At 38.1% G+C, this 72,089-nt stretch overlaps 1 protein-coding gene across 1 annotated transcript; it reads left to right on the top strand.

Annotated features, from left to right (window-relative positions):
- The first annotated feature begins 35,900 nt into the window (after positions 1-35,900).
- On the top strand, positions 35,901-45,626 carry LOC126755196 (uncharacterized). Its single transcript, XM_050467590.1, has 4 exons — positions 35,901-36,649; positions 44,692-44,895; positions 44,955-45,225; positions 45,285-45,626. Exons 1-4 carry the CDS (start codon positions 36,562-36,564, stop codon positions 45,475-45,477), a joined length of 756 nt encoding a protein of 251 aa, XP_050323547.1. The 5' UTR covers positions 35,901-36,561; the 3' UTR covers positions 45,478-45,626.
- Positions 45,627-72,089: the final 26,463 nt, after the last annotated feature.

Raw genomic sequence — 72,089 nt, 5'->3', positions numbered from 1 at the left:
GAGGCTGCGGAAACTTGAATAGTAGCAAATTCATTTCCATCAATGCGCTGCACTGGAAATGAGAAATACTTAATTTAAATTCGATTTTCGCATATAATCGTCATGCTATACAACAACAACAATATTTACAGCAACAGCAACGACAAAAGCACCAGCTCGCAAACCGACACATTGCAATTGCGGCAGTTGCTCTCGCATGATGAGAGGCAGGATAAAACTTTTAATACTTCAGCGTCATCAATGAATCCCTACAAGCCGAGCGCGAACTTCATCAAGCTTACCTCGGCCCACGGCAGCGAGTTGCTGGTCGCCGCTTGGAGTATAGATGTAGCCATGTAGCCCTTGTACTCGTATGTACTTAGGCAACCTGCTTGTTAGCGCACAACCAACTGCTCGCGTGGAACACGCTGTGCTAAGCGTGTGTAATATGTAGGAAATTATCTCCTAGGAGATTTTAAATTATTTTACCATTGAGTGGAACTACGCTGACTCACCATCTGATTGACTGACTGTCTCAATTGGTTTGGCAACTTTGGTTGCGTCGAACGTCGCTGCAACTAAGCTTTTGAGGTGGAGCACATAATGGTTCCAATGCTCCGGTGAGTATTTGCAATCGCTAACTCATTTAATATTGTAAAATAACTAAATTATATTGCGATTCGCAGGAAATTGATTATAAAAATAAAATGAAGATGGTTAGAGGTAACTGGTTTTCATAATACTTAATATTGATAAGAGCCAACCTTAGACGACTATCTGCTAGTAGAACACCAGAGAATATGGAGCACCGACCCTCTCACATTCTCCCATTCCCCTGCTAGCTCATCAACTTTACAATTTCCTGCGATTCCTCTGTTGCCTGACATTCATACCAGTCTTATCACAAAGACACTCGATACAATTGTTAGCGAAGTTAGGTACTCCTTGACCAACACTGAACGCACTGTTAATGAGTTCAAGGCTAGTATCGCCACTCTGCTATCTTAGTTGATGGACACTTCTCTGAAGGAGGCTGCATTGTGCAGCAATAAATCTACTTCTACCTTAATGGCTGCAGCCTCGGCTCGGAAAACACTGCAATAGTCAGGAAGACTGAAGCTAAAATTGATAGAGAGCTCCTGACAGTAAGCCCCTTCATCAACCTTCCCGCCAAGCTTTGATCCATCCGTAAAGCAGGTCAATGCCCCTCTCCCCCAACGTTTTCTTCCCAACCACAACTCTCTCGCCGGTATATAGGCAGAGAAGCAGCCGCCAGAGTTCGGTTTGGCGACTCCATAATCCAAATGATCCGGTATGAAGTCAAAGTGTGTGAGGATTTCCGAGTATTCAGACACGTGTTCTTTTAGGAACCCAGATTCTTTGAGTCTGATAACAACTTTCGCGGCCATACACCTTCCGACGATGTCTACTGGTAATATCTACAAGATGGCGTTAAGTGCCGCACACATGCTGATGAGCGCCGCTTGTTGAACGCACTCGAGTTTCTTTGCAAGTGTGTTCTGTTCTAAAGCCCTCCACCACATAAAGATTAAATAGAACATAATGGGCTTAACTATGGAATGTTCAGGCGGCAGATCTCTCTCTCATCGAACCTGGAACTTGGTGAAATCTAACTATCTGATACAATACAACTTTTAGTATTGTAAAATTGGACGAACTTTCGGTAATTGAATTGATCTACCGATAAACTGAAGGCTTGGTCAGATACCGTTTTACGGAAGGTGCGTCAGACGATGCTGATAAACTAGATTCAACTAAACAATACTGAATGCGCTTTATGCTGGCTGTTATGGGAAATCTATTAAATGGTCTTTCTTCCATTAAGATTTTCATTGTTAGCCTTAGGGAATATAGAAACAAGACTTTAAGAAACTCGTCCTATAACAGGAAACAGAAGTCGGACCGACGTTAGGCAGCCAAAATTATGGAGCGCTACGGTGAAAGATGGGCTGATAGGCAGGTATCTGTTTAATATGCCAGAACGCTAGTGTTAGCCCGCAGGGCGCGAGCCTAGAAAGTGGCGGTGAGACAACTGAACAGAACATGTTTCGATCGTTAGTCCAGCGCCAAAGATCACTTGAGGGAAAAGCCTCTTCCTATAATAGGTTGCATGCGGGTATAGCGCTAATTTTTAGCGAAATCGCCAAGCCCGCGTATTCCATTAAACTTGTCGTATGAGCACCGTGGGTGTCATCTCCCATTAAGACTGCATAAAGGTAGCTGCGACCATTTCAGCGGTTCTTATGAAGGATTTCAGAGAGAGCCCTGCGCCAACTCCAAGGTGTGAAACTGTCCATTGGCATCATGGGCTTCACAACCTCATACGGTGTGCTGATGAACGATCGACAACTCTCCACAAAAAAGCAGTGTATATTGTGGTAAAGGTGTGAAAGGTGACAGATTGGAGGTCGTGGACAAAATCGATCTTCCACTGCGCCCGCGAGCTCGGGTCTGACTGCCAGGCGAAACTAACTCTGGAGGAGCAGAAGAAATTGAGGAGATATTGTAATCCATCGCTGCCCACGCACGATTGGCGTGATATACGGCTCGAGAGATCCAAGGCAACTTATCAGCGCTTGCCGATCTCTCTTCAATGCGGAATCGCTCGGTATTCTGCAGGAGTCTAAGGGCGCCACAAGCTATAGCTTTGCGAAAATCCGGCCTGTGGATGCCGTGGTTAAGAAAGAATGAGCAAAACCAGAAAAAATATACAAACAAGAGTATGTAACGGTTAGCATCTTGTACTAAGTGCCGCCATAGAAAAAATATAGAGCGCCAGAAAAACAATACAATTACGCAGACGACACGCGACTTGCCAAAAAATCTCAAGTGCGAGTGTCTTTATATAGACAACATTTTGTTTTACTATGAAGTATCACGGAAAAGGCAAGAGCTCTTTCGAAAACACATGTAACTGCCAGCCCATTTATCACAACGCCAAAAATGTGCATAATTCACAAGGATTGCTGCGAATAATTTGCACGGAGAGAGTGAGAGAGGGAGGGAGTATAGCACTAAGAGCGTGTGTGAGGGCGTCCAACTCCCCAACCTATAGAATATACCTATATATTCACACATGTTGCCACACATGCCACATACACCAGCCATCCGCCGTGTTGCTTGCAGATGCCACACACCCGCAACAAGGATATCCTTTTTACGCGGCGCATTGCGTGCTTGCAACATAATTTGCGTGTTAATTTTTTTATGATTTCTGCAGTGCGGCTTGGCTGCTTTTTTGCGCAACTCATTAAGCGCACACGCCACGCCGCACAATACCGCACACATGCACCGTTCTGGTGGCGCGGCAGTGTGGCAGCAGCGCGTAATAAGGATGCTTTAGCCGTGAGTGGGTATCCTGGCATAATTTAGTATGTTTGCTGAAGTGTTAATTTTAAACGACGTCATCGGCGGCGGTGCCGGCGTGTTTTTCGCGGTTTTCGCGATTTGGCAGGTGATTGCCGCAGCACCAGGAGCCTGCCGTTTTTTTGTTCTACAACATGCATATTTAATATGCTTTCCTTTTGGCAGCAGTCGCTTAATTTGCGAAAAAGGATATGCGTGTTTTTTTGCGGCAACTCGTTACGCGTGCTGTGATGTGTGAAATGTACATTTCGATTTTTGTTGTTTTCGCACAGCACATGTGTTTTATACAGTTAATTTTTATTGTGGCAGAAATGTTGGTGGGAGACGGAGCGGTTTATGAAATATGGCTTTTTAAATCCTGTGAAAAGATAGCAACCGAAAATGTTTAGTAGAAAAGTATTGAAAGCACCAAGAACAAAAAGCCTTAAAGTCAGTTTATATAATTTGAATATATAGACAGATCTAGTGAGGTAGCGACTGATGGTCATACTAAAATTATGAAGTGAACACTTTTCCAGCCTGCTGAATGACAGTGAAGACATACCATCAGGAGAAGGCAAACCAGACTCTCCAATCGATGACGATCGAGCGGACGTTCCATTGTCTGACCATTAGAAAGTTGGAACAGCAATTACCACTCTCAAGAACAACAAGGCGGCGGGGCCGATGGCTATTCAAATACGGATATCGAGCAATACCAAAAGCTCCGTCAGGATGGAGAAGGACCTATTCGAGCCGTTCGATATCAAATGAGGTTTCAGTTCGCTAGCGACTTTTTCAATCTACTGCCGAAAATAATTCGAGCTCAGAACTGAATCGAGAAGGTGAGAGAGAGAGAGTGTACAGCTGTTGGCTTGATATAATTGGCTTTAACAACCGCGCCGTTAGTACTGCTTTGTTCAGACTGAATAGGAAATCGAAACAAATGGCTCTGGTAGTGAACGAGGGCAATTGGAAATATCTCCTGTCATCAAAGAGACAACGCTAACTTGTGACTTGGTTCCAGAATCATAACTATCAAGCCGTAAATAATTTTTCTGTCTTGGAATCAGTAGCAACACCAACCACAATGACTTCAGCCTTAAATGAAACGCAGAATCATTCTTGCCAGCAAGTGCTACTTTGGACTCAGTAAGGCAAATGAAAAATAAAGTTCTCTCCTGAGAAACAAAGATCCAAACTCTACCAAATCCTCATCATTCCCATCCTGCTATATGACATGGCAAGGACGATGACAACATCCTTGATGATTCGGTCTTAGAGTTTCGTGAGAAAGTTTTGCGGAAGATTTATGGTTTTTTGCCCATTGGCAACGGCAAATACCGCAGTTGATGGAACATGATAAGAGTTATACGGACATTGACATAGTTCAGAAAAAGTAACTCCCGTGATCAAATCTTTTAGGTTTTCGATTCAAACCCTTTCGGAAGCAGTGGAAGACAAAAACAGTACTTAACTGTTTCATTTTTATTCTTTCATGCTCAGCTTTTTGTATGTGAGGTGTGGCTCATCCTCGAGATGGGTACAATATAAAAATAACTCCTCTTATCAAATCCTTTAAGTCTTCTTTTGGAAGCTAGAACTCCTGTAATTAAATATTTAAGTCAACAAGCGCCTTGAAGCCAATACAAATCTGATTGGCAAGTTTTATTTCTATTCTCAACAACTCAGCGGGATGTCTGATAGTGTGAGCTCTTAGTGTTGAGTTATTTCTAATTCGTCTTCCTCCAAAGGACTTTTACTAAAGTTAGAATTAACAAGGCCGAAGTGTTCACTAGACCTTTTAACAATCTATCTTGCGACAGTGCAAGAACTAAAGATCCCGTATACAGTAAACGCATGAAAAGAGCGGAGCTCGGACCGGTTCCCACTATACTTCTAAGGTGTTTTTCTTGCCATTTTATTTATTTCATTGTGGCACCCATACTTCTTATCACTAATCTCTGCATTTCTTAACTAGTCTTGAACGCATGGTCAGTGAGACCTCTCACTGAATAAACGGACTGCAAAGATTGTCTTCAGTCGTATATATCTGGTATCTATAGCTTTTATAACCAGGTCAACTAGGTGTTCTCTAAGCCCTTATGACCAGAGAAAAGTTTCGCTGTTAATTATTGCTATGTTTTAATCTTTTCCACGCTCTCTGATACCACTGACGATTAGAAATCATGCGACTATAATGTCTACAGTGCTGCTGACTAACACTGAATATGATAATAGCTTCTTCGGGATAGTTCCGATGCAACATAATATCAATATACTTACTTGCTGCAAAGATCTCCGCTTAGGATGTATTCGGCCTGTTTTTTTTTTCAGTCACACGGGCCCCGCACCAATTCTTCCGCTTATTTCAGATTGCCAGTATGCTTCCTCTCGGGTTTTCCTTAGATGCGAAGTTCTCTCAGTTCCTCTGTGCCGAGGATTTCTTTTACGATGACTACGATTTCTCCACACTAAAAGACCTGATCCCATGAGGGTATGAGTTATCCGCATGGTTTTTGTTACTTTCTTTAATTTTAAAGCAAGAAAGTAATCTTGATTAAAAACCAATTTTGGTCATGGAAGATTCTTGAGCTGGGTAGCTTTTTCTTTAAACTTTGGGATCGAGTCCAAAATACAGTTTCAAGACAAACTTATTACGAAATTCATATAGGCGTAACCAGAAGGCAAAGTTTACACCGGACTGACATTCTCTGCTAGAGTTTTTCACATTGCAATCTTAAAGCAATGAATAAAAGGTAATAGTGGTCCAATAAATATTTAGCCTCTCCGCCCCATTGTGCCACTATGACTATAAAACCCTCCTACTAAGCGCCTACTGTCAAAACTTTAAACGGTTCGTGGCTCTTAGTTTTGCTTTGACCACTGTAGAAGCGGCGTGTTAGTGGATTTTAGAAAAGTGAGCTCGGTCGGTGATTCGATATTTGTTTTTTTGGAAAAGGAATCACAAAGTGATATCGAAGAGCGCTTGCATTTGTGTATATATGCTTACAACTCTGCAATCGCCGCTGACAATTTGGTCGATGTGTGATGCCCCAGCCATGGTCTTCCCCAGATTTGGTTCCGTGTTATTTATTTTTGTTTCCAAGCTTGAGATAGTCACTCGTTAAATTGAGAAAGCTGAGTCGATCAGCCGGGTTATCGCCGAGGACCTTTGAAGAACTCTTGAAACGTATTTTTAGGACGGTTTAATGATGCTGGTTCAAGTATAAGCTAAGGAATACATACACAATTTTTTCAAACTTATCGTTTCTGTTTTGCAGGAAAAGTAATTACTATATGGACCCTTTGCACAAAAGACATCTAGAACTCAGAATTTCACAATTTCTAAGTCATTTGCTTCTATACTGTCTTATGTCGAAATAAATTTTCTTATAGAACATAACCTTAACCTTTTCTTACATAACATAACCTCAAATAATAGACCGTTACAAATACTCACCATGTCACTCATCCATCAGTGGCGTACAAATAACAACCCGACGAATAAAATGCAACAGTTTGCCTTCCTGCTGGACAATAATTGATGCCACCTCATTATCGAAGGAGCCACACCAAATCTAGGCAATTACGTTGCATGTACGTAGGTTATAAGAACACGTTGCACTAAGCTTGCAACAAACACACAACAAACGCGCACAATATGAGCCGCCTGGCGCCTTATGGAAGTGAATATGAATCGAACATGACCTGACATTTGCAACGATTACCGAAAGCTGCAGGTGGTACAAGCCGACATGCATGCCTACACGCTTGCAACAAAAAAGAAAAAAGTGGCACAACTCAACTGGAGCAACGCCTAAATAGCGCGAACGGACCAAGTTGCTGGCTGGCGACAAGTTCATGAGTGGGATTAAGGCTACAAGCACATGCATTACATTAGTGGCAAGCGCAACAAGGCCGAGCACATGTTGCAACATTAATATGCAACATGCATGTAGGCTGCATCGGCTCTAAGCAAATGCAGAAAAAGGAAAAAATATAAGGCTGAGATGAGAAATAAGAGCATTTAGCGTACAAGAGAACTCAAAAATAATACCTGAAAATAATTACAGCGCCATTTGGAACAGCTTCAAATGCCTTATGCTACCAAAAATCGGCACAGATCAAACAGCGGTGTTTAGTGGCAAACAAAAGCACATAGAATTCTATTAAAATTTCGTTAATAGAAGTCACTCGTCACTGTCAAAGCGGGCGCAGATACCGAAAAGCCGCTTCCAAAGGATCTATTGACCAAAGCGACAAAAAAACACACGAGCCGATTGGCAGAAGTTGCAAAGCATAAGAAAACCGACGAAAAACGAAGCTTTAATACCCTTAACAGGGGAATTTTTTATAGCAGAAACGAATGCAAAATACCCTTAACAGGTGAATTTTTTATAGCATAAGAGGGTATAAAAAGATCTTCATCAGTCGGTTTGTATGGCAGCTATATGCTATAGTGGCTCGATCCGAAAAATTTCTTCGGATATTGTTGTAATAGCTTGGCTTATAAGATTCGCCAAATTTCATGAAAATATCTCGGCAAATGAAAAATTTTTCCATACAAGAACTTGATTCCTGTTGTGCAGTTTGTATGGCAGCTATATGCTATAGTTGTCCGATCTAAACAATTTTTTCGCATATTGTAGAGATAGCTTAGATATAAGATCCGCCAAATTTCATGAAAATATCTCGAGAAATGAAAAAGTTTTCCATACAAGTTCTTTATTCTGTTCGTCAGTTTATATGGCAGCTATATGCTATAGTTGTCCGACCTGAGAAATTTCTACGTAGATTGTAGAGATGGCTTAGGTAGTAAGCTCCGCCAAATTTCATGAATATATCTCGACAAATGAAAAATTTTTCCATACAGGAACTTGATTCCTGTTGTGCAGTTTGTATGGCAGCTATATGCTATAGTTGTCCGATCTGAACAATTTCTTCGCAAATTGTAGAGATGGCTTAGATAATAAGCTCTGCCAAAATTTGTGAAGATATCTTGAGAAATGAAAAATTTTTCCATACAAGTACTTCATTCTGATCGTTCAGTTTATATGACAGCTATATGCTATAGTAGTCCGATATCAACGGTTCCGGCAAATAAGCTGCTTCTTGGTGAGAAAAGAATGTGTGCAAAATTTCAAATCGAGATCTCATAAACTTAGAGACAGACGGACCGACAAATATGGTTAGAGAGAGTCCACTTGGCCCGCTGTATATCTTATATACACTTTATAGATATTTAAAGCTTAAAGTTAAAATACCCTGTTCAGGGTATAAAAACTGTAGCTGACTCGTATGTTTGTTCGTATGTATATATTTTATTGGCGCACTGTCCGCTACGTCAATAATCCTCCCGCATGCAGCAGCAGTACACCCACTAAACACCGTCACTGCGTCCCGATCTCACCGTTCGGCAACGGAGATGAGCAATTGTCAGTTAATAAAGTCGTGATCGGTCGGCACGCTCCGCTCACTTGCGCCGACTAACGCTCTCGTTGCGAACGCACTCGTGGCTGCATGCGGGACCCTGCAATCAGGAAGCCCTTCTCATTCGTAGTCCTGCTATTTGACCACCTACAAGTTGCTTGCTTATTTGCCAGCTATACGCAAGCTTAGCGCTCTGTTGTTATTGTTGTTGTTGTCTATGCAAGACTAGTCAATTAAATTTCATGCCAATAAATTGTTTACAGTAAAACGCTTAATCTGAATTAAGCACCGGCCGAATTTGCGCTTCTCTCTCTCCTCTAACTTCCTGCAATGCTCGCATTGTCCAATATATCTACATACACACCCACACATACATACGGTGTAGAATCAGCATCATTATAGCGCGCTGTCTTGCTTTGGTTTTATTTCATGGGCCTCATTGTATCATCGCCCTGGTCATGTGTCATAAACAAGTTGCGCGGCGCCGGTGAACACTGATTTCGTTGAGTGCAATCTAATATTGATTCTTAGCCCTTAATGCATTTTTCCTCTATTGCTGTTATGTTTGTTTTGCTGCGTATTCTGAGCTGTGTCTTTTGTAGACGGAAGTGATTTCTAGAACTGGCACAGTGGTGGCGCTTTGAAAAGGGGCTTCGGACGAAAAAAAATTAGTACGAATAGCGGAAGAAGAATTCATGTTCATATGAAATTATTTTTCGTCTTCTTATATGTGAATCTGCTCTCTTCTCCAGCCAGGCAGTAACGGTAAAATCTTCATATTGAAAATATTTGTCCGAATTGATAAGAAAGACTTCTAGATATGGATGACGACGTCACCAAACAGCATTGATGAGCTAGAGTACAGCACTCATTCCCTCTTTAACTTGAAATACAGCATTTTTTATCTTTCTCTCTCTCTCTCTCTCTTTCTTTCTCTCTATAGCTCTCTTTCTCTCCCTTTCTCTCTCTCTTTGTCGTGCATACTGTCAAATTATATAGTACAATAATCCTTTTCTCAGGCATTTTTTCATTCAGAAAAATCTTTAATCAGAGAATAACCTTCTACCGAACTCATCTCTAACGAAGCTTTGGTACTAAACTAGTTCATATATGTCATCGAAAATTGAGAAAGGGATCTTATAAATATACTATGGGGAGCACAAATGAGTACAAGTTTGTGCTCCGTGAATTTATGTAAGATTGCGAGGCCATAAGTAACATCAAAACCAACAAATAGCTCCTAAAAACGCTTAGAACAGAGACTCACCAGACGCATGGCAACATTGTTACTCAAAGCGACATGTAACTATAAACTTTGACAGAGTCTTATTCTTCTTTATTGACGTAGAACCCGCTTAAGCGGCTATAGCCGAAATGATGCGAGAACTTACTTAATTTCACATTACACTGAAGTCCAGAGAAGTGTTGTTCCACAGCTGTAGCTTTTTCGTCTTCGTTGGCACTACAACCGTGGGTCGGTTTAGGCCAAGAACACAAAACTTCGATAGTTTCCTTTATCCTTTGCGAGGTCAGGCCTTTCATTTGGTCCTTCCATTACTTGTTGGGCGCTCTTGCTTCCGTTGTCCACACATTGGTACCGAATCGAAGGATCTTTTATGAGCTTAATCTTCCATCCGAACGACAAGCCTTAACCAGCACATACGTTCGATTTTTAAGTTCCTAACTATATGCATGTCCATCTTCATCAATATTCATCGCTCACGCAAACGGGTTGTAAAACCTTGTGGACAACAAATCTCTCGAATGCCTCAAGTAATTTTTAATCCCTGTTCGATGGCTAATGAAATACTTATATATAGCGTAATTTTTGTTCATCGAGAGAGGTGCTTGCTTCTCAATTGCCTATCCATCGCAAAGTAGAACCTGTTGGAAAGTGTTATTCTCCACTTGATCTGCAAGCTTAGATTAAATGTGGAATTTATGCTCATTTAGAGATTCTTAACTTTTCCAAATGTATAGGCGCCAATGCCCCAATGCTAGTTCCCAAGACTCGAGGAAATTCCCACGAAGTAATAATTAGCCGGTGGTTCCGTGGTAGAGTCTTATGTTGGAAGTAGGTTAGCGGATTAAAGACCGCACTTCAGCTTTCAATGTTTCCCCCTACTATACAACAAAGGCAGAAGGGATCTGTGTGAGCCTCCAGGGACTTTGCTTTGCCTTTGTTCACTAAAAGACCAATTTGATCGCTTCTTTTTTATGGGTAAATTGCGCTGACGACTTACGACGATATCAATATCATCTGCGTGCCCTAGTATCATGGCGCATTAAGAGTAGATAGTGTAACTGTTCTTAAAAGTAGCAGCATTTCTCATTTTTTCAAGCATTGTATTGAAGAAGACGCGCGAGAGAGAATCGCCCTTTCTAAAACATACTCTGGTATCGAACGGTCCGGAGAGATCTTTACCGATTTTGACCGAGTTGATGGTTGTGCTCAAAGCCATTCCGCATAACCCGTATAAGTTGCAGCTGCAACTACCCAGAATATAACCAGTTTTTTGCCAGAATAAGTTCATACAATTGAAGCCAAACCAAAAATCTTTTCACTTGCTCCAGCGCCACTGTTTTTTCCCACTAAAACTCATTGCATATTGACCACAAGCCATACACCCGCCTTTGAAGATCTGTTGCTAGTTACAAACCTATGTACTTATGTACGCGTACTTTATGGGCATGTTGTCGGTAATCACAAATAGCCACAGGTGGTAAGTAAATAAAAGAAAAATCGCTTGCCATCTTAAACTTAAGCAAATAACGAAAAAGTGGGCGCCAGTCGCAAGCACTCATTGCTTCTTGGACGGCAAAGAAAGGACTGCAAAAGACACTTTGTTTTAAGATTTGAAAAGAATCGAGAAAAATATATGCTTTGCTTTCAAAGAAATTTCTAATAAGAAACTGGCTATATGAAATCAAAAACGGTCTCTTACCAAGTGAACAAATGTATGAAGCCCTCCCTCCAACACAAGCCTTATTGACGTTTAAGCGCCTAGCGGCATTATTATCCCCGAAAGTATCCGCTATTATTTCGGTTAATTAATTGCTGTGCAAATGTCTCCGCTTCGCTGTTGTTGACTGACGACTGTTGCGAGTTGACATTTGTGGCATTACCAATATGTGTGGGGTATAGACTAGACATACATACATATATGTATATGTATATATAGACAGGCATGTGTGGATTCACGTGTATAATTCCCGTGTGTCTGCATGTAACCGAATTTGCTGCCGAAAACGAGAAAACAATTGAAGTGTCCTTAGAGAGTTTCGGAGCCTTGCCGATATGCACGCGAGTCTCATTGCGTTCCACTCCTTCGTTTGATATATGTATGTCTTTGTTTTCTGCCAACGTCGGCATTTTTAGCGAATTTACAGTTGCAGAAAGCAGAAAAAACGAAATGCAAGGAAGCTACGTCGAGTGCAGCCTTTGTAGGGTTGGCGCCCTTTGAGTGGGTGTGGTAATTTAATAATTGGCAACGAATTTGATTTTGCATGCAAAGGTGGGAGGAAAGGTAGAATATATATGAATGTATGGATACAATTTCCAACAAAATATAAGAAAACACTTATTTTACGGAATTTCGAAGATATTTCGGTGAGTTGAAGGTGATATTAACCTATTTTACGGCTTAGAATTAGTTCTAATGAGCCCAAAATTGCATATTGCGTTTCTTCTCCCTCCTATTTGTCTAATATAAACTAGATACAGAGACCTCTTTACTTGAAAATTGCTTTATCATGATCTAATCTGTAGAGCTGGTACGACAAAAGTTGTATCAAAATGGTCTCGAAGTGAGACGTACCAATCTGCCCAATTTTAGGTTATCTCAGCCCGAAAAGTCTTTAGTATAGGTATAGAGTATCAAACACTGTACTCATAAGTCACATGCCATTCCTTAAATGTTCTCTGGCTACCTTTAATTGAATATGAAGACCGCTTATCTACAGCTATATTACTTGTTTTAAGTCTTCATATATGTATATGGCTTTTACTACAAAAAGTAAATAAAATAGTATATAATATAGAAATCGGTTAAGTTAGTACGGGAATTTTCAAACTTGCTAATCATTGTTTAACATTTTCGAAGGGAGATTTCACGGTCATAATTAAGGGAACACATCAACTTAATGATGACGGGAGGGAATGTGCTCTCAAGCCTGACAGGTTATTTAACGGGACGGAAGCAGCTTTGGCATTAACTCAACAGACAATAATACCTAAAATTCCACCAAATTCTATTATGTCCTCACAAGTCTGGTCAATATAGGTCCGTACAAAGTCAAAGGACCATAAGAGTTCTGCAAGACCTGTGAAATCTCAAAGTCAACGGTCCGTAGTAGTTCTGCAAGACCTGTGAAATCTCAAACCCAAAAACAGAAGGACTACTTCGCGTAATACAGATGGATAGACACTCGGATAGACAGACGGATAGACAGGGCATGGCTAAATCGCCTCAGCATGTCTGTCTTTACATCCCACCAACCGACTAGGCAAGCAATTACTTGAGAAAGAACTAGAAACCCCACTTTTTTAGACATCAGTCTTATAAAAAGAAATGAAATGCATATAATTTAGTTAGCTTGAGCAAATTCCAGTCTAATTTTCGGCCACTTTTGCAACAATGGTCAGCAATAATGCGCTGAATATTATCTTTCAAGTCGTCAATCGTGTCAGCCTTATATGCATAGATAAGCGACCTCACATAACCCACAAAAATAAAATAGTCCAGTAGTGTTTAATCGCTGGATTTTGGCGGAGGCACAAGTCAAAGCTTTCTTTGATAAATTGATTGTTTCGTTGACTAGATGGCATCTAGACGTCTTTTCATCATCAACATACTTCAATTCAGGCTCGAAAAGTCAATAATAATGGTTCTATAACGTTCCCCATTGACTGTAACATTATGATCGGCTTCATTAATAACATTAATGCCAATGATTCCCTCTTCTCAAAGAGCACACCAAGCAGTGACTTTTTGAGGATGTAACGACGTCTCAACAATGGCTTGTGTCTTATCGGCACTTCAAATGCCACAAGTTCGTATATTAACGTACCCGATCAACCAGAAGTGAGCACCATCGCTGAAAATTTTTCTTATGAAAATTAGGACCTTCTTATTTTGGATCCCTTCACCGAACGTGCGATGGTTTTAGTTCGTTCGGCACATTAAGCATTGTCCCTTAAATGTGGCACTCCCTCTTTCTATTGAGCTTAAAAACACTAGAAGCCGATTACTTCACAGAAATTTACTTAGATCTATTTTAGTAGTATAACTCTAAACTTCAACTTCAGCTTTCTTAACTCTTCCGAAACCAATAATTTCATAAACTAACGAAAATCTTCACGAACCTTATTAAAGCACCTCGAGTTGAGCTTTAAATTTCGCCACGAAACTGCTCAGATCACCTTTCTTTCTATTTCACTTCAACTCTTTCGCATTTGAAGTACAATATCAACATTTTTGCTTAATTAACACAACAAAGCTGTGGCAAAAAGAAACCATGCGAAAGACGACGAGGGAGAAAAATGAAAAAGTAGAATACGCGCTCACACACGCCAAGTGTGGCAAATAGAAATTATTGAAGTGTGCACACAAAAGTAACAAAGAAAATACAATAAGTAATACAAATGGAATGAAATCTAGCTCCAAATTTAAATAGAGCAAGGCAGCAGAGCTTCTTATGTTACCAACAGACTACGGCAACCAAAAATTATGCTTTGCAAATGAACGCATACACGCCGTATGCCGACGAGGAGACCCCAGTGCCTGTGCTAGCACCTTACCAGCTGCCGCCTAGGCTTTGCCTACCTTTTGGCGCAAACAGCAAAGGCACTGCGTAGTAATCTTGCATTTCCAGCTGCTTTTGCCTATTTTTCGGCGCTGCAACCCACTTCAGTGGCGGCTGCGCCCCCAACCACATGCCAAGTAATATTTTCTTTGGCACTCCACACCCTTTCACACACACACCCACACACTACAAAAATGATTTCGCATATTTTTTGGCAGTCTCCTGCCAAAAACAAATGAACAACAAAATTATATAAAAAATTTTAATAGTACTAGAGTACAATAAGAATATGTGCGGCCACCGCTCTTATACTCATTACACACGCCACACACTCATGCGCTTCATGCGGCTCACACTCTTTGTGCGGGGGAGGAGTGCGGTGTGAAGCGCCCGACTTAGGCGTGTTGATTGCAACTGATTTGAAAGTGAAATGCTGCACCTTGAAAGACTCCAACGAAAATAAGTGTAAAAGAAGCAAGACGTCCGCAGCAGCCTAGCAGGGGATGCTCATAAGAGGCTGCATAGAAATAGAATAAGAAAGTAGCAACAAACATAAGAGGCGCATAAAAGAAGAAATACCCGAAAATGGGCAAAAGGAAGGCAAAAAAAAAAAAACAATGACTGTAATGAAAGCTTTTCATTAATTTTGAGTGCGGAAATACAAAGCTGAAATTCAGGTGGAACACGGCGCAACACCCGCACACCGCACAGCATTAGTGTCGAGTGCAGCACTGAGGGAGGAGCGCCTAAAAATAGGCACTTCACATTTGCCATGCACCGTTGCTGCCAGCTGCCAAGTGGAGTACGGCATGCGAGCGCATAGTGATTGTAATGATATTGAAGTAATTCGAAACGAAATTTCAGGTTGGCATGAGTTGCAAAGACGCGGAGTTTTAATGTTGAGTAAATGGAAAGGCTTTAAGTAGCTCACTGAGCAGGTTGATAGCGAAAAATCAATTAAGAAAATCATATTAAAAATGCTTTTGGGCAACTTTTCTAGCATAGAGAGCAAAGTGGACGCGAAGATGTCTTCCCGAAAGCAGATTTGTGACCTAAGAAAATGTTTTTAGTGACTCTAAAAATGAAAGCAAAGTAGATGCGAAGATGCCTTCCCGAAAGCAGATTTGAGACTTACAAAAATGCTTTTTGTGTCTTCAGAAATCAACGCTGTCAATGAAGACTGCCGATTCGCGAGATATTTTAGTCTACCCTAAAGCGCACGTTTCTTAAGCAGCTATACTAATTAAGGAAAAGATTTATAAGGAATACTAAAAACCAAATTCAGAACGCAAGTGTTTGATGATACATAACTCAACGGTCTTTCTTTACTATGTAGATCTTGAAGTCCATGAAGTAACGGTTGCTCTTTTAGGTGTGTGGTTTTTGATGCGGCAGTACTTTTTACGGAATTGGTCTTTTTCCTATATTCGTTCGACTAATCGCCCAGGAGGATGGAGCCATGTGTAGAAGTTCATGCAAGTCAGGAAAGTTCTCTGAGCGCCATTCACTTGGAAGTGACCAGAAATGATACTTTTACATATAGCTCATGCAATTTACGACTTCCGGTCTTAGGCCGAGTATCCTCTGGGTAGCCAAACAACATCCGTTTGAAGGCGAGCTAAAGTCAGAAGTATAAGTGACCGCTCTTTTGATGACGATCCCTGTAAACGTGTTAAAGGCTAACATCACCGCCGTCCAAGAAATGCGATGGACGTGACAAGTACTGAGTCGCGTAAGTCCTTGTGGCAATTATTACAGTGGCCACTTAAAGGAGCGTAAATTCGGTGTGACATTCGTGAAGGGAGAGTGACTTCATCGTCGAGAACTGTTATTCACCCCGGTGGAACGGAACGTCTAGCCACAATCCGCATCAAAGCGAAGTCCTTCAATGAGCGCTTGGAGAGCACCTATGAGAGCTGCCCTTGTCACGATTTCAAAATCGTGCTTGGCGACTTTCACGGCAGGGTGGCCAAGGAAGGTATCTTTGGCACAACGAACGGTAAGTTCAGTCTTCACGATGAAACATCCCCAAATGGGTTGAGGCTGATCGACCTCGCCGGGACCCGAAATATGGTTATCTGTAGCTACCTGGCTGTCTACGGATCCAAAAGCCACCAACCAGATCAATAATGTTGTGATAGACGAAAGACATGTCTCCGGTGTTTTAGACGTGTGTACGCTCCGAGATCCTAACATTGACTCGGACCACTGTCTTGTTGCAGCCAAGTTAAGCACTCACCTCTGTGCAGCGTCAACAAATACCTGGAAGGTTCGACGTCGAAAAGCTGCAATCACAACAGACAGCCGAACGATTTTCGACACGTTTTGCACTCCTGCTCTCTGAAAGCACTCATCAGCAACTCGATATAAGGGAATTGTGAGAAGGCATTTTACATTTCTTGCGTACAGCTGCAGACGAGACCATGGGTTCTCGGAAAATGCCGAAGAACAGTTCGTACGATGAGGAGTGGCGTGTCGCGGTATGAAGAGCTTGACAAGCTGACTGGCGTACTCTTGCTCTGGGCATTTCCTGCAGTCTCCCAGCCCCATGATGAATGAGTGGTCATAGATTTCACATAGCATGATACGGCTAAGGTCAGGTAGGCACTGACCAATGACTTGTCAGCATTTTCCCTAATCTAAGTCTGATGAAGAGACGAATTTTTCTCCGGCAAAATCGCTCGCCATAAAGAGGAACAGATAGTAATCACCTGGTGTCAGGTACGAACTACAAGATGGATGCATAAGAAACTAGCACATAGCGTATAGCAAAACGCTTCCGTATTTTCTCTTTGTTGGTGTCCACCCGTGACTCGTACTCAAACAATACCGCGTCAAGCTTCACAAAACTGTCCAAGATGATTGAGATCTTGTCTTTCGAATGATATACAGCGAACCAAACTTTTTTGTAGTACTCACATCACACTGTTGACTTTAATCTCTTACACAGTGACCCTCCAATACTTTCCGAAAAACCAAAAAAAAAATCAAAATTCTGAATACAGTTTTAGAAATGAGACAAAACCGCATTTTCTTTAAAACTTTCGATTTGAATTGAGTTTCAGAATCGAGCAAAAGATGCCTCTCCAGCGGTTCTCTTGACAGAAACATTTTCACTCTTTCCAGTTCTTAGTAAGGTTGTTCCCAGAACCAGTGTGATATTTCCAACAAACAGATTGAGATACCGATGGCTGAAGCCTAAATTTTCCATATTTCTTTAACTATATGATATGAAGTACAGATATTAATTTCAAATCGAAATAACTCGGCACCTAGAAGAACCCCAACCAAAAGAATAACCATATGATATAATTTCCGCTTAAATTCTACTCAAGTCATTTCTCAATACTGCAGCCACAGCCAACTTAAGGCAGCACGCCTAATACAAATTCTAAGCAGTCACGTAACACACGTAACATATGAAAATTGCCAAGCCATACATACATATATCGTATTTATATTGAGAGCGGAGAGTCAGCACAGCGCCCACTCTCGACTGCGAATGCCTGCAATTGGAAGCCACACAAATCAATAGCAATCAAAAGCATACACCAATCCGGCACGTATGTAATTCCCATGGAAACGATAGACTACCGAAAGTGTTGCATGCGGCAAGTGTGGCACCTGAACTATGCCGACAGCCGAACTATTCAACACTAACCGTACTAACTGCAGCACTGTCGTGCGGCAAAGGCCATGGCAGTGGCACAAACGGTGGCAGAAAGACTTTACATGCGGCTGCCGGTCGCCGACTGTGGCTGTGGCGGTAGCGGTAGCGGTGGCAGTGTCAGGCGTAGTCGAATTAAATGAAATCAGATTAATAGCACATATCGGTGGCCGTGTTGTGCCACAAAACGTAAATGAAGCGCAGCTAATCAATTCGTCGCGAATGTGATGGGCAAACGAAACGCGTACGCATCCTGCCACAGCCGCAATCCGCAGCTGAGCCGACACAACCACCTTCGCACCGCAAGCGCGATTAGACGATGACGAAAGTGGCGCGGTAGCCCAGCCGTCAATCGGCAAGTAGTGCAGCATAGTTTATGCAAAAACAAATAGCGAAATCCACACTGGCATTTAGGTGCGTGTGGTTGTTGTAGCGGTTGCCACAGTAGCGCGCTGCGTTGACTGGAAGCCCGAAATTAAGAGCAAATCAAATTGGTAACGATTGTTGCAACGGATGAGCTCGTAGGCCACGCGATTGGCAATCAGTTCGACAGATCGTCTGATCAACTGATCATCGGCTATCATCTTCGCTCGGTCGCGTAGACACGCTGATCTTTGCGAAGAGGTCTCGCCAAAGGTTCAAAACAATTTCGCAATGTAGCGTGAGATAAAATCATAAATCTGTGCTGATTTTTTTTTTTTTTTTTGGCAAAAGCTGAGTAAAGCCGCATTGCATTAATACAGTTGCCCTCAAATGTCGTTATGAAAAGCAAACAGAGTCATCAAATATGCTCGTAGTGGAGCAGTAAAAGTCAAACAAATACAAGTAAATCACTAGTGACTTGCTTACTGGACCGCTCATCTCACAGGTCATTGAAGATTTGTCAATTTCTAAGTAGCACATTCACGTTTCTGAGAGTATACTTCTTTTGACTGAATGCCACTTGTATACCCTTCAATCGGATATACCAATAATAGATATCTCAATAAAAAGCACTACTAAGGACCATGGTGTCCATAAAGATCTACTCTGTTTTATTAAAATGGCCCTTACTAAATGCAATAGTCCTAAAATATGTTTCTGTATTCAAGAGGTCTTAAGTAGCCCTCCGTAGTGAATTCGCCGATTTAAATCTTTGATCACAAAATCCTGAAGAAACGGCAAAATTCCTTTTAGTCAACATAGTTCCCTTCAAGGGTGATCTACCATTTTGTAGTACGAGTTGTAGACTTCAGTTACGGAAATCACGTCTTCATTTGAAGAAAATTTCATCCAAGCGAGCGTTCTTTTGAGATCTGAGAAACTAGTCTCTTGGGACCACACCTCAGTTTCAGTGATCATGTCTTTATTCGACGAAAATTTCTTCCCATCAAGCATTGTTTTGAGATCTGAGAACAGAAACTAGTCCCTGGGGACTAGATCTGAAGAATTCTGTGGCAATTTCTTAACCCAATTCATAGATTTTTGCCTTCGTTTTTACTGATTTGTCACACAGTGCATTGTCATGATAAAACAGCATTTACTTCTTATTCAAATGCAGTTTTTTCAGAGATTTCGTCTTTCAGACGGTCCAATAACACTATGTAATAGTCGCGGTTGTTGGTACTTCCCTCTCCAAGATAGTCCATAAAAATAAATAGCCATAAACTTTCCAGCCAACTGCTGCGGTTTTTCTCGCTTTATAGTCTGCACTTCGTGTGGAGTCTACTCTGATGACTGTCGATTGGACTTAGGAATGAAATGATGGAGCCATGTTTCATCCATTGTCACATATTGACTCAAAACCTCGGACTTATTACAACTCCAAACACTGCTCCGAATCATCAACTCGTCATTGCTTTTGGTGAAAATTGAGCTCGGGCGATAGCCACTTTTCACAGAGTGTTCTAATACCCAAATATTCGTGAATATGATATACACATTCAGTTGATATCTTTAGAATTTCGGCTATCTCAAACAACTTCACTTTGTGGTCACCAAAATTATTTTTTGGATTTTATACACGCATCTTTTTAAGGTTAGAGTTAACAAAAATCATATAAATTTTAAGACCAGTTAAGAAAATAAAGCCGTAAAGAGTCGATTCGGCGCCGTTTGCAGCGTAGAGATCTTAAATTGAAAGCGTACAAAATTCAGCTTGTGCAAGAACTGAAGCCGCTCCACCTTGCCAAACAAAATCGCTTTGCTTTATGGCCTCTTGAAAGGTCCAAGAAGATCCGACGTTTTCGAACCAAATCTTGTTCAACGATATGGTTCATTCTGGCCCAGTGGATATGTAAATAAGCGAAATTGCCGAATTTGGAACGAAGAGCAACCTAAAAGGATTCAAGAACTGCCATTTCGTCCAGAAAAAAACCGTTTTGGTGTGGGTTGTGGGCCGACGGAATCGTCGTCCTATATTTGTTCAAAGATGATGCCTGTGAGAACGTAACGTTAATGCGACCGTTATCGCACCTTAAGATGGCACCACTTCCCCCACATCGCATCAATCAATGGATTTATTGAGAGAACACTTCAGTGAGTACATAATTTCACGTTTAGGGCCGGTCAATTGGCCACCAACATCATGTGATAACACACCGTAAGACCTTTTTCCGTGGGAATATGTTAAGTCTTTAGTCTATGAGGACAATCCCGCTTCAAATCAGGCCTTGCTCGAACAAGTCATCGGAAATTTGACTCAACGGTTGGACCATCTGAGAAGTAGCCACGACCAACATTGGAAAGAGATCATCATCAAAAAATTAATGCCAAAGCATGTTCTATCGAATGATAATAAACACTCCCCATTAGAATTGAATTTTCTGTATTTCTTCTTTAAATTAAGAAAGCTAAAATAAATTTTTTTTATGTTAAATGAATATTAGCCCCCACTTTTACTACTCCCTTCTTAAATATAGCCATTACAGTTTATGTCAAAGCCTGAAAAGTTTGAAAACTCTTAATCATGTTCTAGTAAATCAAATCGTTCCAACAACTCACCACCCAATATGTAATAAGCCTACATAAGGCAACACAAAAACAGCAAAAATAAAAAAAAAATAAAAATTAAAAACAAAAAGAAGATAGCAAAAAAATTCAGCACATAAAATCTTCTCTGTTTGCATTAGACGTGATGGACACACTATAATTATGTTGTCGTTGCTTTTTGGTTTTATTGGCACACCGCCAGTGGAGTCAGTGGAACAACAAAGCTGCAGTTGTTCTTTTTGGAATGCAATTTGTTGGTTGCTCTTCTTAATACAGTTACTCAATTGGGAATAACTCGCGCTGCCTTGTCAGCTGATTGACGCGACCGTTTTGGCTAGTTTTTGCTTGATCGGCATTTTGATTGCTGAGACTGTTTGGCGCACACGAATTATGAGCTTAGGTCACATGGGGTGCTGTGCTATGCTTTCGTTTTTCGTCGTGTGATGTCAGAGCGTTGGAGATTCGTTATTTACTTTGTGCTGATAACTATTTAATAGTTCTTATATGCACACAGGTCTGCGAATATGTGTTTTACAACTGCAATTATTACATAAGCTATATGAGATATATAAGAGATTATATTTTCTTTATACTTTACACACAATTGTATGATTGTTGAGACTCTCAAGCTGCTATGGTTGTATGTATGGTGTATTAAAAAAGTAAACTACTAAAGAAGTGATTTATGTTTGCGCGTCGGCAACGACGAATACCGCAATGGAACGATATTTACATAGTTCAGCGAGGGCATTTTGGAAGTAATTTTTTTTAGAAAGACAATTATATGTCCGGATGGACAAAACACAGCATGAAAGTTATTCGAAAATCGCAAAAGTATATCCGTTGGAAGGACCAAGTGGAGAAGGACCTGGCTTCGCTCGGAATATCCAATTAGCGCCACGTAGCGAAAAGAAGAAACGACTGGCGCGCTGTTGTTAACTCGGCTATAATCGCGTAAGCGGTGGTGTATTATATGAAGAAGAAGACTATTATCGATGCAGAATAATGAATATTGGTTGTTACAGCAGCTTCTTTCTGATGCTTCGAGTTTCGAAAGTAGTCGCAAGTCCAACACAGTCATTATCTTCAGTATATGAAGCCATCAAGAATGATCATTAATAGATTATTTGGTTATCATTACTTCTTTCATTATTGCTCCGATTACGAATATGAGTCTTACAAACCTTTTGTAGAAACTTGGGAATGCTCTTAAATGCTCATCTTTATTCCAATTTCCATACACATTTTATAAGCATTGGCTGGAATGACCTTCAGTGTTGGACTATTCCGACGTCATATACATAAACTCTTCCATTGTTGTTGCAACGCTTATCTAGTCCGCGTTAGAATGGTAAAGTTCAGATATGTTGTCATTGAGTTTGTCCAACGATAGCTTCAGCAAATGTGTTGTTTGGACGGAATCGGACCATAAGCGGACGGGTGTCATATGTGTTGGGTTAGCAGGGCATGGAAAGAGGTGGTTAGTGTCATGCGGGATTCGTTGAGCGTTGAACATATACTTGATATGTCAGAGTCGATTCTAGATAAGTAAGAGTTTAACATGCTATATTTTCCAGAATGAAGCTGCGCAATTCCTACAACAGCCGGTTCTATGTTACAGGAATTGACCCGGATTTACACGGCCAAGGGCTGTACTTTCGCTGGTCTAATCTCGTTTGGGTCGGTAAGTTTTAGATTAAGAACTGAAGCAACGCCTTGCAGCAGGGTTCCTCCTTATCCCCCTGAATCGTGCTAGCATTGAATCCTATCCGAGCCGGAGGAATCTTTTTGCTGCGTCTGCGTCAAAGAGCTTCATCCAAACTTCCCCTCTGTTAAGTTGAATACATACAATGGTTGTAACTATCTCAAGACCTGCTCATGCCTTAAGACACTCCGGGAGTGGATCGCGAGTTACGTGGCCCCATGCTGTCAACGCACTACTGCGACCTTAGGCTCTCCACACCCCTTCGGTCCATAGGGGCTCAAACAGGCAGCATGACTCCCATTCTGATCAGTTCTTCCCCAAACTTCATCCCACTTGAATCCTCGCCACAGCCACATTGTCAAGCTTATCTTTTGGGACCACTACTAGACGTTGTTTTTGCAAAAGATCCGTGTGTTTTGGTACGTGTCTACAATTGGCTCGCTTCGTAGCCAAAACATTAACTGAAATACATAGCTGATATATTTAATGAGAATGCTTTGGGTTGAGGGTTCCTGTTAACCTACAATCCATTAGGGTTCCATCTAACTTACAATCCTTGTTAGAACAAATCTTTATATCTTCTGCAAAGTTCTTCTTACTTATGTGTCATAAATCTACAAATTATCACTTAAAAGTTCGAAGCAAACGCGTTGACTTTTTAATTCCAAACTGAATTCTCCAAGTACAGGTTTTGGTATACTTTCCACGAACCAAATAATAAGTACTATTTAACAAATTCTAGTATTTATCAGAGCACATTTTGATTAACAGGTTAATAATGTCTCAAATAATGAATCGAATATAATCGCTTTATTTCAATGTAAGCATTTTTAATATAGAAAATTATTGTGCAGTAATTTTCCATAAAGATTTATTATAACTTAATACAAGCCTAAAATAAACGAATTTTCGAGCATGTACAGGGTGTGGCTACTGCTAAGCTAGCGCTTTGAAAAATCCAAAAAAAAATGTTGTACCTACTAATTAAGGTCCTAGAATTGTTGGCATCGCTTTTCATATAACCTGACAAAAAGGACACACATAAATTTCTCATTTTCTCATAGTGCATAGATGCTGAAAATCAAAGAAAGTCGACTCCGGAGATCTACTTAACAATGCCATACCCTTTAGCAAATAGAAATCTGGAGAGTAAAGCATAAAGCAAAAAAACTGGGATTTGCAGGGTGACAATGGTCAAATGTCAAGTTCTTTTTCGCGCATTTTCTGAAAGATATAAGGAGCCACAGTCCATTATTAGTAAAAAACCATCAACTCCTCCTTTTTGTTTCAACTTCTTTGCAAAAATAATAGGTTGTCAAAAAAGTCTTGCGGTATTTGCGCTAGTTGGCGCTGAAAGCGCGTAGTTCTAGTTTTATTCGTCGCATCGGGTCATGCTATAGCTTTTTGGAAAGCTCATTTCACGCGCTAACATGTGTTTGATTGATTGTCGTTTCTTTTAAGTCGTTCGTGAGTTATAGCGTCGCAAACATGGCGCAAAATAAAGAGAAAATACGGCATATTTTACAGTACTACTACGATAAAGGCAAAAATGCATCTCAAGCCGTCAATAAAATTTGTGCAGTTTATGGGCCCGACACAGTTTCCATATTCACCGCACAACAATGGTTTCAACGTTTTCGTTCTGGTGTAGAGATGGTCGAAGATGCGCCACGCTCCGGAAGGCCTGTCGTCGAAAATTGCGATAAAATCGCTAAATTGGTCGAAAGAGACCGGCATAGTAGCAGCCGTAACATCGGTCAAGAGCTGGGCATGAGTCAGCAAAAATTCATTTCAATTTCAATAAAAAAAAAAAAAAATCAATAAAAAATACCGCAAGACTTTTTTGACAAACCATTATATCCCAAAGCGGGTTTTGGCATAAAGACTTATTCACATAGTTTTGTTTTAGTTATTAAAGTGGACATACAGAGTGAAATTATCAACAACATTTGCAACTTTGAAAGCTAACACAACTCAAACTCCATTTCCAGTGTAAAACGTCACTATTTCGTCAAGTTGTCTAGCTTCCAAGCGACTAATGGTGGCATCGTACTGGTCACGAAGTCAAAACCAACTAAAACCGTTAGAAGAAGACGCACCCTGTACACGCCACACATTAGTATCTACCCGAGACAAATATACACATGTACATATGTATAGTAGTACTCCAGCAGCAACACATTGTTTACTTAGACCGCGCCATTTAAACTTTTCAATTATGGAAAAAATAGTTTGGCTATAAAAATAATTTGTAGTGTCACGGCGCTGGTCAACAATACATATAATCACTTAAGCGCCAAGCTACAACAACAATAACAATGATTGCATAGTTATTGAAAGCAAAGTGCTGCGCGAAAAGCGAAAAAAACGAAGAACTGCGAGCAAATACGAGTAAATAAGCTGTCGATGGGAGAAGCTGAACTGCTTGACTTAAAAATTCGCAGCTTAAACAACAACAAACATATGAGTGAGTATGAAATTGTTGTTAGTATCTATGCAGTATTAGCAAGCGCGAGCTCTTACCAGCTGAGCCGACGCATGCGCGCACATAATCGTAAGCGTTGCAGCCAATTTGTAGCTGTGCCAGCTATCTCAAAGCAAACGGTAGCAGCTGATCGATTCGCCACAGTGCATTAGCATAATTTATTCGCATACCGACCCGCTTGACCCAGCCGAGCGACTGGCTGACTGACTGTTTGACGTTTTGTACTTTTTTTGGGAGAAATATACGGCATGGAATGTGTGTATGTTTATACTAACTCATTGACTACCAGAAAGTTATCACAAACTACAGCATACAATTCGTTAACTATTTGTTTTTGTTTTATTTTTTTTTTTTTTTTTTTTGCGCGCAGAAACATTTCCAGCGGTTTTTGGACTTTTCTTTCAATGTTTTTCTGGCATTACACTGGAAATCGTGGCGTTCGCAAGCTGTTATTAAAATTCTTGTCCAATTTCGTTAGACATTCCTGATGCGATGCTGTAATTATTGACTCGTACTTCAATGAAAATGTAAAAAATTATAGAAAATAAGAACAAGTAAGAAGACAAGGAGATGCGAGAAGGCTTGGAGGGAAAAAAGCTGGCAAATTGATTATAAAAAAAACATATAAACAACAAATTGAAGCTTAAAGCTTTTTAATGCGACTAAAGAAATGCTTGACATAACGGGTGATCCAAATAGCGGTACTTTTTTCAAAAGCCTTTTTTTGACAGATTACGACGACAGATCAGTATCGATTTTATCATGGAAAGACTTACGCTTGAATAACGTTTACAAATCGTTCAACTTTATTATGAAAATTCACGTTCTGTTCTATAAAGAAAGTTTCGCGAGTTTCGCTTAACTAAGATCAACTTAAACGAACTATTGAGCAGCCTATTTGCTGTACCATTACCCATCTTGAGACCAAGCATTCATTATTGGATTATATTCGATCGAATGGACCACGTCCAGCACGCAGTGAAGAAAATATAGGTACGAGTGTACACGAAGACCATACAGAGTTGAGTCGGAGCCGTTCGCAGCAACTCGGACTGGCGGATGTAATGACTTGGCGCATTTCTTGTATTGAAGGCATAAAAAATACAGCTTATGCAAGAACTGAACTCGACCTTTCCACGCGACATTGATTCGCTCTATGGACTCTTGAAAAGTTCCCAGAAGATCCGATGTTTTCCTGCCAAATTTTGTTCATCACTGAGGCTCATTTCTGCCTCAATATGTATATAAACAAGCAAGCTTCCTGCATTAGGTTCAAGAGCAACCTTAAGAGATTCAAGAGCTCCTTTTTCATTCAGAAAAATCCACGGTTTGGCGTGGTTTGTGGCCCGCTGGAATCATCGGTCTATATTTCTTCAAAAATGATGGCGGTGGGAACGGAACCGTCAATGGCGATCGTCATGATAACCGCTTATTTGATGACTGAAATTGAAGTTCGAGATCTCGGCGACATTTGGTTTCAACAAGAGGACGCCACTTTTCACACATCGCAACAATCAACGAATTTATTGAGAGAACACTTCGGTAATTTTGTATTTTGGGCCGGTCGAATGTCCACCAAGAACATGTGATATCACACCGTTGACTTTTTCTTGAGGGTATATGTAAAGAGTCTAAAACCTTGAAGCAAAACATCACGCGTGTCATTCGGCAGTTACCAGTCAAAATGCTCGAACGAATCATCGACAATTGGATTTAACCAATGAACCATCTGAGACGTAGACGTGGCCAACAATTAAAAGAGATAATCTTCAAAAAATAAATGGCAAAACATTTTCTTTCGAATAGTAATAAACATTCCCCATTAAATTTGAAGTGTCTGTGTTTTTTCTTTAAAAAAAATAGGATACCTCGATATGGATCACCCATTATTTATATACGGTAGTAGCTTCATATTTATAAACCACTTTTGATGAAGAAAAGCTATTAATGAAGTATAATAAATCAAAATAACTATAAGCGCAGACGTCTTCCGCTTTTTTGTGGCGATAAATACAACAATGCTCTTCCGAAATATTCATAATTAACAATCAGCAACTTTAATTCGGCATTCAAAATTGTTTATAATAGATACTGTTCGACTTTTCGCTCAACATCTGGGCAAACAATGCACAAAAAACATATTAAATGCACGAAAAATATAGTTTTTGTTTAAGCGTATTTTAAAAAAAGACGCAACTCAAAAATGTTAAATATTTGTGACAACTAAAAACCTGTCATAAAAACAAATTTGCGATTTCTTAACTCACTATACCACAGCTATCTATTTCAAAAGCTACTTTTCCTCAACATAGTTCCCTTCAAGGAAGTTCCACTGATTATAGCGACCCTCCAACTTTTTGTTGTCATTTTTGTAGTACGAATTATCCTTTGCTTCAAAATAGGCCTCAATTTCGGCGATCACGTCTTCATTCGACGAAAATTTCTTCCCATCGATCTTTTGAAAACTGAGCACAAGAAATAAGTGGTCGCTGTGGCCATATCTGAAGAACACGGTAGATGCGGAAGCAATTCGAAGCCGAATCCATGGATTCTTGCCATCGTTTTCACTGACTTGGAACACTGTGCATTAACTTGGTGAAACAGCACTTACTTTTTCAAATGCGGCCGCTTTTCGGCGATTTCGTTCTTTAAACGGTCCAATAACCCTATGTATAATCGCTGTTAATGATCCTTCCTTGTTTAAGATAGTCAATAAAAATTATTCCACGCGCATCCCTAAATACAGAAGTCATAACCTCCCCAGCCGACTGTTGTGTTTTTCCACGCTTTGGAGGGGATTCTTCATGTGCAGTTCACTCAGATTACTGTCGATTGAGTTTCGGAGTGACATGAAAGAAGTTATGATTCATTCATTGTCACATATCGACACAAAAACTCGATTTTATTACGCTTGAACATCTCCAAACACTGCTCAAAATCATCAACTCGTCGCTATTTTTGGTCAAAAGTGAGTTCGATCAGCGAGCAAATATTACAGAAAAAATATAGGAGATTAAAACAATGACTCGAGGATTCAAATTTGGCCTGCGCTAAGCAAATCAACCGTACGAAAGTGGTTTGCCAGGTCTCATAAATGCTAAAGAAACAACAAAGGATCTGTAGGTTATCCTCGATATCCGGCAAATTTGATGATAATCAAGTGAAGTATAGCCAGACTCTGTGTCACTACGGGCAGAGTATCATATTTAGTCTTGTTAAACACACTTTCATTCTCTCAATAGTGAACAATAGACCAATTCGTCTGTGATCGACATATCTACCGACGGTCCATGGGGTAAATAGGAAGGGGACTCCTTGTGTAGTCGTCATAAACGCAGAAAGTACATATGTAATTTCAAGTTAAATGATTACACTTCAGTTTTTTGGAACGAAATTGTTGCCATAACAGAAGGTACTATTTAGGTGGGTTTCTGCTCTAAACCATCTAGTGGACAGCCAAGCGACAGTTAAGGCTATCCGGAGTGCCATTACTAGGTCTCACTGTTTTTATGCAAGCGTGCAATAATTAGAATATCAGTAGGTAACTCGAAAACGCAAACCTGACAGTTTGCCCGCTTATGGCCTTACCATGCAGCTCCCTCAAGGGCTGTTTGAAGCAATGGACCTTATGAAAAGACCTCAAGCCTTGGTACACTAGCAAAACAGCGCATAACACAAGTTTACTTTGGGGAAGTATAGATGGTGGTCACACTAAAAAGCTGCTATTTCTAGGCACAAGGGAACTAAGTAATATTGTAGGGGTCGTCACAAGGCTTTTTGCCTTAGGAGCTCGCCTTAAAAAAATAATAAAGGTGGATTCGATGAAATACAGAGCACGCGCGAAGTATGATTAATCGCTAGAATCTTATCTGGGCGAATACCCAGTCTTCAGCCGAGTGAGGCGGAATATATTCCACGGCTTTCGAGGCTCTAAGATAAGAAACATTGAAACATTGGTCAGCTAAGGTGGAAAAAATTCAGCTATTTTACCAAATCCACTGAGTAGCTGGTTAAGGCTTAATTTTGAGTACCAACCGGTAGCACAATCCGCCTAATGATGGCCTAAGTACGAACACTCTTTTCAACCAACTAGCCAACCATATGAGTTCTGAAATCGATTATATCAAAATATTGCTGTTAAAAGCAGACAATTTTCGCGAAATGAAGATGCTCGAGTCGAGTCCTCCACTGTGCCCTTCCACTCTGACCACCAGCGATGTTTTCTTGAAGTAGTGCTTAGTTGAAGAGCGTCAAAAAAATATCATAGCAACTTAGTATGTTTTCGAAGTTGCCAAAATATGGTATGTGTGTGTGTGGGTTGATAATTATTCAAACCATGCAATACATTAGCAGTCAAAGTGTGCCAACTTCAAAGTCACGGCGGAACTATGCCAAACAGCAATTTGATAACATATGCATTCATCTATAATAAAACGAACAGCGTAAATAAAAAAAACGACAATTTAAAACACGTTTTCATCGATCATGCGTCATTTATTGTGCACTAATGCGATATTTATAAGTGTGTTAGTGTTATTATATACTTAATTTAACTATGAATTGAAGGTGGTTATGTATTTAGGAAAACAAAAAACATGGAATAAACAATGAAGAGTGATCAATTGATAGTTGCTGTGAACCCTAGGCAGTTTAATTACACTGTTTTAAGCACCTTTAATATGATATTGACCCTAATGTATCGATTAAGTACATCAGCCAATGTTGCATTTATGTTAGTGGGTTTATGTAACTAGTTCTAGACACGAATTATTATGCTCTATTAAATGCAGGTAGATCATTACCTCTAATAAATTCAAAATATTTCAATATATTTTTTACAAAAAAAAGTTGAGAGAGTAAAAAAATGAGCTATCTTGATGAAACTTCATACACATTTTAGTTGGAACCACTAACCCGGCCACAGAACATCATTACTTATATTATATATACACAAACATTTAACTATTCATCAATATTTATTTTCTTGCCTTCAAAGTTATCCCCACCAGATGTAATACACTTTGCCAACGGGTTTTCCAGTTCTCGAAGCACTTTGATAAGAACTTTTTGGGATGACTTTCAGCTCCTTCAGGGAATTTGGTTTTATCTTTTCGATCGACTGAAAACGGATTACACAGAGAGGCAAATTCAGTTTGTGGAACAAGAAAAAATCACACGGAGCCAAATCTGGTGAATACGGTGGTTAATCGATGGTATTTATAGCGCTTTTGGCTTTAAATTCGGTCACAATCCTGGCTCAATGCAATGCTGCATTATCATCATGTATAATACAGGCATTGTTCTTACACAATTCTAGCCGTTTTCGAAGGAAAGCGAAAGGTGAGGCGCAAATGCCAAATAAAACTCTTTGTCCCTTCTTCTGTCCCTCTTCTGTCCCTCCGAACAAAGTCATGATGCACCAAATCACGGATATCGGAAAAAATAATGAGCATCACCTTGAGTTTTGAACAGCTTTGGCGTGGTTTTTTTGTTTCGGCTCGTTTTTTCCCTCCATTCCGATGATTGTTGACTTGTTTGCGTGTCAAACTCATTAACCCATGCCTCATCGCCACTTACAAAGCTCTCTATAAATATCGGACTAAATTCGCATGATAGCATGTCCAAAGAGACCGGTTTACGGTGCTCTTTTTGAAAAATTAAGCTTTATTGGGACGAGTCGATCAAGAACCCGTTTCATACCCAAAATATCCACCAAAATCATTCAACTGGACGAGATGTGGAGCTCTCTTGCCATCTCTATAAGACTTGTCTGACGATTTTCAAGCATCCTATCTTTCACTTTTTTAATATTTTAATCAGTTGAATCAGATGTCGAAGGTCGTCCAGAACGAGGCATGTCCTCAACGAGCTCTCGACGGTCTTTGAAGGCTTTGTATTTTGTCATTCGCCAGTTACCAGTCGAAATGCTTGAAGGAGTCATCGAAAATTGAACTAAACGCATAGATATATATCTGAGACGTAGCCGCGACCAATATTTGAAAGAAATAACCTAAAAAAATAAATTCCGAAGCATGTTCTTTCGAATGATACATTAAATTTGAAATTTCGGTGTTTTTTCTTAAAAAAAAATATGGAACCTCAAAATGGATCACTCTTCATATGTATATACAATTTAAAGCCCGTCAAACTTCAAAAAGTACAACAACTAGTTTAAATATCAAAATAGGATTCTAGTCTATCTCAAATGATTGATTTAAAATACAGTTGTTTTTCAGTTTGAATATTGAATTTAACACTATTGACTATTTTAAAGAAATATTCTTGTCGTATACCTTAATCATTAAAAATATATTATCAAAACTAACTGTATAAATTCATAACATAACTGCAGCGTAAAAAATCGAAGTCAAGTTTCCGATAAATCAAATTTTTCTGTCAATGAAAGTAATTGACCTACTTTATTGTTCAATAATATTCACTTTCTACAAATTTAACAATTAAGATGACAAAAAATCTTTGATTTTATTTACTCAGAAAAAGCAATGGAAAGTTCTTATTATAATGTATTTACGATATCTGAGACAAAGATAATGCAGACATCATGCTGTCATTGTCATTGCAGTTGAAACCCACGAGCTTTCTACGCTGCGACATTACTGCAACCGAGTGCATTTGTTCTGGAAGATTTGTGTCTGAATATGTCATTTGATTGGTTTTCGGAACACGGAAAGTGTGACAAATGCATTAGTGAAGTTATGAAGTTAGATGCAGAGAAGAGTAGAGGAAAGCTTTGAAATATTGTTGCATTTTGATTTATTATATGTTATTGCACTTTATTTTGGTAACAGTGAATGTTAACAGAAACGAAATTGAAGTTAGTTTATGCTTTGATATATTTCACTTGTTCTAACTTCCGGTCCGGCTTTGCTATCAAAATAGTGACACGAAAAAACATGACCAAAAATTATATACATACTTATACTATAAATAAGTTTAGAAATATAGTAATTCGGTGGAATCATTAGATTTTATATAAATATGGTTCAAACACAATAAAAGTCCTTACCAACTGGCCCAGTTTCGAAACAATAAGTAACCAAAACGTCGACATTTCTGTCAACTACTATTTACAGATTACATACAGACCCTGCAGGAAATTACTCATGAGGAACTTTCAAGTGTGTTTATTGATCGATACACCTAATCAGAATTAAAACAAAAATCACTCAGCTCTATCAACTCCATCGGTATAGCGTTAAAAGTGTTTTTCGAGAAACACCATTTGTTTGTTCCAAGTATTACTCGCGCACAAATCCGTTCTGATCAGATTTTGGCTACCCAGAGAATACTTGGTCTAAGATCGGAAGTCGTGAGCTGCTTGAGACAAAGTAAGTAAAGAAATCGGGTACTCCCAAGTGAATGGCGGTTAAAGAAACTTGCCTCACTTGCGTGAACTTCTACACACGGCTCCATCCTCCACAAAAAGGGAGACCTCACAATCAGCAGGAACTACCGTGGGATAAGATTCCTCAACATCGCATATTAGGTTCTATCGAGCGTACTGTGTTAAAGATTGGGCTATAATATATGAATATAATTAAAAAAACTGATTGGATCTTATCAGTGTGGTTTTAAGCCTTTCGAGAGAAAGGTTCTGCATAAGACTTATGGTATTCGGCGCATTGGCAACGGCGAGTACCGCAGGAACGATGAGTTGTACGAGATTTACGATGACATTGACATAGTTCAGCGAATTAAAAGACAGCGGCTACGCTGGCTGAGTCATATCGTCCGAACGGATGAAAATATATTACTTCAGCTCTGAAAGTACTCGACGCAGTACCCACCGGGGGAAGCAGAGGAAGAAGTAGATTTCCACTCCGTTGGAAAGACTAGAAGAAGGATCTGGCTACACTTGGCATCTCGAATTGGCGCCAAATAACGAAAAGAAAGAACGACTGGCGCACTGTTGTGAACTCGGCTACAACCGCGTAAGCGTTGTCTACGCCAATAAAGAAAAAGATGTACCTAGGATGCTTGCGAAGTTGGCTGAAATTTCCGGCAGCGTCTGCATTTTCATAACTACAAATACACAATGGCTAAGGGCAGAACATATCATATATACATATATAAATATCTAAATTAATAACCTAGAAAGGCTATAGTTCAGTGTACAGTGTTGTGTAAAATAATGTATATTTCAAATTAATTTTTTTTCAGTCTAAATGTATTTGTGATATACTAAGTAAAAGCTTTTACTAAGGCAGATAATAAAATCGCTGAATATATAGTATATGTATATTGAATTTAAAGCTTCATTTAATAATATGCGTGCAAAAGTGATTAGTTCAGAACCATACAAAAAATTAAGTCGCATGGACAAGTTCAGAGTAGAACTACTTATAACTAACCAGAAATTTTCAGTATTTACTTCAGCAATTCGTACTATATTCTCAATGATAATTTCAGGTAAGCAATCTGCAAAACTCTTGGTACAAGCTTAGGCTATTTAATAATGATTTGAGAATAAAATCTTTTGGTTTTTAATCCTCCTAGATGCTAACATAACTTCTGTTCAAAAATTATCCGGACTGCCAAAAAGCACCACGTTTTCACATATTTTTCCACAAATCTTTTTATTCATCTTCAAAATTGGCTATTGAACCAAACTTAATTCAATCTTCCATACACTTGTTATAAGCCCGATAGGCTGGGATAGCCTTCAGTGCTTTCAGCGCATTTATTTTTTTCAGTTTCGGCTCTTTTTCGAAGCGTCATTCGCTAGAGTGTTGAACAGTTTCAACGTCATATACATTATCTCGTTTTTCGACACCATGGTGCGTTTTATGAAAGTGGAGTTCTCAGCTATGTTGTCAAGCATCTCCTTTTGCGACTATAATTCGACTTCGTTTTTGCAAAGATTCAGGTCTTTTGGTTCAAGTCTAGCATTGACTTCATACCCAAAACATTGAACAAAATTGGTTAAGTGGATTGCTAAGAGATCAGATATTACGCTAACTCTCTGATGTCATTACGCCGATTTTCAAGCATCGTTTCTTCAAGTCTTCTCCTGTTATATCCATGAACAGAGGGACGATTCCTATTGGCCATGCTTTCGATGACTTCGCGACCTTCAAGAAATGCTTTCTGTCACCCAAATACTTATGTTTGTGATAAAGTAGACTCTCCAAAACACTTCTGTAACATTTTTAACGATTCCGAAGCCGTGATTCTATTGAAAATACAAAATTTCGAGCAAACTCGATGTTCAAGGTTTTCTCAATTGTAAAGATCAACACACAAAACTTTCGCGTCGTAAACAAATGGCTCTCAAAGAGACACCAAGTGACATGGAGACTTTCACACGTGTATAAAGAACTTGTACCAAACTTGAAAATTTTTTTATCGATTTGAATGAACCAATCCGTGATCAAATTTGACCAGATTGGCATCATCCGCGTTCTGAGACCTCCAGAGCGAGCATCTAGGGGCGATTTCCTGTTATCAGATCTCAAAAGATTGCTCGCTGGGAAGAAATTTTCGTTGAAAGAAGACGTGATCACCGAAACTGAGGCCTATTTTGAAGTGAAGAACAATTCGTACTACTAAAATGGTAACGAAATGTTGGAGGCTCGGTATAATCAATGTATCACCCTTGAAGGGAACTATGTTGAATATAAAAAACGAATTTTGCCAAAAAAGTTTGTTCCGGCAATGGACGTTCCAAGTTAAAATTGGGGAATGATTATGATAGTCGAATTTCCATGTGATATGTATACCATATTAACATATCCAGTACAGCTACTGGCTTAAAAATATCTATCTTGATGCCATTTATTTACTCAACACTGTGAGTATACACTTCTACCCACTTGACTTGACAGTTAATTAGAGTAAAACAACAAACACAACTGATAGACTTCGTAAACTAGCGCGACATAATGATCAATGGACTGTGGAGAGGTGCCGAATGATCGAGCAAAAAAGTGAGAACCGCAGAGAAAATGAAAACAAACATTTAAGAGAAATTCATATGCTAACACGCAACTTTGTAAGCGAGTTGTTGTAAAGTCGAGTCATTTTATTTTGTTACCAAAATACTGGTTTTTACGCCAAAACTGCCTTCGTGATAAGCCATAACGAAACCTTAGTCAAAGCAGTGAGAATGAGTGCGCGGGGTGAGCGGCAATAAAGCGCGTTGTAAACTGTCGCCAAACAACGGGCGAGCAATAGCCGGCGGCCAGGGCAAATATGCGTGTTCAACGTGGTGGACCATTGACCGGCTGCATTGATCTACAAGTGTCGGCAGCGGCTCGGTGATAGCGCGCAGACAAGCGTAAAAGTAAGAGGCGAGATGCAAAGAAATTAAAACTGAGTGATATTGTTGTAATTGCTAGTTCGTGTTGTCCGCGCGTAGCTGGTTTGCGGCGACGGCTGTGATTGTGGCTTGTTTTGCTTTTATATTGACTCATTTGCTTTCGCGCGCGATCGTTAAGAGGTGCTACCGTTTTGTGCGTGAGCTCGCACAGCTCAGTTGGCTTTTGGCCATTAGCACGAACGGTGGTAGTGAACGCGTACAAATTGAAAAGTCAAACACACAACAGAAACTCAGCTCGACACAGTGTTTCGTTCAACTTTAGACCAACGCTGTGAAGGAAAGTGTAGCGCGGAAGCACCTTCAACGTTTTTATTGCAGCCTGGAGCCTTGCGGCAGTTGCTGTCTATATACAACGCTCAACAAAATTCGCTTTTGGCTGCCGTTTATTTGCGAAAAGTGCACCACTTCTCGCGGCACTTTTAATTAGCAACCTTTCGCTGGCTGATTTGCGCATGCGCAGCGCATAAAAGCCGTCAATCACTGGCCGAAACATCGATCGCTTATCGAAAGCGAAAGTTTACTCTCGTTCAACAAGTGGGCGCTGGTCACTCTTGATTTTTTTATCTCACTTATGTCTTTTTTTGTGAAATTTGCTTGCAATTTAATTACCTTGAACTGTGTTTATTGCCAAAAACAGCTTCGTTTGCGCCCGTTTGGTCTGTGTAGTGTGTAGTGCGTGAAATTCATTCGCAAATTGTGCGCTAAAAAACAAAAACAAAACAACGTGTTTACGAAAAGCGTAAAAGTGAAATTTACCGTTAATCGTAAAGCGAAAAAATTTTCAAAAACTAAAAGCAAAATTGTGCGCCAAAATGCCTTCGACCGCGCATCCTCGCTTCATCTTCTATCTGCTCTGCGCCGCCTCGCTGCTCGCCGTGGCACGCTCCGATCCCACCGGCAGTAAGACACACTCATACCTCATGTCTTATTTCTACTATTTACTAATGAATTTCGTCAATCCCTATGCGATGCCGCTCTATTATCGCTTTGTAAATATTTATCTAACTTAAGTCGCCGACTAACTTTCAATTTTACTGGTTAAGCGTTATTTTATTGGTTTTTTATTTGTGTTATAAAGTGTGGGGTTCTTGTTTGCTAACGGTATTTTACATTTATGCAACACTTTCAGTAAATTTTTATAGCGGTAAAGCTGTGTTTAATGATTTTTTGTAGATTTGTTGGTATAAGACTTGTATTATATTTCTTTTTCTCTTTTCTTAATTAAATTTTTTTTTATCTTTAACTAATTAATTTTCTATGTTAGATCTCCCGAATACTTAACAAAGTTATTAGCTTATACGTTGAACTAAAAGTAACGCAATTTTATTGTTGCTTTCTTATAAATTTATGTAGCAATACAGTGAAATTCCTCATAAACGGACACTCACGTTCGCAGTGTCCGGCTTTGAGAGCGGTTCAAGTGTGTTTCAATTGTTTTGTTAGAGTTAGAAGCTGCAAATCAGAACTATATTTCAATTGAACGAATAACTGCGAGCCAATGACAATTATTTTTCAATTAGTTTCCTCTGAGCCACAGCGAACCAAGCCGCGCCAGCTCAGGTCAATTTGGTAGCCCTGATTATTTTGCGTATTGTTCTTAAGGGGGTATTCTACTTCTAGAAGCATGAATTTCAAATAATTTTTAAAGTGTCGTAAAAAAAAGGCAATTAATATTTTTATCACCCATTTTTTTATGGTGTTTTTATTGATACCTTAAGAATACAGAAAAAAATATTAAAAATTAAAATAATTAGAGGGGGGGAGAGACAGGTGTAAAAAATTGGCGCATCCTGGACATTGATCCTGACTCTCCTGGTGGTCTGAAAAAAAATCAAAAGAAATTCTTAATCAGTAAGGATGCTGTTATAGTCCCTACCTCAGGGAACACGAAAAAAAATTTTTTTGAAAAATGGCGACTGCCTGAAAATAAAAATCATTTTTTACGCTTTTTTTTGAAATTCCTGAATTTTTTTAAAATATTAAAAACAAAAATTTTGACACGATGCTTATAGGAACGATAAAGGATTATATAAAGAATGTTCACACAAAATTTCAAATAAATCGGTTGTATAGAACTTGAGATAATGCCGGTACCGTGTGGAAAAAAGTAGTTTCGAGAAAAACGCGTTTAAAAAATTCGATACGGCCGAACCGGGCTAGGTACTGCGTCACTAAAGTAACTGTAGCTCTTAAAATAATTTTAATTTTTAAAAATCCTTTGGAGGATATGTTCTTAAGGGTCTAAACTTTAAATATATGAAAAAAAAAAAATCGAATTTTTCAAAATTCTAGAGTAGAATACTCCCTTGAAGAAAATGTCGCAAAACTCCACATATTAATAAGAATTAAAAAAAAAAACAGAAAATACAAATTGTACACAGTTGCCTTACACATTTTATGAAATCTCGTCCGGTTATCAGAGCTTATTTGAACGAAATGTTACCAAAAGAGTCTCCGTGTGCGGTTATCGGAATGTTTTCATGTCTGGTTATAGGAATCGGTTTTGTATGAAAACATTAAGGTGTTATATATAGCTAAAATTGTCAAGGAATCGGTTACTGTAGTCACTGTAAATATTAATGAAAACGTTGTGTTCATGAAATTTGTCCGTTTATGGGAGATGTCTGGCTATAAGGACTGCCCGTAATGGGGAATTTCACTCTGTATACATATTTTCGAATTTCATAACTGTAAATAAGTTGTTTGTGATAAACTTAGTAAGTGCTTAAGCTTTAGAGGTTAAGCTGTTCAACGATTGTTGTTGAAAAGAACCTTTTTATAGGTGCAAGGGTCAATATATTTTGTTATATAATTATTTTTTTGTGTTTTATTATTGTTCTAGTTTTTAATTAATAATTTTGTTTTTAATTTATATTTAATTACGTTTAATTTATTATATTTTATTTTTAGTTTTTACTTTTGGTTTTTTTTAATTTTATTTTTTTATTTTTTTTTTTATTTTTTTTTATTTTTTTTTTTTTTTTTTTTTAATTTTTTTTATAATTTTATTTTTTTATATTTTATTTATATTTTTTATTTTAATATTTTCTTGTTTATAACTTATATACTTGTTTTGTGTAATATTTTGTTCTAATTATTAGTTAATAATTTGTTTTAAATGTTTTTTAATTATGTGTTTAATTTGTATTTTTTAATTTTTTAATTATTATTTTTATTTAACTCCTTATTTGTATCTTTAGTATACACTAATTTGTATTATTGTAGTCACTGTAAATATTTATTTTGTTTTTGCCTTCATCTATAACCACCTTTTTGTAAATATATTACTTTTATACACTTTTTGTTAATAAAATTTTGTTTATATTAAAAAAATGGTAATACTTATTTTAACGATATAGTTTATAGCAAAATTCCACATCAGGCCCTTGAGTTTCCTTACAAAGACATTTTTTATATTTTTCCAGTTAATTATCCTTATATTTTTATGGGCGATCTTGAAAAAATATCTAAAAAAACATAAAAATCATACAATAAATAAATAAATAAATACATTGTGAAAAAATATTTAAAAATTAAAGAAAACAAAATAAACACGGAAAACGCGAAAAAAATATAAAAAACCACAACAATTGAAAAACCCCCAAAAAAAAACAACTAAAAAAGATAAAAAACTAAAACAATTGAAAAAACCAAAATAAAAAAAGGTAAAGAAAATTAAAATAAAATTGAACAAAATAAATAAATATTAAGACAACTAAGCAAAAATTAAAAAAGCAGCAAAAACTGCGGAAACAAAACATTTTTCTTCCACAGATCAATCACAAAAGCATACAAACAAAAACCGATCATATATTAAAATGAATATAGTTTACTTACATAAATTAACAACAAAAAATCAATAAAAATAAAACAAAAAATGTTTTTAACAATTAAAAATTCCATATTAAAAAAATAACAATACACAAAATAAATAATGTTTTTAATAATTAAAAATTCCACATTAAAACAAATAACAAATAATATATAAATATTAATTTTTAATTTTTTAATTTTTCTAATATGTAACATAAGTTTAATTCCTATAACTTCAAAAAAAAAAATAATAATAAAATTTGTTTTTCGATTAAGTTTTTAAAATATTTTTCTATATCTTTAATAATAATAAAAAAAATAAAATATTGTTGTTCTTCTGAATTAATTACAAAATCTAAAAAAAATATTTTTTTAACATTTTCAAAAAAAACTTAAAATAAATTACAAAATATTTTTAAAGATTATTTAAATATTACTACAAAACATCAAAAAAATATTATATATTTATATATAACAATATTATATATTTATATATAACATAATATTTCGAAAAAAATAGTTTATTTTTTTATATTATTTAAAAAAAATGTATTCAAAATCAAAAAAATATATTATTTAATATTTTTCCAAACTTCGAATAAACTAATTTAATTTTCAAAATATTTTTCTAATGATTTCAAAAAAAATGTATGTATAAAATACAAAAAAAAAATAATATAATATTATTTCGAGGCTTCAAAAAAAAGTTGTATAAAAATTTTTCTACATATTGCTTATAATTATTTCAATAATTCGAAAAATATGATAAGAATTTCAAAATATTTTATATATTTGACAAAAAATTATATAAAATAAAAAAAAACTTTACATTATATTTCAATATAATTAAAAAAAAAATTTGTATAAAATCAAGAAATTATTACATATTACTTGCATATTTAAAAAATATAAATTTCCAAAATATTTATATATAATATCAAAATAATTATATAAAATCACAAAAATATAATTTCCAAAATATTTTTCTATATAATAAAAATAATTATATAAAATCACAAAAATATAATTTCTAAAATATTTTTCTATATAATAAAAAAAAAATACTCTAAAAAATAATAAATTTTTTTATTTTTTCAAAAAAAAAAATACGTAAATTCCAGAAAAATATATTTAATATTTATAAAATTTAAATTTTTTTCAAAAATTTGAATAAAGTATAAACATTTTGAAACATTTTTTTAATTAAAAAAATTATATAAAATCACAAAAATATATTATTTCAATTATTTGAAAAAAAAAATTCAAAAAATATTGTATAATATTATTTCACCAATTCGAAAAATCATTTTCTTAATATTTTACTATACAATTAAAAAAAATTAAATTTTCAAAACATTTTTCAATATGATAGAAAAAAGTATGTTTATATTGTTTATATAATCAAAAAAAAAAAACAATACTAATTTATCATTGTTACAATAATTAAAAAAAACTTTCAAAATATTTCTGCATATAATCACAAACATTTCTGGAAAATCAAAAAAAAAACAACAAAAAATATTATTTATGATTATTACAATGATTCAAAAAAAAAACAAAACTTTTAGAAATATTTTTCCATATGAATTAAAAAAATGATATAAAATCAAGAAAAACTATAATAATATGGAAAATCAAAAAAAAAACAATAAGAAATATTGTTTATAATTATTTCAATAATTCAAAAAAATTAAATAAACTTTTAAATTATATAGAATCAAAAAAAAAAATATTATTTCACTAATTCACTAATTCAAGCAAATAGTTGTCCACATAATTAGAAAAAACATAATAAAGTAAGAAAAAATGTCAGAGCATTTTTCTATTAATCCAAACGAAACTTATATAAAATCAAACAACTATTTCATATTCATTCAATATTTAAAAAATAATCGAAATGTTTTTTTCTATATAATGAGAAAAAGTATATACAAACAAAAAAATAATAATTTAATATTATTTCAAAAATTTGAATAAAAAATTAAATTTTCAAAACGTTTCTTCATATAATAAAAAAAAATCCAAAATATTTTTCAAAGTATAAATATAATAAAAAAAAGCTATTTAAAATCAAGAAAAAAATTTATTTTTTTGCAATTTCACAAATTCAAAAAAGAAAAATATTCAGAATATTTAACTTTTTTGTATGTAATGTCAAATTTATTATTAATTAACATTATTCCGACAACTCTTAAAAGAAATTAAATTCACAAAATTATTCTCTACGTAATTAGATAAAATCAAATATGATATAAAAGCTTACAATATGTAGGTCTGGTGAAAATGAACCATTTTTTAAAGCTTACAAATATATGTATATGCATATATTTCTAGCGAAAATAAAACCAATTTTTTGCTTTAAATTGCAGATCTTATTTAGCATAATTAAAATGGTCCGATTTGGGTCAAATATGCACCCATTTTGCCTTTTCGAAGATAATTTCATAATGCAGTCTCATAGAAACGCCTTCCCCTATATGCAAAAACTAGAACCCCGATTTTCATAAACTTCTCTTGAGACAAAATTTGCATTAGCAAATTCATTCGCCATAGACAGCAGCTAGTAGTGAATACTTGCCAAACGGTGCCAGGTCTCAATTAAAAACGGGATGTATAGGCACCACAAAACCAGAATGTGGGAGTTTTTGGCTAGTCAATATCAGTGTGTTTGGCTTGGCGTTGTCCTAATGGGACACAATTCTTTTCGCTTCCGGTCATTTGCTTCCTTCAGACGATACAATTGTTGATAGCATGGGTCCGAGTTAAGAGTTTAGACTTACCTTCATAATAGATGATTCCCTGCTAATCTCAATAGACTTACTATGTACTCGGTTCCACCAATCAAAATGTTTCAAGTATTCAAGAATGTTTCTTATACGGTAATATACGTCTATTAATTTGATGGAAAACATAAACAAAGAAAGTAAAGGTCCAAGTCTCTCAAGCAGTTTTGAAACTAACTGTCGGAACGAGGCACATACATAAGTAGTTATTCTTCTTTCTTCTTCATCTTTCTTTAGCGAAAAAATGACAACCTTTAAGCGAACTTTCAATTGAATTTCAGTGTACTTCGATAAGACAAAAGGTTCAATTGGACGGCACAAACAATTTAACTATCCTAAAAAACCATAACCTCATATGAAATAACTAAAAGACGAAGTGTGTACAAAAAGAGCTCGCTGTTGATATTTTCAGCGACTTGCAGAAGAATTTGCGACAATCATTTTTAGAAAGCCTGCAACACGCAAAAGTGCTTTCGCCACTTGAATACTCATATGCATATGGACTTATGTCTGTTGTTTGGTTTACTGGCGGTAAGAGTCTTATGAACCCGTTTCAAAGCGGTCGTTAGAATGCTCTTTTGCGAAATTGCCGATTTTATACAATGTAAATATGTAATTGAACACGTTTGTCAACTTAGACTGTGGCTTTGGTCTCCATACACTACACTTGTTGTTACACCACACCCAAGCACAGTCGCACACACACATACATATGTATATGGTACAAGGCGATTAATAATTCTAAGTATAATAGACAGTTAATGAGGATCATAAAACAAGCGACAAGTGTCTTTACGGTCACAAAGTTTTCCAAAGAAAGTGAGTTCAAGCCGAAAGATACGTACGAGTATATATGTATGCACAGATGTAGATGTGGAAAAAATGTTTGTGTCTAGTTTAATGACTTTGTACAGCGCATGGTACATATGTATATATGAAAAGAATGTAGCACCCTGTAGTTTTAGCATTCTAAATTTAGTATTCCTTAAGATTATTATTATTACTTTTCGATAAGTTGATCACTGACTCTTGGCTGGAGGTGTAATCGGGAGTAGTTACAACTGTGCAGAATTAGTGAGTATTGTCTAGGCCTAGAAAGCCCATTGTGAAACCAGCGGGACTAAAATCTGCTCACCCTATTGTCTCATCTCTGAAACACCCTTCTTGTTGAGCAAGTTATGGATTGATTTCAATTACCGGATCTTTTTCTTTTGGCCACTGCCAGAGCTTGTACTGATAGTTAATCCAGAGATGCCGCTGCTGGTTTTCAATGGTTCCTGCATTAGGACAACGTCGGTTTCGTCACTTCCTAGTCGAAGCAAGTGATCGGCGGAGGATCTCAATTCCCCAAACTCTTCTGCAGCAGTGCGAGCTCCGCACCATCATCGTTACCGACTCAAGCCAACTTGAACAAGCGCTCAAGACTGAAGACGGATCCATCAATTAACGATCCGCCAACCACGCTCATGGCGTCCGAGAAGCCAGAGTAGTTCTCCATTTTTGATTGCATCTCCTCCCGCTTCTGTTCTGTCCTGAGAACCACTCGCTCGAGGTCATATGTTATGGCCCTCTGAGCAAAGCGAGGGACTCTTTGTTGAGGAATTTCAGCGATTGCCGATATTCTCTCCAGCCTAATCACCCTCCAGTCTTAGCTGGGAAGAAAATGTTTGCCATAATTCAATAACTGCTTGATTTCAACCGTGGAGCAGCATACAGCTGGAAGGCTGAAAAGAGTCCGAGGCCGCATCGGGAGATCAAACTTGGCGACCGCCTCTAGTCTTGCTTCTTTTCATATTGCCAAACCCTGGCTATCGCCTCTTTACACCTGCCGGTACTGCACAACCAGGCTGTGACGCGAGGTTTCCCTTGACTACCTTCATAAAAAAGCGGAAGTGGCAGCCACTACCTGCTCATTCCTCATGGGAGTTGGTTCCATGCCCCACCTACGGCGGTATACTGCATGCTTCACTGAGCAAGCAAGTTTAGTGATTTCGCTATATAGTACATCGGTGCCGTATCGACTCATGGCTTCTTGCCGAGAGTGGAATCCCCCTCTTAAGGGATTTGGGTTCATTGAACTCTTTTCAACCAACCATTATTTGAGAACTAAAAACTACGAACCCCTTTTGTATTGACAACTTATATAATATTTCTAAATATTACGGCTTTTTCCTGTCGAATACTTAGGTAAATGTGTTTTATTGTATGTATAATTATTGGTAATCTGGAAACCTAATAATTTATCACTCAATACTTTCGGTGTTTAACTAAAAATAATCCAAAGTTTAAAAACTTCAAATTACGAAGAAAGTCATATGTACAACATAACTACATATAAACCTTTAGCTCGCAATCAGCGTCGCTATGAAGACTCCGGAGAAGATATCGCCTATGAAGCAGCGAAGCAATTGGGCCAATTAAACTATCGTCTCAACCAGCTGGCCTTCGAAGAGCAATCCCGGCAAATATCTCTACCAAATATCACGATCAATAATCTAGTAAGCCGCATACCCTGCACCTGTGACAAGGGTATATGCAAATGCTGTGCTGGTGAGTTGAAAACATTGGAAATTTATGTTGCAATATTCATTACAAATAACATTCCTTAGGATTCCTCTCTGTAATCGGCTTAAATAGCTGCACCGAGGTCGTCTATCGGCCCGACGAATTCTCTTTCGAGTTGCGTATGCGCGTCAATAATAATGTGTGGTTCAAACGTAAGGTCTCCGGTCAGAACCCGCCGCCATTCTGCTTCCGTCCGCCACGTTTCAACTTTGCGAGGGCCTGTATACAGTTCCACGACATCTGGTTTGTGGGACGAAATATGCATGTCTGCATGTATTTGTCGGGCTCTTTTCAAGGCTACGAACTTTTCGAACGGTGAGTGAGGAAGTTGCGAAAAATTTTGAAACAGTGTAAGTGTTTTTTCTTTTATTTAGCAACTTCGATTGTCTACTCTTCGGCGATAAGGGCGTGAAAATTGTTAAACCGGAGGACGGCTATCCCGTGCGTCCCACAGACGTGGATATCGATGATGGTGATGATGAAATCGAGGAGTATGATGAGAATGTGGTGCGCAGAAGACGGCACAGTCGTCTGAGTAAAGTTATGCGCTCGAGCGATGAAGCCTAATCTATACACATTCCTCATGCCATTCTTCATGACTGATAAACTTATCTTAAATTATTTTCTATTTTATATCTAAATTAGCTAGTTTTACATCTAAATTATTTTATATCACAACACCATGCATATAAATTCCATGTGTTTCAATGCTGTTAGCTATTGAGAGCCTATAAGAACGAAAGCTTTGAACGGAGTTCAAAAAAGTTTGTGTTGATCATTATTTTCTCTCTATAACCAAAGAAGAATGAGATGAACCAGTTAACCTTGCATTGGTAGAATTCTGAATCGACCTCAACGAATAATAGACTTCTTTCGGAACTATCCATTTTTAAACATGAAACACACATTACAGTAAAAACTCATCAGAGAAGAAAGTAAGATTGCCCAGAAAAAATCGTTGGTCGATTAAAATACGGTTCAATTCTGGTAACAGACTCGGAACACAACTTGTTAAAGCACATTTCGGGCATGCTAACATACGACCAGATAATAATTATCCATTATCGTGAAAGCCACCGACACTTTTCTTAACCTTTCCTATTGCGAATGACATTCTAGGTATGCAATCACTATCTATTGCAGGTTAAGAGCTGCAGTTGTTTCGAGAAACAAGGAAACGATGAAATCGTATTAATGTGAGGCGAAATCCTTTGCCGAACATGTTGTATTCTTTTAAGGGAAAAGGAAATCAATTTCTTTTATGTCTGAATTCTTAGAGAGTTCTTTTCCAAGGGTACTAGAATTTAGTTAAGACGTCTTTTAGCTTTTCCTTTGCCGACAGAAACAACTCTGAACTTACGTATTCTTTTATACATGAAATCTGGTCTATGTTCGAGGGTTTGAATATCAAGTTGCTCTGATAGGTCCAATCAACATGTTGACAAGGAATTTTGCCTTTCCAAACATTATTTCTCAAATGATTTTTTAGAAACATTTCTGCGTTGTGCAGAAGTCTACTTTCTAGATTCTTCCAACTAAAAATTAAAGATATACAATTAAAAATCTCTCGCTCTCTATCCGTCTACCAAACTCAGCTAACAACTTCCAAGCGGAAGTACTAGGCATAGAGGTAGCCTGGAGTTCTATCGCATAACTACGGGAGTATGCAGAAGGCAACCATATATACGGATAGTTAGACGGCATTGCTGGCCTTGTCGACGCCAAAGATTAATTCCAGCGTAGTCAAGAATTGCAGGAATCATTTCAAACTCACTGACAGGTCAACCACACTTGTCCATAATTTGGGTGCCCATTTCAGCATTTTCCTCAACGAAAAAGCAGACGAGGTAGTCAAGCCAGGAGCCATTTTGGACGAACCCGAGGCAGTGTTAATACCAGGAATTATCAAGAGGGAGTGTTATACGCCTTTTAAGCAAATAATTAAGATCAACTGGAAATATATAATACACAAACCGGCTGCAAGAAAACGTAGCAGATATGACCTATGAATGACAGGACTAGATCCACGGTCTTATTAAACAGCTCTAGAAATAATTGATACAGACTTACAGCTACCATAACGGAAAACAGGCCTTTTGGGAATCATACGTTAAAAATGTGTCTGCCTTATAACTTGTTCTAGCTAGAAGGATTATTCCCAGTTCATTCTTAGTTTCCCACCTTCTCTTTGTTACTCAGCTCTATCACAAACTCGACACAAAATACTTGCAATCCAACAGACACAAAACCTTGAATAGCTATTCACAAGAAGCAATGAATCCACCAAATGGCTGGAGCGCAGGGATTAAACGAGATAGCAAGTTCATCAAGGTAGCTTGTGTATCGAAATGGCGCATTTAGCGTTAATTGAATTCGAAGTGGCTGTAGCCTTACTGACTATCCTACCTATAGTTAAAGTAAGACCACTCGATCGAAGATGGTATTCAAGCACTTGGAGAAATATCAGCAGCAAAAATTTGAAATTTGAAAGATTTTTACAATACACAACGTCAACTTCAAAGTTATATTTATCCAAGGCCTCAATTGTTATGTTCTCACCTAAGTTAACCCTTAAGTAGGTTGAAAAAAGTCGCTTCAAACAAGTTCCCGTTGAAGTAAAAAAAAAAAACGAAACTACGAAAGTATCAATTACTATTAGATTAATATAGTAGGAACCCTAAAGTTATGCTACGATTAATACAGTAACAATCCTAAAAGCATGCTACGAATACGCTAAATTTACATTTTTTAGAGACAGCAAGAGGTGAAAGGCTTAGTTTGAAGCAATATATACTTTTAGAAGCTAGCAGTGGCAATTTCTTACACATTTTATGCCAAGTTTTCAAACAATTCATCTGTTTGTTCGCAAGACTTTGTTAGAACAACTGAAATTCGCTTAAGTTCAAATACATAACGGACTTAAAAATAAAGACATCGTTTATAAAAAGTTTAATATTTGAAAATCACTGAGGTTTTCAAGCAAAGCGTAACCACTTTACAAAGTGGAACACCCAAAAGGGAACGTCAGAGACCCTATAAAGCGTGAAAAGCTGCGCGAACTTAGCTTTGCCCCATTGACTCCGTTGGTCTGTTTATGTAGTGGGCTTTTGATATATCGATATGAAATTTTGCGCACGTCTCTTTCTCTTTAAGAGGCTACTCATTTGTTGGAGTCAGCGATATCCGTCCAGTCATCCGTCCGTCAGCGCATATAGCTGCCATACAAACTATCCGATGAAAATCAAGTTTTTGTATGGAAAACTTTTTTATTTGACGAGATAATTTTACGAAATTTTGCACGGATTATTTTCCAAAGCAACTATGTAGTCCACGGAGAAATCGTTTAGATCGGACCACTATAGCATATAGCTGTCATACAAACTGTCCGATCAAAACTAAACTCTTGTACGGAAAACTTGTTTATTTGACGAGATATTTTCACGAAATTTGGCTTGCGTTATTGCCAAAGACAATGCTACAAGCTCTGAACAAATTGTTGAAATCGGATCACTATAGCATATAGCTGCCATACAAACTGAACGATACAAATCAGATTCTTGTATGGAAAACTTGTTTATTTGACAAGATAACTTTACGAAATTTGTCACAGATCATTTTCTAAAACAATTATGTAATCTGCGTAAAAATCGTTTAGATCGAAGCACTATAGCATATAGCTGTCATACAAACTGTCCGATCAATGCCAAGTTCTTGTTCAAAAACTTTTTTATTTCTCAAGATATCTTCACGAAATTTAGCGGCCATTATTATCCAAAGACAATGGTATAAACTTTGAACAAATTGTTCAAATCGGATCACTATAGCATATAGCTGCCATACAAACTGTTCGATCAAAGCCAAGTTCTTGTTCGGAAAACTTTTTTATTTGACGAGATAATTTTACGAAATTTAGCACGGATTATTTTCCAAAGCAACGCTATCAAATGCAAAGAAATCGTTTAGATCGAACCACTATAGCATATAGCTGTCATACAAACTGTTCGATCAAAGCCAAGTTCTTGTTCGGAAAACTTTTATTTCTCAAGATATCTTCACGAAATTTGGCATGCGTTATTATCAAAGACAATGTTACATACTCTGAACAAATTGTTGAAATCGGATCACTATAGCATATAGCTGCCATACAAACTGAACGATACAAATCAGATTCTTGTATGGAAAACTTGTTTATTTGACAAGATAACTTTACGAAATTTGTCACAAATTATTTTTTAAAGCAATTATGTAATCTGCGTAAAAATCGTTTAGATCGAAGCACTATAGCATATAGCTGTCATACAAACTGTCCGATCAATGCCAAGTTCTTGTTCAAAAACTTTTTTATTTCTCAAGATATCTTCACGAAATTTGGCATGCGTTATTATCAAAGACAATGTTACATACTCTGAACAAATTGTTGAAATCGGATCACTATAGCATATAGCTGCCATACAAACTGACCGCTCAAAATCAAGCTAAGCATGCATTTATACCCTTTTACGCTGTAATAAATGCAACTGTTAAGGGTGTTATACCTTCAATTCTAGGTGCAGCTATAATTCACGTTTTTTTCTTGTTCTAATGTGGTGTTGCGTATAAGCTTTGATCGAACTGAAGCAACTTTTTATCAGCTTTGAACTTTATAATATCCTTAAACCATATTTAATTTAAATTATTATAAACATATATTTTATATATGTATATTATTTATATATTATACACTATTATATGCACATAATTGTATATATCTAACTGTCCATATAGTATCATAATTTAAATTCTTTCCATACAACTTCCTTAAACTAAGTCTAGTAATAAGCGCCTATAACTTGCAACATACGCTCTACAAAGTGTTAAGCGAGTTTAAGCATATAAATATTAAATAAAATGCTTGAGCATAAGTAATCACCAAACCACCAAGAAGCCAATAAACATTCATCTCTCACATACGCGGCAGCGCTCAGTAAAAAGATCAGGCAACAAAGGCTAAAAAAACGACACAAAAGCGCAACGCCGCCTGTTGCATGCGCTCAATGCAACGAGGTAAGTGACTAAGCATGCGATTGCTCCCTTACACTTTGCCATTGAAGTGTGAACATTTTCAGTGCAAAAGTGGCAAAACAAAGCAAAAATAATGGCATGGAAAATTTTAAATCAAAAATCAAGCACATAAGTGCTGCCACTCGAGCGTAAATAATGAATATGCACTTGCATACAAAACTCATGTTGCAGCAAGGATACGTGCAACATATGTATATGTACATATGTTTCACCGTTTGAATGAATGAAATGTGCTTACCAACAGCGCTCGACTCGGCTGCCTGCCTGACCTAGCACACTCGCAAGGTCCTTGATGTGTGGCATGCAATTTCCACTGCACTGCTTGCAACACATCACCCGGCCGCAGCAAGTAGACTACATGGCATATTCATGCAGTACTCATGCGCTGCTTCGCACTCCATTTCCACACACAGCTGCGGCCCGTTGCTGGCGCATCCTGCCACGCCACGCCAACACATTGAAGTGCAAATTAGAGCACACAAAGCGTTGAATGGGTGAATGTGTGGGTAAATGTGTGCCGTGTGGCACGCTGCAATGCATATGCAAATGCAAAAAATACACAACAACAAAACAGCAATCACCACAACAAAACAATTTGTTGGCATGCTGCAAAGGATGCATGCAACGCGGATGCAACGCTTCTTTAGTCCTTGCTCACAAAGCGGCATGTTAGCAGGATACTGCAGTACCTGCCACACACTTGGTACATACATACATGGATATGTGTGCGTGTGTGTGAAGACCTTTTAAGGCTGCTTCTTCGCCCGTTTGTTGTCATTATTGTCGTGTAATAAAGGACTATTAGGGATAAAAGCTGTCGTCCTGCAGCTGCTCACTGCAGGCCTTAACTCTTCAACTGCACTTATGCGGTGAATATTTTCACACTTAAGCAACGTGCCGAGGTGTATGAGATGCTAGGCGCTTGTTGTAAGCTAACGGTTTAACATAAAGTATAATAAGCACTTCGTTTGTGGCACCATATGTTTTGCGCGCAACACCTGTGGATATAGATACATATAAACAGAAAAAAAGCTAATTAAATTCCTCTACTGAAGGGTGTTACCAAGAGAAGGAGGCACTTAACGGCCGACAAGCAATTCTGGTTAGAGGTAAGTACTATCTTCGTGCTCGACCTGCTGAAGTTAAGTACCAGAGAGTTAAGCACCTATGACTCATACTAGACAGGAAGCTCTCGTGGAAACCCAAAATCGAGGAAAGATCAACGAGAGCAAAGCATAACCAATTCAGAAAGTGGAACACCCAAAAGGGAACGTCAGAGAAGCTATAAAGCACGAGAAGCTGTGTGAATTTAGCTCTATCCCTCTGACTCCGTTTGTCTGTATATACGTCAACTAATTCCTCAGCTTTTGAGGTATCGATCTGAATTTTTGCACACGTCCTTTTCTTTTAAAGATGCTACTCATTCGTCGGATTCTAGAGGAAAGAGCAACGGGGGCATCGGTTGACTTCTATTGCTGCAGGCGAGCCATTAGCGAAAGGTGGGGACTCTCACCAAATGTAGTTTTTTGGCTCTATGAAACAATAGTTAGGCCTATAATGTTCTACGTAATTCTTGTATGGTAGAAGACGCTGGAAAAAACCACATCCACGAAAAAATTGGCGTGTATTAAATGAGCGGCTCTCATCAGTATTTGTGGTGCAATATGAACTACATCAACTATGACACTAAATATTGCTTATAGCGGCAGTTGCCCTCAGACCCTGATTATTAAGTAACTAGATGACTGTGAACCTGCGCACTCTTAAATCCTTGTATACTTTGATTTCTTCCCAACATACTTGGATTATCAGCGCGCCAAGCTCAGCTCTGGCTGTCGTTGCACTGCACACATACCTACGAGGCAGGTAATTGAGCGAGGAAGTCGCTGGAGAAGAGAAGCATTTTAAAAATGATTCAAAACTTGCGGTGTATACTGCCGGCAACTTTCCACCAACTTCAGTTTTAGGCTTCCTGAACACTGCAGCGTCTTCAAGCGCAGGTGGCTGCCATAAAGGTAGCAGTAGACCTACTGTTCCGGAACGCAGCCTCCTTCAAAGTGAAGACTATCCACTCCGATAATAGGGCAGCGATACCAGCTTTCAGTTCACTGACTGTGCGCTCAAGACTAGAAAAGCATGTATAGTGTTCTTATCTCTAGCATCTCGTTATTTTATGATTGGGTGCCAAAAGTGGCATTTCAGGAAAATGTAAAGCAAATGAGCTTGCTGGTACAGATGGTCCGACGGTGATTTATTGGTATAAGAGTACGCTTGCGACCTCAAAAAACTCCAATGTATCAAAGAAGGTCCAGAAAAGTCCAATCAGACTTTCTCAAACTAGATAGGGAATTACATAAATATGTCTGTAAAAGTAGTAGTAGTAGCATTTATTCGTCCTTCTGATTTTAGGTACCAAGTACCTAGTAGTAATTTTTGACAGCAATCTGACGTAGAAACTCAATGCGGAAGAGAGGGTAATAAAGGCCAGTGATGGTCTCTAAGCATGTAAGTAATTGCTAGAGTCAATATAGAGCCTATCACCTGTTCTTATGTATTGGTGTTACACTCTAGTCAAGCCAATTTTACTTTAGGGTGTTTAGTGTGATGGACTGCCGCCAGCAAAACCTCATACGGGAAACACTTCAATAGCTGTCTTTGAAAGGTTACTAAACCAGCCAGCAACTGACGTTGCAGTGGAAAGCTCGGCAGTGAAATCAGCTGCAAGATTGGTGGCGTTAGGTGTATTTTCAGCAAAAACATTGGGGTATAGCCCGATAGGCAGAGGGTCGAGGATTAAAATAGACCACATACCCCCGCGCTTTATTTGGGAGAGAAGATTTCAAGTTACACTATAAGAGGGTGGATGGCGCTGAGGCACGTGGCAGATGGAGTGGACGCCCGGATCTATTGTGCCGAACTAAATGTCTGACGATCCCTTAGAAGCAGGAGGTAGTAGTTATAGTGGCAGGAAACGAAATAGTTGATGATATTTCCAAAAGTGCCACTAAGAACGATACATAATGAATTTTCGAAAGGACAATGGAGTGAATGAAAAACCCACAAGCTTTATACTCACACGATCTTAAAAAAACTGTAGGACGGTTGTCTGCCTAGTCATAGGTTCCAACTTACTGGCATTACATGCGAGCCATGACAAATGTAGACAGTGTAGGGAAGTAGACATGAGAGAGACGCTGGAAGATCGCCTGTGCTTCTGTATGATCTTATCTCGTACTCGGCTAAGATATCTAGAAGCTACGCAGTTCAAGGAATTGACTGAAGTATCAGAATTTGATTGAAAGTCTCTATTAAACTGCGGAAAGAGCGGTTCTGTAGGACGTAAACTGCAGCTCGTTATAATAATGAAGCTCATGATGGCCGACCATAGTAAAGCTAGCCATTGTAACCCAATTTGTGATGTACGAGTATTGCATGGTAAAACTTTTATAATATTAAAGAACCTAAGTCAATGAACGCACTTTAATATATTTCACTTTAATTTTAATTACCGTTGGCTGAATCACATATGTATGTAAGTATGTAGATGTAAATATATTTTCCTTTCACTTTTCATTTCGCCTGGAGTCGATTTTTTTCACTAACTTTTCATTACTCTATTCCGAAGATGAAATTATCCCCCGAGGAAGTTTGTATTTGTCTCGCTTTTGATGAGCATATTCTTCTAAGCATTCGGGGGATATATTTTTTTTTAATTCACAGACAACAACATTTTGCTTAATTACTTTTTTGCCATGTATCTTCGCTTGTCTGGAGACTGACGCACATAAATATGTCGGGGAAATGTATAGAGAACACGCATTTAATTTCAATTATTGTGTTCTACTGCCTAATCACGGGTTCGTTGATACATAATACACCATGAGCCGTTTTTTTAGACAAATATACATATATGTATGTATATATATTGCTGAGTATGTGAGAGACTCAATTTGAGATACTTTTTCTTACTCAAATGAGTGTGTTTCTTTCTTAAGGCATAAAGAAGCTCATATAAAAATGCCACGAGCACACAAAAAACTCCCGAAATGCTACAAAAAATCATAACATAAATAACTGTAATTTTATAGCAATACAGTTAACATATGTAACCATGTAACCATAAATCAAAATCCCAATCACCCTCAATCGGCTTATTGTCACGCTTGTCCGCCTCTAAACAGATACTACAAGGGTATCAACGAGGAAACGAGCAAAAAAATACCAAACGTTAGTTTGTGGCACGCTTGACCCTCGAGCAATTACACGCCTATTTGGTGTATATTTCCCATAAGAACACATTCATGTAAGTATGTATCTTTATAACCAGAATGCAAGGGTCAATTTGATTGCCCTGAATGTATTTTCGCACGGAAGTGACCACTTATCCTTGCACGGCGAATGTTGGGGTTGTCATGAAAACCGGAAATAATGAAATTGACCTCAGGGGAAAAACAGCAACACAACGAGAGGACAACGTCGGTGAATTGAAGGGTCGCGCATAAACTGGCCATGCGAATTGAATTGACTCATTCGATGACCAAATGACCACTAAGTGACTTTTAGGTAGCTATCTTTATTCAGGCACGACAGCACACGGACCGCGCGCATGCTGGCAACAATGTATGAGGTGCAACAAGTAAAGCCATTAATGCAATAATAACAATAAGTCGTCGCGCTGCATTACAGTTGTTGCACTGAATCGCTGACCAGCCGTGACAGCCTCGGCAGCCAATCGAGTTTGAGTAATCAGAACTTGACTTCGTGGAATGAGCACTTGAATGATGATAGCCTTGGTGCTCGTTGCCACCCCTAATGCCTTAATGCTTGTCGTGCGCTGGTTTGTGTCGCCGAGGGTGCGCCTGGACAATGGTCAGTCGAGCTTGTTTACCTATTATTTACAAGTACTTATGTAAGCCAGATAATTTGTTTGTGATTTGAGAGCAAATTTAAAATTCAAATTAGCTGTGGCGGTTTGAAATAATATTGTTGATTGTCTATTCATAGCTGTTTATGGCATTAATGTGGATTTAAATGTTTGTATGTAATTAAATGAAACCGTAAATAGAACTAATTACGAGTATGCCCGTAGGAGAAAATAAGCTGATGATAGGAGTATGTAGTATATTGGGAAAAAGAAAGCGACCCACTTTTTACAATTTAATGCTTTGATTAAGAATCGAGCTATATTATAAAAATAAGAATTTGCCATTATCTTTTAAAAAGTGCTGGCCACGGCTGGCTCGAGTAATTCCAGCCGTGAGTCCAATTTTCGACCACTTTCTGTAGCAATTGGGGTCATAAGTCAGCAATAAGGCGACAAATATTCTTTCGCAAGGTGTCAGATCGTCTCGGACTTATCTTAGGCGTAGTAAAAAGCTCTAATTTTATATTCCATCCGATGATTTCACTTTTTTCCAATCTATGAATATAGAAAAGAACCTCAAATAGAATCATTATCTGATAACAATGCATTCGTGAGTTCAAAATCAGTTGAATCGGATCAATAATTCTCTTACTACCAATTTTCTGAGAAAATTAACACTAGAAATGTATATATGTTTTGTTTACATTTAGCCAAGTCCACAACCGTCCTTTACATTTAGTTAAGTCAACAACCTTTTTTTACATTTTATGCGGTTAATTACCCCATTTTTACATTATATGAGATCAAAGACCCTATTGTTTACATTAAGCTAAGTCCACAACCTTTGTTTACATTTAGCCAAGTCAACAACTTTCATTTACATTTGAGGTCACTGACCCTTTTTTTACACCTTATGGTATCAATGACCCCTTTATTTACATTATGAGGTCATTGACCTTTTTTACATTTTGCAGAGGTCACTCATTTGCTTAGATATATTCACGGCTTTTGGCGGTATTGTCTAAGGAAGTAATGCAATTATCGAAGTAATTGCTTTGATTCAAATTACATCACATTGTGGCCTGAGAGTCACCTAAGCACTGGCTAGGAATGGAATCTGCTTTTCTATTATAGAGTCAGCTGGCAGCCAACTTCCCCTGAAGTCACCTTGTGCTTTCCACATCAAATCGTATCGAGGCATGAGACTACTCTAAGCACTGGTCAGGCTCAGTGCCGGTTTTACTTATATAGAGCCAGCTGACAGCCAGTTTCCCGTGAGGTCACATCACATTGAACCGTAAGAGACCCCTGAGCACTGGTCAGGCACGGTGGCTGCTTTTCTTATATAGGGCAAGCTGGCAGCTAACTTTCCCTAAAGTCACCTTGCGACTTCCACATCACATCATATCGATGCGGACAGGCTCAGTGCCTGCTTTACTTACTATGATATATATAGAACCGGGTGACAGCCAGTTTACTAGGAGGTTTACCTCATGACTTTTAAATGAAATCAGTGATCAAGCCACAGACCTACGACGCAAGATAATGCGTTCACCAAAAGTTTCTTTTAATATATTGATGGTTTCGTTGGCTGTATCGCATGTAGCGCCATTGATAACGTCCACATCAATATTCTAAAATTCAGGCAAAAAAGTATAAGTCATGGCTTTACAACATACCCCATTGACTGTAACATTATGGCCGTCGTCTCAACACTAGCTTGTGGAATATCATCATTCCCAATGAGATCATTTTGTTTATTAGCATACCCATTCAACAAAAAGTGAGCTTCATCGCCGAACAAAATTTTCTTGCGAAAATCGGGGTTAGTGGCCATCACGTTTTGGGTTCATTCACCGAACGTGCGATGCCCGCAAAATCTTAATAAATAAGGTGGAAGGGCGCTGCTCTAATTGGTGCGACTGACGGCGGATGTCCTCAGTCGGTTCTACTTTGATATTCTGCTCTACAGCAGCAATTGCGTGTTCGGTGCGCTCTGTACGGCGTATTACCTACCAGAGTAACCCGCCAAACCGATCGAAAGTTACTGGAATTACCAACTCTGCGCAACTACATAAGTAAATCGGCTTATTAGAACTTTAGATATAGTTTAACGTTTCAAATTTTACTAATGTTCACCGGTCCAGCTGCCGCGACGTCAGAAATAATTGTAATTTTGTCAAATTCTAGTGTTGAGCTTATTTGAAGATCTTTTTTTTCTTCATTACTGGCGAGAAAACCACTTACGCGGTTATAGGCGAGTTAACAACAGCGCGCCAGTTGTTTCTTCTTTTCGGAAGGTGGCGCAAATTGGAGATTCTAAGCGAAGCCAGGTCCTACTCCATCTGTCCTTCTTCTGTCTCTGCTTCCACCGGCGGGAACTGCGTCGAATACGTTCAGAGCTGGAGTGTTTTCTTCTTCAAAGCTGGAGTGTTCTCTTACATTCGCACGACAGACGACAAATATATATCTTCTTCTTCTTAATTGGCGTAGACACCGCTTACGCGATTATAGCCGAGTTAACAACAGCGCGCCAGTCGTTTCTCTTTTTCGCTACCTGGCGCCAATTGGATATTCCAAGCGTAGCTAGGTCCTTCTCCATCTGGTCCTTCCAACGGAGCTGGAATGTTTTCGTCCATTCGGACAACATTACCTAGCCAGCGTAGCCGCTGTCTTTTAATTCGCTGAACTATGTCAATGTCGTCGTATATCTCGTACAGCTCATCGTTCCATCGAATGCGATATTCGCCGTGGCCAATGCGCAAAGGACCATAAATCTTTCGCAGAATTTTTCTCTCGAAAACTCGTAACGTCGACTCATCGGTTGCTGTCATCGCCCAAGCCTCTGCACCATATAGCAGGACGGGAATTATGAGCGACTTATAGAGTTTAGCTTTTGTTCGTCGAGAGAGGACTTTACTTTTCAATTGCCTACTCAGTCGAAGTAGCACCTGTTGGCAAGAGCAATCCTGCGTTGGATTTCCAGGCTGACATTATTAGTGGTGTTAATGCTGGTTCCTAAATAGACGAAATTATCTACAACTTCAAAGTTACTACTGTCAACAGTGACGTGAAAGCCAAGGAGATATTTCGTTTTGCTCTCGTTCACAATCAGACCCATTTGCTACGCTTGTTTGTCCAACCTGGAGAAAGCAGAACTAACGACGCTCTTACATTCGGCATACGCCATGACGACAGAAGATATATTCTCTGTTTAGTTCTGCAGCTGAAAAATTGTTCTCCAGAAAATTGAAGTCGACAGCTCTCATGCGCTATTAGTTGATGGTTGAAGATGGAAATCACACTAGAGCTCGGACTTGAAGGACCTTTCTAATTACAAAACAATTCGAAATGCAGTTTTCAAACATGAAATTTATCTTAAGATTAAGTAATGAACAAATTTTTTATACGCAAAAGTTAAATACAGTCCAAACAAACCAGAGCACCCTGTTTCATGTTACCACCTAAGCATAATGACTTTGTAATTAACTCTTACGAAAATTCGGTCTAATCAATTTTAATCAATTTCAGGAGCAGAAGTCATTTATATCTGGCGAGACAAAAGGATTTGGCTGAATACATATGTATATACATGTACATATATAAGTGTATGTGTATATGTGTAGATAAGTAGATATGTACAAACAGTCTTCTTAGAATGTTAAAAGCAAAATGTCGCTTTAATATATTTTCAAGGAGATATTGTGCGATATGTCTACATGCATAGATCCTTATGTATTTGGAAACATATATATGTATGTATAACGAGGAAAATGTATATTTATTTATATGCAAATACATAGTATGTATGTATGTATGTAATATGAGTGCTTACACCTTCTTCTTATCTTGCCACAAACAAGATAGTAACGAAGTTCAATTAGAACAAACAACAGGACTCAAATTAACACGGCAACCACACATACATACAAACATACATATATAAATATTTATATGCACACATATATGTATGTATGGATATATGTATGGCTGTTCACGTCATTAAAGGGATGTTACGAGCACGCATCAAACGCCGCGTGTACTTGGGCATGCATGCATGTACATACATATGTATGTATGTATATACATATGAACATATGTATAACTAACCCTTACGAGTAAATGCCGCAGCTTATATACTACGCATATTTCCCCTTTTCAGATAATTTCCAATGAGCCCACAGCGCCGCAGATAATTTATACGGCTTCCTTGTATGTGTTTGGCTAAGCACACGCACATTAGGGGAGGCGCATTATATACTTATTTATATACATATTTGTATGCTATATATGGTATATATATATGTATGTATATATACAAGCATGTGTGTAAATGTCTATTTCAGTTAGAAAGTGCGTGAGTCGCGCCAAGAAAAGGGTTAAAAATCTGCGCTGCGCCACTACCACCCCCAGCGCCGTTGGCGACCACATGAAAAGCGTTGCCAGATGTTACACAAACGCTATTTATATCAGTAAACACGTACAAAGCACAACAAAATGAAACTATAATACCCTTTACAGTTATTTTTTATAGCATAAAATGGTTAAGAAGATCTTTATCTTGATTTTGATCGATGATTTGTATGGCAGCTATATGCTATTGTGGTCCGATCTGAACAATTTTTTCGCAGATAATGATTTTGCTTTATATAATAATTCATGCCTAATTTCGTGACGATACGTTAACAAATACGAAAGTTTTCTATACAAGAGCTCGATTTTGATCAATCATGATTTTTATATAATAATCCGATCTAAAAGGCCTAAATTTTCAGAAATGATTTTTCGCTTTATATATAATTCGTTATTTCGCCTAACGATACGTTGACAAAAAAAGTTTTCTATACAAGAACTCGAATTGGATCAATCAGTTTGTATGGTGGCTATATGCTAAAGTGATCCGATCTGAACAAATTCTTTAAAAATTGTACCGCTGTTTTCAGTAATTATTCTTTCCAAATTTCGTGAGGATACCTTGACAAAAACAAAAGTTTTTCCCATAAGAACTTCATTTTGATCGTTCAGTTTGTATGCCAGCTATATGCTATAGTGGTCCGATATCGCTGGTTTCGACAAATGAGCAGCTTCTTGGTGCTAAAAGGACGTGTGCTATATTTCAGATCCATATCTCAAAATCTGAGTGACTAGTTCACGTGAATACAGAGGAACATGTTTGAATCGACTCAGCGCGACATGCTCAGCTCCGCTGTCTCATTCAGGATGTTACCAATTCCGTAGCCGGCTTATGTACACCGTTCAGGGTATAAAAAACAGCGCAATTTTCTTAAGTAAAGTTTTAGAAAAGCAAAATTCGGTTTCGCTTTGTCTGCTTGTCTTCAAAGAAAGCGGATACTTGGTGGGGGGCGCTAACGCAGGATGTGCGGCATTAACGCAACGAGCTGTCAAGTATACATATACTTACATACATACTACATATATACAAGTGTAAAAATGCTTCAATGTGTGTGTTTACTGAAAATGTTCCTCTTGCGGCCATTATGAATTCATGTGACTGCTTTTGGCTGCATTAAGCCTTTTCCTTGGGTCCACCACGTCCACAACTTGGTGTCTTAGGCGTACTAAAGAGTTGTTGTACTTAGTTGTTTTGCTTGTCTCTACCACGAAATCGTATGCACAACAATTATGACAACAAAATTTTCGGAAATTATGCGCACATTATTTGTGTCGTCTGCGTTTTTAAACGCTCGCAACATGTTGCTACGGAGTATTATAGTATAGTTCACCTAACGGTTGGTTGTAGCAGCTATGGTAAAACTAAACGAGATTGACATAGACTTCGGCCGGGAGTAGAAATTGAAATATCTTGCTAGAACTTGGTCATGGTCGGTATTTGACAGAGGAGGAACTGAGATGAGTTGAATGTGGGGAGACTGCATGACCGTGGTTCTGTCCTTCCATCCGTAGAAGCGATAAGTTGAGTAGAAATTGATATATATTGCTAGAACTTGGTCCTGGTTGGTTTTTTTATATAAGAGGAATCTAGATGAGTTGAATTTCGGGTGACAATCTCTCCGTCCTTCTGTTCATCCATCCGTAGAAGCAATAACTTGAGTAGACATTGAAATATCTTGCTATAACTTACTCCTAGTTGGTATTTCATATAGGAGGAATGGAGATGAGTTGAATTTGGGGAGACTTCAAGTCCGTCCTTCTGTCCGTCCATCCGTGGAAGCGTTAACTTAAGTTGAAATAGAGATATTTTGCCATAACACGATCTTGGTTGGCATTTGATGTAGGAGGAATCGAGATGAGTTGAATTTGGGATGACTGTATGTTCGTCCTTCTGTCCGTCTATTCGTAGAAGCATAGCTAGAACTTGTTTCTGGTTGGTATTTGATCTAGCGGGAATCAAGACGAGTTGGATTTCGGGTGACCGTCTGTCCGTCCTTCGGTCTTTACATCCGTAGAAGCGATAACTTAAGAAATAATTGAGATATCTTGCTAGAACTTGGTCCCGGTTGTTATTTTATATAGGAGGACTTGAACCATTACGATACTCCATAAATCGAAAACTTTCGAAACTATCTGTGGTTTGAAAAAATTTTATGATAAGCCCATCCACTCGCCATGTAATACTACGTTGAAAACATCTAAAAGTCGGAAGCATTTTGTCAGCCAAAATGCTACGAATATACAATGGGTTTGGCACCATCCATCTGTATTTGAAATCTCATATCTCCAGAACGGCTCGAACAATTTCAATCAAATTAGGTACATACCATCATCTTGACATTCCTAGAGCATTCAAGGTATGCTCTCACACAAATATTTTCTAAATCCTTCCATAAACTTTCAAGCCCATAGATACCGATTATATTGATTTCAGGGACGAGCTTTACGATAAGTAAAATTCTTCAACAACGAAACAATAAACTTTGTGTATGGAATAAAATATCTGGCGCCGAAACATTCAGAATGTTGGAAAAGAGAAATTGTTCGTCGCGAGCAAGTGTTTTTAATTGGTACAAATTATTCAAAGAGGGTCGAGAACGCATTGACGACGAACCACCTCCAGGACGGCCATGAACATCAACTGAAGATCAATACGTCAGTAAAACAAAGGATTTAGTGCTTGAGAATCGACGATTAACAGTCAGAGGTCTTACTAGCTTCTTTGGAATATAGGAAGAATCAGTTAAAACCATTTTGAGAGATCATTTGGACCTAAAAAAAGTGAAAGCACGATTGGATCTAAAATCACTAAATTTTTTCGCAAAACAGCGGCTCATTAGCATCTACGAAACAATGCCTTCTGACTACCAGAATGTCACGACACGTATTATTACTGACGATGAGTCTTCGATCTAAGCTTACGACCTAGAAATAGACGATCAGTCGGTCAAATATCGTGGCAAAGGTGAGCCGAAGCCGAAAAAACCACTTCAAAGCAGCTCAAAAATCGAGGTTATCTTGGCAGTTTTCTTCATTTATCGAGCTGTGGTGCAATCCGAATTCTTTCCGTCCGGTCAAACTGTCAACAAGGAATATTATTTGAGTGTTATGCCTCGCTTGCGCGAAGCTATTCGTAAAAGTTCGGAGTTGTGTGCCGACTTTTCGGTTTTTTTTAATCTCCGAAAATTGCGAATGTTCGGCTGCAACCGTGCTTAGCACTTGCTTACTTGTTGCTGTTGTTGTTATTGTTGCTGTTTGTGCTTGTTTACTGCCATCAGTGACGTTGGAGATTTTAAATATTTCATTTGCTGCAGCAGAAAAGTTATAAGCTCCACGGCGTAAGTCTGATATCGATTTTTTTCATGTTTATTTCGCTTGAAACACCATCTTAAATAATTAAAATTAATGACATACGCAATGAAAACGATACCGCAGAGCCAGCGAATTAATTTCCAGTTGCCGCTCGTGCGCGCTGCGTCCGAAATGCGGCTGCGTGTGTGCTTTACGTGGCAGCAGGCGCCGGCATAAAATCATTTTCATAACAAAAAGTTCGAATGAAATCGCGCAAATACGCAATTTTACGCACCTTTTAATTTCAACTACAACAAATACAACAAAATAGCATATTTTAACACAGTACATACTAGAGATATTGCAGCTTCGGCAGCTGCCATGCTAGAGCGCGCTTCCGATATACTATACATACTGTACATATACATATGTATATTACAAATATAACCTCGTTATTTCCCGCCTAGCTGCCGAGTGTCATTGAGAATTTGCATATTTTTACTATTTTTAATTTTTTTGCTTTCAGTTTTTTTCGTCGATCACATATCACCCTTCCGTGCTTGCCGTCTATTACCCAGCTACCCAGCGCTTTTTTCAAGCATATCTATCCCTTCTAATAAAGGAATTTCTACTCTTCACAGCATACACACGATATTTTCCTCATATTCTCATGCCATGTACTTACACACATACTATCATACACATATACAAACATACACACATACTATCATACATACATCCACACATCCATAAGCATCCTTGCTTCTCTTGTGTAAAGGTAGCAAGCTGCGTTTTTCATATGCAAATTAGCGGTACTTTGAAATTCGAAAATTGGAAATTTGCCGAAATCGTAATCCATTTTTTGTTCGGTATCGATGATTTATCACGTACGACGATCGTTTAAGCGGTTTAGTTACACGCACGCAATTTCAGCTATAAATTTCTGCCACAAAATGCATATAATAACGGTATAGCGTATGCATATACACACTCGGATATGTACGGATTGCGTTAAGTGGGTTCGAGATTTGGAAAAATTTGGAGCTATACGCAAATCAACACAATGCAAATCTTAATCAAAGGTTATAAAGACCATTGTGTTCTTGAAAATGCCCGAAGAATCGAATATATGTATGTATGTATATAGATTAGTGTTCTTATACAGTCCAGATGATATGTTTACCCTCAAGTATTAATCTTTGCCCGACATACCCAAAATAAGATATATATCTTCTTCTTTATTGGCGTAGACACCTCTATGAAGGACAAAACGAAACATTCCTCCCCAGGATTGTGCGCTGGGTTTGGGACCCGCAACCTAAAGAACAGCTCCAATGAAAAGATAAGATACATATACTCATAGAGATATTGGATGCTCTTAAATCTAGAAACTCAATTTATGAGCTCAAGCTCCTTTTTATGTGAGCGAAATTTCCTCCATAAAAAATCGCATCCTTTTCGCTCTTTTGTTAGATTAGAATGAGAAAAATCGGACTCTCTATATACTTATGTATTGTTTGCTCAGTGAAGAAGTAAAGCAACATAAACAAATAAAAACTGAGTCTCTTTTTTCTGTTGGTCAACAATATCCGTTGGGTTAAACGTGGTTACCTACGATGACCTAACCGTACGCTCTCTAGAGCACAACGGTTCATAGAAATACCTTGATCAAAGCCATTGTTTGGTGCTCCAGCATTATTTGGTACAAATTTGTAAAATGAAATGGACATTTAATTGCGTCTTTGTCGTGTTCGGGGCCCATCTTCAACTTATGCCGTACACTGGATCCGATACCCGGCTTTGAGCCACAATGCGACTCCATATTGAACTGCTGCAAGGTCTGTTCCCCTCGCATGTGGGTTTAAACTACAGACACCACGAATCTCGATGTAGAACTGACCGCAATGAGCAGAATGGAGTTAACTCCAAGCGCTTACTATCCCATGCTACCAAAATTAAGTCTCCGTTCACAGCTTGTACTCGAAACTACTTCCAGTTGAATACCCATTCCATTCCTGATTGGTGACTTTTGTAGCTTGAACTTCAAAAGCTTTTCATTAGTTGAAATCTCATTCAAAGTGTTACAATTTCTGTTGAAGCTGAATTTTATAGCATTGTTATCTAACAAAAACCTTACAAAAGACATAGTACATTTTTGTGGTTTTTAGTGGCTTCGTACGACAGGCCGGCTTTACCGCGGATAAATTCTAATCAGGTGACCCGCTGGAGTATTTCTCTTGAACAATAGGCAACAGAAACTGAAAAATCTGAATCTTCACTTCCTTTGGTCAGTGGACAAACAGAGTTTACACAATCGGTGTATGCTTAGCTTTATGCTTCAGAAAATTTGCGAATTTGCCCACTCCGATTAGAGTCGTACAAATGTCAATCTAAGCTAGGCGCATTCTACAGTTGGCAACCGTTTCTGCTCCTCCGTCAGTTGATAAAATGTTTCCGAGGTAGCAGAAACTGTCGACGAAAAAACACCAAACTCTCTCAGTATAGAAATGTAAAAAATGTGGTCAAGCTACTTTATAATACGAGGGCTGCTATATATATTCTGGCTTAGGGCAACACTAAGTGTTGCCAGGTGCAATCTGACATTTCCATTGGAAAGTTTGACATTTTTTAGCATAAGATCACTCAGAACGTTTTGTCATTTAATAGTGAATTGTTTTATTTACAGAGAATTAAAAAATTCATCTCGGCCAAAAAATGGAATTAACTCGTGAACATTTTCGTGCGATCATTTTTCACAACTTTCGACGTGGATTATCACGACAAGAGTGCATCGATGAACTAAAACCTTTGTATGGCTATGAAGCACCATCCTATAGCACTGTGAAAAACTGGTACAACGAATTCAATCGTGGCCGACGCTCGCTCAAATACGAATTCCGTGAAGGTCGTCCAAAAACAGCCGTTGTGCCAGAAAACATCGATGCCGTACGTGAACTGATAATGCAAGACCGTCATGTAACATACCTTCAGATAGAGGCATGCCTATGAATTTCTCCCACACATACAGCTATTGCATGAACACCTGGCCGTAAAAAAAGTGTGTTCTCGTTGGATCCCGCACAATTTGACAATCGCTCAAAAAAAGGCTCGTGTGGATTGGTGTAAAGAAATGCTGAAAAAATACGATCGCGGTGCTTCAAAAGACGTTTATAAGATCGTCACAGGTGACGAATCATGGATCTATGCGTATGAGCCCGAAACAAAATAGCAATCGACAAAAAAAAAACATTTTCGTTGATAAATATGCCTATTTACATTATTAGGCCAGAAATATATATAGCAACTTACGTATTAGGCGAAACCGCTAGAGTTTAGGATGTATTACATAGAACTCCTATGAAAATTGATAGTAAAAACCCTCAAAAATAAACAAAGCGCATTGAGCCGATAAAAAATTTGTTGCCAATGTCAGTTGTGGCTACGTCTCCTAACAAACATAAACACAATCTTTGGTCAATAGCCGTAAGGAGAAGCTTTTGCTACTGTCTCTAAAAACTTAATAATTCCTGACTTGAAAGACTCTAAAATACTAAAATTCAGTTATCACAGCTTGTATTGGACTTACAGGATTTTGTTATTACCTAAGAATTTCTCCAAGAACTCACTCGTCATGATTGTGATGAACTGTGGATCAGCCATAAATCATATGATCTAAGAAAAACCATATCCCTCAACATTGAATCCAAGAGACCTGGCAACTTTGATACTAAATATTTAAAGCCATTTCTAATTCTTGTAAGTGACTGAACAAACTGCTTCATCAATCCTAGCGTTTAGTGAAGCCGTGCTAGAAGAACTTTAGAGGAGGCCCCTAAAGAGGCATCAAAACATTTTGGTCCATGGAATTGCTAGGTCTCTACTTTTTCATATACACAAAAACGCAGGAAAATTTGATAAGCCCAGATTGTTTACCAACTTTTTTTTGGAATTCACCGCACACTTGCCGACTGTGATCTTTTTTTTTTTTTTAATTTGTAAAGAAGCAATGCTAAATTTTTGTAAATTTCATTTAAGTGTACGAAATAACCCACAGGAATGGAAGCAGCGAAACCGCCATTATGAAGCTGAACTGCTTCAAGCCATCTTTTTTACGAATCTACGAAAATCTGCCACTGTAACGGATTGTATAAGATCTCAAATGTTTGCACAAAATTTTCCAGATTGATAACATAAACCAGCTCGTTTACTAGGACAAAGTAGGAAGTGATCTGCTATTCACGATATCTAAACCAGAAGGCAGGCACTTCTAGCAATAGTAAGTTCCTCCTTTTTAGCCTTTATCTAAGCAACTCAGCAGCGTTTTAAGGACGATTCAAGTCTCTCACCAAATTATTGTGCTCATGCCGGGAAAACAATTTCGATCTACTGTCATCTTCAAATTCAAAACTTGACTTGTCAACGGTTTCAAGTACAACACGATGTTTGTCAGAATTCAGAATATCTTCTGCAATTTTAGGGGCCTTAGACATTGGTACTTCGATCCCATGAGGAATAATCCCACTAGCTGATGAATTTTTTGAGTATTTCTTTAGGATTCAGAACACTTAAGTGCATATAAATCAGTTAAAAACATTCAGACAGTATTTTTGTGCCAGATCTGTGTTACGGAACACCTTGTCTATAAGATTTTTTTGAAAGAACCAGCTTTCACCTTAGAATGCTATGATTTGATGCTTACAAAACTCGACTTGAGTTAACTTTTAGGTTAGAAATTATATATTCCAGTTAAAAGTAATCGCTTTTAATCTTAGAACAAATAATATATTTGCTTTCTGATGAAGTCATTTACTTATTTATAGCGGTATAAGAAGGCATATATCTTTGCTTTATAATATTCATTTGTTCTATACTTAAGCTATTATTAGATAAAGAGCGAGCTACGCCTGCTGCTACAAATCCCCAATGGACAACGAGAGTGGAAAAAGCAGAATTGAAGAATGGCAATAAATCTGCGCTTTGGAAACGTAAACAACTATTGTGCGATAAATTGGCAGTGAAAGCATATTAATTTTAATATGGCAACCAATGGCAGGAAAAAATTGAATTCAGCAACTGGAGCGCGCATATTAAATGGAATGCATGGCATGGCAACCCAAACAGGATGCTGGGGATGAGCGGCAAAGGCGATTTGCCAGCGCAGAATGCGAGTAAGAGACTAATAATTCTTCATACTTTTTTACAGTTGCTGACGAATGGCAGCAAAAATTAATGGAGAATACTTGTAAGCGATCAAACGGCGGAAGCGGAAGTGCACGAAAATATTATATAATACTTTGGGTACTTAGAAATAAGTAACGGTTTATGAATTATATGTAGTCAGGACGCTATTTGAGGGAGTAAAAAGTAAAGAATCGACAATGGCACAATTTGCAAGCTTAGTTGAGAGCTAAGACAACTGACAACTAGCATTTGATTTATAAATACTTGACATAAATTTATGCGGCACAAAGCGGGGGGAAAGCGAACAGCAACAAACGTAATGGTTGTTGCAAGAAATATGGCCGGAGATATATATTTATTTTTTGTGAGTTTTTTCTACGCTTTTCTGCGGCGCTTCCCACTTGCGAATGGCGCCATAAATTATACACTCTCGAGTGCACACCCTTCCGCGTGCATAAACGCTGCCGCCATGTGACTACGCAAGTGGAAGCCGTAAGGTTGCGCGCATCATATGCATGTGCAACTAAATGTGGCAATAACTGTGTAGCATATATGCCATATCATGCGAGCATGTGAGGGGGTGAAAAATATTGCAACAGCAACAAATATGGCGGCCTGCCAAAGCATATAGCAATTGCGTTCAAAATCGAAGTTAGCAAAGTGTGAGGCAGGCGAAGGGTTGCGCTTTGTGATGCTGTGGCACGTGTGGCAAATATAAATATGCGAATACATAAAGCCATATGCCGAGGTTGCGGCGTATGTGGCATATATGTAAAAGCACCCACGGCAAGAAATTGCCCGAGGGTGTCGCCAATGCCACATATGTACGAGTATATATAATATTTATATATTTATAAGGCCTCAAATAACCCCATGCGTGGCGGCAGCACAAAGCACATAAGCCAAAAAACGCCATTTTACACAGGCAACTCACAAAATTTTTTGAGCGAAAACAATGTTTTTGTCTTTGCCTTCGAAAATAAACCGCTTTTTCTACTTCTACTTCCTCTACTTCTAGTTCCTCTGTTTCTACTTCCTCTGCTGCTACTTTCTCTTCCTCTCCCACTTTCGTTTCCCGCCCTTCTTGCATACTTAAAATTCTACCGTTTCTTTTAGCATCCAACTTTACGAAAAATTAATTCCTTACCCTCAAACCACGCGCGCGATTGTTGTCTCCACTTCAGTCGCTTCAGCCGTAGTGTGTGCCGCTTAACCCACACTCAACCTGCGCCGCTCCAAAAGCCAAAAAAGTAAGATAAAGCCAGCCTTAGCACCCGTCGCACTTAACTGGCTTTTATTAGTGTTTGTATTGAACTCGCTGCTCCCTCGATTTTGACGTGGTATTTGGCTACTCGCACTCTGCACTTGCTGGCTGCGAAATTTATGCTCGGCAGACGCACATATTTGAAAAATTAACGACCTTTGACGGATGGCAAACCTCAGCGTCGGCGCTGCAACCTTCGCTCGCTCGCTAAGCAGTCAAAGATACTGACGAATTATTGCTGGCAATTTGTTTTCGGCATACTTAAAAATATATATTCGACACATTAAGACGCTCAGCAGCATTTTTTCATGGCATAAATGTTAAGGGATTGCCGCAGCGTTTATGTGCCTTGAAGTCTTCAACATTTTGTCTCAAGTATTGAGTGGTATGTGCTGCGTTGAAAGAAATGAAATTGATTTTAATTTGTGGCGGCATATTAAAAAATGTATGAAATTTATATTGTATATTTATTGCTTGCCATTTAACGGCAATCAAAATACTAAAATGCTTGAGAGTGGACAGGGTATGCGCAAAGCAAAACTCCTGACATCATAACTACTTTAGAAGTTATATTTGATAATATGTGAGATTAAAATCCACTACCAAGCCTTGGAGAACGTTTTAGCCCCTTTCTCAATATTCACTAAAATGACAAAATGCAATCAAAATAAGAAAAAAAACCTTAACGTCAGTCGCCCTTCACAAATAAAGCAGTTTCCACACCAGAACTTAATTTTGATCTGCCAGCTTGTATGGCAGCTATTTGATATAGTGCTCCGATCTTAAAAATTAGATTGGAGATGACAGCAATGTCTTTGATAAAAAGTCTTGCACAATTTCGTGAAGATATCTCGTCAAATAAAAAAGTTTTTCATACAAAGACATGAATTTGTTCGTTCAGTTTGTATGGCAGCTATATGCTATAGTTGACCGATTTGAACAATTTGTTCAGGGATTATAGCGTTGTTTTGGAAAATAATCCTTGCTAGATTTTGTGAAGATAGCTCGTCAAACAAAAAAGTTTTTCATACAAAGACATGAATTTGTTCGTTCAGTTTGTATGGCAGCTATATGCTATAGTTGACCGATTTTGAAAATTTCTTAAGGTATCAAAGCGTTGTCTTGGAAATTAATGTACGCTAAATATCGTGAAGATATCTATTCAAATAAAAAAGTTTTCCATACAAGCACTTGATTTCGATCGTTCAGTTTGTATGGCAGCTATATGTTATAGTAGTCTGATATCAGCGGTTCCGACAAATAAGCAGCTTCTTGCAGAGAAATGAACTTGTGCAAAATTTCAAAACGATATCTCAAAAACTGAAGGCTAATCCTTCGCGTATATACGGAAAGAGAGACGGATAGACGGACTGTCTTTAGCCATGTCGGCTTAGCTCGTCACGTTGCACATGAATATAAATATTTTATTAGATCCCCAACGTTTCCTTTTAAGTGTAACAAATTGGGCAACTTATACACCCTGTTCAGAGGCTTAGAAAAGCCCGAAAAATAATATATGGGATATTTTTCTGTACAAAGTTGACTCATGGTTATTCAGCCACCAAATCTCCTCATATTAGATGCAATATAAGAGTTATATTCAAAATAACTCAGACTGAAAGCACATACCATTCCTTTCAAATCGTTTTATTTGCTTAATCAGCATTCAGCAGTAATTCAGGTTCTTCAGCCATCAAATCTCCTCAGATTAGGTTTTATGTAGGAGTTATCTTCAAAAATAACTAAGACTGATATCACATACCATTGTTTTTAATACATTTTAGCCGCTTATTCAGCATTCAGCACTAATTCAGCTTGACAACTTAAGTTTAGCTGAATAAAGCACTGAATGTCGAAATAAGGTGGTATAAGATAGAAAATAATTGAGGTTTTGCACTGCGACCTGTGGTTTAATAAGCCCTCTCCTATATCACACAAAAGGTCCAACACACTGAATAATTCCAGGAACTTGCTGGGTGCGCTTGAGGTGATGTAATCCCTATCCATGTAAATGGCTCCTAAAGCTTGAGCCTGCTTCTATATTCTAAGCATTATCTATGAAATACTTATCTTTAAAAAAATATAGAAGACTGAAATCCCATACCATTCTTTTCAGTATATTTTGCTTTCCAACTTTTGTTCAGCCTAACAGCTCAATTTTAGTTGAATAAAACGCTGAATAATAAAATTTCAAAAAAATCTGAAAAATTATGTAAATGTATGATCCTTACATGGGTGGCTCAATATGTCGCAATAAATATAAAATTTTTCATCTAAAGTCATCGTTTTCTTTGCCTTTCGCGCTGAATACGAGTACTTAGAGCTTAAAAATTTTCTATGCGCTTCAATCCAGACTTTCTTTTTCCAGAGCATTAGATGTTCTCTATAACTTAGTTCAATCCTTTTTATTGATTTTATAATTACGTAAACGATTTTGGACAAGACCACATCGGGGTGCCCTTTACAGCTACTATATGTATCCGGAGTCTTTCGGATATAGCGAGTTTTGGGGGGAGGTTCGTCAATTGCCGAATCCGTCCTTAGTCTCCAACAGGTGCGAGTCGAGCACGATATGTGGGCTGAACTTGTACCAATGGTTTTCACTAAGGTCACTTTGTGGCACGATCCGAACAATTCTTTATAAAGATTATAGCGTTGGCTTGAACAGTCAACAGTTCGTGCTAAATTCTGAGAAGCCATCTTGTCAAATTAGAAAGATCTCCATACAAGAACTTGATTTTGATCGATCAGTTTGTATAGAAATGGATTCCAGAACCCCTCGGTTCGATCGGGGGTTACAACAATTGAAGAGCTTCTTGGAGAGAAAGGAACGTGTGCAAATTTCAGATCAATTTCGCAAAAACTTAAGAACTACTTTCCCGTTCAGACCGACAAGGTCTCGATTTTGATCAATCAGTTTGTATGAAATTAAATCCAATAGTACTCTGATCCGAACGGCACTTACAACAAACGATCATTATTGGAGAGAAAAGAGCGAGTGCAAAATTTCAGATTGATATCAAAATCCGAAAAACTGAGATACTAGGGATTCGCGTATATACAGACAGACGAACGGACTGACAAGGACTTAATTTTGATTGGTCA

This window comes from Bactrocera neohumeralis, chromosome 4 (assembly GCF_024586455.1).
Source record: "Bactrocera neohumeralis isolate Rockhampton chromosome 4, APGP_CSIRO_Bneo_wtdbg2-racon-allhic-juicebox.fasta_v2, whole genome shotgun sequence".
Taxonomy (NCBI): domain Eukaryota; kingdom Metazoa; phylum Arthropoda; class Insecta; order Diptera; family Tephritidae; genus Bactrocera; species Bactrocera neohumeralis.
This window is presented reverse-complemented; position numbering and strand designations above follow the sequence as displayed.

Bases quoted from the DNA above. Each gene is read 5' to 3' on its own strand.
- LOC126755196 (XM_050467590.1), top strand. From the start codon at position 36,562: ATGCCTTCGACCGCGCATCCTCGCTTCATCTTCTATCTGCTCTGCGCC. The intron at 44,896-44,954 runs GTGAGTTGAAAA...AACATTCCTTAG, and splicing joins TATATGCAAATGCTGTGCTG to GATTCCTCTCTGTAATCGGC. The intron at 45,226-45,284 runs GTGAGTGAGGAA...TCTTTTATTTAG, and splicing joins GGCTACGAACTTTTCGAACG to CAACTTCGATTGTCTACTCT.